Source organism: Sciurus vulgaris (assembly GCF_902686455.1).
Source record: "Sciurus vulgaris genome assembly, chromosome: 3".
Taxonomy (NCBI): Eukaryota; Metazoa; Chordata; class Mammalia; order Rodentia; family Sciuridae; genus Sciurus; species Sciurus vulgaris.
In genome coordinates, this window is record NC_136463.1 from 57,876,649 (window position 1) to 57,938,532 (window position 61,884).

At 41.1% G+C, this 61,884-nt stretch overlaps 1 protein-coding gene, 1 long non-coding RNA gene and 1 pseudogene across 4 annotated transcripts; 2 read left to right on the forward strand and 1 right to left on the reverse strand.

Moving 5' to 3' along the window:
- Nucleotides 1-1,271: 1,271 nt before the first annotated feature.
- Nucleotides 1,272-2,321, forward strand: LOC306657020. 2 transcript variants are annotated; one of them, XR_013762698.1, is made up of 3 exons: nucleotides 1,272-1,322; nucleotides 1,929-2,076; nucleotides 2,257-2,321. It is a non-coding gene; the product is annotated as an uncharacterized lncRNA (long non-coding RNA). The 2 variants fall into 2 exon arrangements; XR_013762699.1 differs by having other exon boundaries at nucleotides 1,320-1,413; nucleotides 1,931-2,076.
- Nucleotides 2,322-4,568: 2,247 nt separating this feature from the next.
- Nucleotides 4,569-33,841, reverse strand: LOC306655732 (transport and Golgi organization protein 1 homolog; annotated as a pseudogene). The gene is made up of 20 exons (XR_013767022.1): nucleotides 33,229-33,841; nucleotides 33,002-33,121; nucleotides 22,540-22,668; nucleotides 22,213-22,290; nucleotides 22,016-22,126; nucleotides 20,807-20,878; nucleotides 20,522-20,626; nucleotides 19,745-19,864; nucleotides 19,537-19,648; nucleotides 18,590-18,645; nucleotides 18,412-18,502; nucleotides 18,100-18,238; nucleotides 15,153-15,254; nucleotides 14,254-14,313; nucleotides 14,102-14,137; nucleotides 13,960-14,027; nucleotides 13,740-13,840; nucleotides 13,444-13,572; nucleotides 12,757-12,833; nucleotides 4,569-5,154 (listed from the first exon to the last, which is right to left on the reverse strand). The product of XR_013767022.1 is annotated as a transport and Golgi organization protein 1 homolog (transcript).
- Nucleotides 33,842-55,103: 21,262 nt separating this feature from the next.
- LOC306655733 (pleckstrin homology domain-containing family G member 7-like) lies at nucleotides 55,104-56,864 on the forward strand (the record flags this gene model as incomplete). Its single annotated transcript, XM_079130366.1, has 1 exon — nucleotides 55,104-56,864. Exon 1 carries the CDS (start codon nucleotides 55,311-55,313, stop codon nucleotides 56,862-56,864), a length of 1,554 nt encoding a protein of 517 aa, XP_078986492.1. The 5' UTR covers nucleotides 55,104-55,310.
- Between the last annotated feature and the right edge of the window lie 5,020 nt (nucleotides 56,865-61,884).

A 61,884-nucleotide genomic window follows, 5' to 3' on the forward strand; every position in this document is an offset into this window, starting at 1 on the left:
GCAGATGTAGCTCCAGTGGTGAGTCCCCCTGATGTGGCCTGCCATCAGTGCCAGCACACATGATGAGCTCCAGGGACAGCAAAAGCAACTGTAGACAGAACTCTCCTTGGAGGTCCCTGGGTCAGCTCCTTGGAGGACCTGCAGAGAGGCCCTGATGTTTCCAAATACTTGCTCCTGTCTGCAGAATCTGGGCAAAGCAGTAGCCAAGTGAGAGAGAGGTCAGTGATGCTGCTGCTCATCACTCCATGCAAGCACCGTGCCAGGCAGCACTTGGTCCAGCACTGCCCACCGGGAGATGGGAGGAACCAGGACAATCCTGCCTCTTGCAGCCTGCCCTGCGTGGACACTGCCACCTCCCCACAGAGGCCTCCTGCACTGCCCTGTCCAGCCTTTGTGTGGTGCCCTTCCTTCCCAGCCCCACATGCAGCTCTGCAGCCCGTTCCTCACTCCCATCTGGCCTCACGTGCCCCTGCTGCTGGGCCTCTTGGCTGCCCTTTTCCACTTTCCTGGGGGTACTTCTGCTTCCCTGTCTCTGGCTTTTATGGCACTTTCTTTTGTATTCCATTAAGGTGAGCCAGCAACCACTGGACTTGGCCTGTGGGCTCTGCCCACCTGGCCCCATGTGGCAGAGCAGGAAGCCTTTCTCCCATACCCCAGTGATGTCTGCTTTTTGGGAGATCAGGGATGGCAGTGTCCCCTGATGCACGACCCATCCAGAGGCTGAGCCACTGCATGGCTGCACAGGGTGGAGCTCCGCATGGTGTCCTGCAGATTCTGTGGCCTTGGTGCCAAATCCCTGGTGGAGACCTTGACCCAGTGACTTCTTGGTACAAGCTCATTGATTTTACTCTTCCTCTGTGTCTTCCAGAAGTAGGCTCTAAAAAATCACCCAAATAAAGAGCAGAGAGACTGAAAGCAATGGCAAGAACGTTGGCAGGGTGAAATCTCCTGCAGAGAAAGATAAAAGGAATCAACATCATTGATTTTGCTATATCAGTAGTGACCCTGCCACATAGGACTACTCCCTGCAGACGCAGCTGCTTCCAGTCATGTCTTGCCTGCATCTCTGGAAGACATCTCTGGGCCTTGGCACACGCCCATCCCATGCTGCTTGAGTGGCAGCGTCTCTGCACTTTGAATGGGCTGGTCAATAGGGAGAGACCTCTGGCCTGGAGTTTAGCTGTGGGTCCTGCCACATGTCACCAACACCCTATATTTAGATCGCTGTGGCACTCCTATTTCATTGCCATCCCCTGTAACAAAAGAAGCCAAACATTTGCACCCCTCCTCATGGCCTCAGGGAGATTCAGACCCTTGATTCTGTATAATCAGAACTTTGATCCAGGAGGGACCCTGGGAGGCAGTGGGTAGCCTGGAGGGAATGGTCCCAGACTCAGAGGGGCTCAGGCAGGGGTGTGAGGGTGTGTATGGGTGGCAGTAATGGCCCTGCACCCAGGGAGGATGGGAACCTGACTGGGGTGGGGCGCAGAGGGAGAGAGGATGTGGCACAGATACAGGTTAGGAATGGTGCATGTGTGCAAATGCTTATGTGTAGGAATGTGTGTGTGCATGTGGGTGAGCACCAGGTGTGCACATATGTGTGAGTATGTGCATGGACATGTGCATGTGCCTGTGAGCACGCATGTTTATGAGTATATATATATATATATATATATATATATATATATATATATATATACATATGCCTGTGTGCTGTGTGGGCATGTGTGTACCTGTGCATAATTTCACATCCAAGTGTGCATGTGTATGTCTATGTGCACACGTGTGTGCAAATATGTGTGGGCATGTCTCCTGTGTGCACATGTGTATTGCTAAGATGGTTGTGTGTATAAAGCAAGTGATGTCTGCTAGGATGCTTGTCATTGGTTTTCTGGGACATCTAATTGTTACTAATGTCTGTCCAGGAGAGCATCCTCCGGGTCATCTGCCCAGAGGTCTCTTACACAGCAGTCATCTGCACAGAGAGCTTCTAGCCAGAACTTGAGGGGTGACAACCTGCTGAATGTGTGCAAAGCAGCTGAGTGTATTGGAGGAGGAGCATGAGAATGAAAGAAAGTAACTGCCCAGCAGCCCCCCAGCTGCTCAGCAGCAGCACTCAGTGGGTTGTAGGCTGGGAGAGCCCAGGGCAGGGTGGCAGAGAGGGTGCAGCTGCAGGTTGGCCTGGGAGGTGCATGGACCCTGCCCTTTCTCTGCACAAATGAGTCTTCACTGTGTGAACTCTGTGAATCCCAGCAGGGACGTTTGGAGTGATTCTCATGCTCTGCCACCTGGGGGCTGCAGCTCAGGCACTTGGGGCTGGGCGGGGCCCGGGCTCCCAACTTCTTCAGGACTTTTCGGCACACTCAAGGGCATCCAAGCCACCACCGGAGATGGAGTTTGGATTTCCACTTACAGCCTCTTTGGCTATTAAGGAACAATGGCAGAGGGCTGTTGATCTCAGCAAGGTCATCTTCCAAAGAGGGAGCCAGGGATTAAGCAGTTGTCCCAGTGGAAACTGAAGGACCGTGAGGGGCTACATAAATCATCATAACTTTGCATTCAGTGGAGATGGCTCAGAGGGCAAAGTGTCATAGGAGAGAGAGTAGCAATGTCAGTCCTAAAATTATTCCCAGGTGGTGGGAAAACAGCTGGTGGTATTGCTTTTATTTTAAAGAACAAAATGACTAGATTGATACTTTGTTTCTCTCCAGCTCTCCTACTGTTTCTAAAAGATTTTCTCTACATCTGTAGACAACTGCTAAACCTGAAGGGAAAATGATACTTGGGATAATGTGGCTTTTTTTTTTTTTTATACTTTTATTTGTGGATGGACACAACACCTTTATTCATTTTTATGTGGTGCTCAGATCAAACCTGTTGCCTCACACTCACTAGGCAAGTGGTGTATCATGTGGCTCTGAGAATTGTTTTATAATAAAGTAACCTGTTTAATCAAACCAATGTATAGCTGATAAGACTAACTGTGAATTACCTTTTAAGTACCTTCAGCAAATTTTGCCACATGGATTTTATAGCAAATTTCTTTTGCTAAAGAATCACTTCAAACTGTAGACACCTAAATCTGCCTTTTTAAGTATTTAAACCTTAAAATTCGTTGGGTTGTTTTAAAAGGGTTCTTCTATCTGTATTTAAGTTCTGGAAACTGGACAGAAAAGACTCAAGCTGTACCATGTTATTTTTATCAGTTGCACATCAGTGTGTCTTGAACATAGTGCATGAGCTCCTGTCCCTCAGTGTCCCCACTGGTAGGCAGGGGAGAGTAGAGGTCTTTAATGCAAATGAACTAGGAGCTGGTTGCTGTGATTCCAGAGTTTCAGCAAAAATGGCTTTTGTGATGGTCCTGGCTGTTGCACATCTTCCTGAAACACAGGGGCTTGGTAGTTGGTCTGGCTGAAGACCAGATGTGAGTTGCCAGTAGCTGATTGCATTCCCAGCTGTGGTTTAGCACAGTAAATGCCATTGGTGAGCATGTGGCCATGGATGCCATCCATGTGGACATGGTGGAGCTGGCCAGTGTTGACCTCCACCCTGCTGTGGAGCTGGGTCCTTCCTGGCCTTGCAACCTGCCACTGTCAGAGGCACCTGAAGAGTGGTCCTCCCTCCATGGAGTGCCGTTTGGGGTTTGTTGAGCTGCCCGGACCTGAGAGGTTCCCTTGGGAGGCTGCTGTGCTCCCTTGTGAGGAGGCTGAGAGATGAAGTACACTGTGCCCTGTCTCCACACTTCACCTTGCACACCAGCTCCAAGTGTTATCGCATCACTGAGTTCCTTACCTGCATGCAGGTAATAGTCCACCAACCTGGACAAAGGTGAATCAGGGCACCTTGGCTGGGTGGTGGTGTACACTTGTGATCCCAGCTGAGGTAGAAGGATCATAAGTTTGAGGCCAGCCTCAGAGACTTAGCAAAATACTGTCTTAAAAGTAAGAAAAGGACTGGGGAAGTAGCCCAGTGGTAGGGAGCCAGCCTAGTCGGTGTGAGGCCTTGGGTTCTCCCCAGTACAACCAAACCAAACCAGATGCCGAAGGGGCATCTGGTAAAACAATTCTTGTACTAATGTAAACCCATTCTCAGATAGGCAGTGAGGGTTGGAAAAAAGTAAATGAATATGCTATAAATAGAGCTGCAGACTTCTCAGGAGTAAAAGAAATCCCTTGTAGAGTTCACAGGTGACCAAGATCCAGCTTCCTTAACAGTGAGCAACAGGGTGTGTGCTGCTAAGTCACCGTCTTCAGTTCTGAGTCCGAGTTTACATGCTTCCCAAATGGTACAAGTCTCATGACAATCCAATGAATAAACAGACACTTGAGGAATATTAATAAACAATTTTTTATGAATTATCACTACAAAGAACTTCGGCAAGAAGGGAAATAAGTTTAGGATCTTTGAGTAAACATTTTTAGTGTAACAGTCTGTGACCAGATATTAAGAGAGAAAGATCAAGCTTATGAACACCATTGCTCTGTATCAACTGGAATAAACTCAAAATAGGATAACGGAATACATGTTCTTAAAGCACTATCCACAGGATGTTCAGTATTTTATAACATTCCGAAATCATTTAGCATTATATATGCTACACTAACTAAAACACAGGTATTCCTTATTGCATATTTCAAAGTTGGAAGGATACTTTAGCTTAGGAGGTGATCATTATTTAGAGAGGGAAATGATGTTTTGAATTTTTTGACTCAAAAATGCATATTGCCAAGACAGCTTAGTTCTAAAAACAAACCCTTAAAACTTTTGGATTTCGAAGCCAATAATCCCTTAACACAATGAAGAGTGCACAATCCACATTCTGACTAAGTGTCAGAGGTCATGGTTACAGGCTCTGTTTTAAAGCCTGTGAACAGTCCTGGCCACTGCTCTGAGAGGAGATGAAGGCTCTTCTCTAGAGCCTGAAGGTGTCAAGTCTCTTGCAGGAGGTGATGGTGAGTAGTCTTGGGGACCATGGGTTGGGGGTGGTAATCAAGTACCAGGAATGAAGTACTCTCTTGGACCAAATGAACCTAAAGGTCTAAATGGTGTGGGTTCCTGGTAAAAATTCCGAGGGTCAAGAGGCAGATCCCGTTTTCCAGATGGAACACCTGGTGCATATTCTCTTAAGCCTAGTGGTGGACCACACACCAGGACCTGGAAAATAAAAGGGAAGTTATAGTTAAATACCCAGAAATTTATAAATTAGAGATGATTTAAAGTATGTTAATATAGTTTTCTCATCATTCTTTCTTTCTCCCAAGCCTAGAAAATCAAGTGGTGACATCCTGACTTGACAGATGAGGCAAACTGAGCTTCAACAATTTAGGTTACAGCCTATGGTCAACCAGCCATGAAGCAACATATGAAGGATTTAAACATGGCTCTACTTAGCTCCAGGCTTGTCTTTTTTGTTTCGGCCACAATATAATTGAAGAACTATTTCCATCTCAAAAGAGCTCCATTTTTTATTTGGAAGTACTATATACCATGACAAAAGGATAGATTATGAAATAAGAACTTCATTGCATCAAAGAAAATTTTGATAAAAGCAAATACCACGGTCTACTACTGTATCAATTAAAAATTCATGCAGTAGTTCAGCATGGATCTTAAAAAAAAGCCATCAGAATCAAGGTACTTGACCTCCTGGAAAAAGGCCTTCCACACCTAATTAAAATTCAGCAACATTTATTAGGTCACTATTAAATCCTCCTTAACCTTTCCCCTGACTCTTCTCAAGGGTGAGGATGGTTTGGACTTTTCCTTTCTATATTCTGTAATCTATTGCTTATGTGTCTATTATGGGTGGTTACAACTTTATGTTGTAGGACGTACATATCTGTGACATTTTAAAGTTATGGCATGCAGTCTCATCCACCTTTCCATCCATTGCAGTACATAGCCAGTGATTTCCAACAAACATCTGCATGAAGTAATAATTCTGTTTTCTTCCTGTACAGAGCCCCATTGTCTATGAGCAACAGGCTACTTGCCTATCTCAGTATAGAGTTATGTAGTGCCCATGTGTCCCAAGAATTGGAGGAAAAAGCTAAACTGTACTCAGTCAGCTTGATCCTTGCATTGTAAAGGCCCAGAGATAGCAACTGTTTTAGGCAGAAGGAATAGAAAAGAAAGATTAAATAATGATTTATAAGTCATCACTGTTGTTCAGATCATCATACCAAATGGTGGAGGGAAGTGGTAGAGGCACAAAAGACCCACCAAGCTGAAGTGGCAGTCCATATCGAACAGGTGGTGGTAAGGGAGGCCCTCCCCAGGGGAGCCCATGAGAGATATCCCTGGGGAAGGAGGGGCCCTTTTGTACCATAGTAACCTGCAATTAAGATTTGAAAGGCAGTTAAGTCGTACAATTCCTGTGTATTAAGAACAAAGTACCACCACGGTAAAAACGCTAAAACCCAGGACAGGTAACCTGTCCAGAGGCACCATCAGTGCAAAAAAACTCTACCACCCTCTACCACTCCCACACGTTCCATTGACAGTTTACGGAGGTTAGAAGGATGCTGCAAGAGCGAGCAGTTTGTTACTGATTATATCTGCACAGGAAAAGTAAGGGCAAAAAAACTGCAGAAGGTTTAATGTCCGGAGCCGGCAGGTCACGCGCCTTGGCTCATGGTCAGGCGCTTTGACTCATGGTCACGCCCCCTGCCGCGCCTCATGCTGAGCTAAGATAGCGCCTGCCGGATGCTGGCGGGGCGTGCCATTACCTGTTTACACACCTGTCAGACTATACCAGGTGCATCACACTAGATTGCGTGGTGCTTCATGATTGGACAATTACACTTCCTTATTGGAGTTCTGGCGCGAGACTAGTCTTGCCTTCGCGCGCTTTACTCTGATTGGTTTCTGTACTTTATATTAACTGTGTTTATTCCTCTAATAAACGAGACTTGATCAGGCTTTTGTCTTGTCTCCATTTCTTGTGTCTCTTGTCTCTTTCAATCCCAGCACCCCCCTCCAGGTACCCGTTGATGTCCTGAGGGCCAGGGCAAGTTAACAGGTGATTTCTGGCCAGCACGTCATGCTGTATTCACTACACTCTATTTCGAAGGGAGCCCCCTCCCCCACCACATCTCTTTCATCACCATAGCTCAATACTTCCATATTAAGAAGGTACAGAAACATAATGAAAACTCCATTCTCTATGCATGTAATAACAGCTGTTATTCAGAGTTCTTGCAGCAAGGCATTTCATATATTATTCAAACTCTCAGAACTTTAAGTACTGTCTTATTTTAAATAAGAGGGAACTGAGGCAAATTTGCTGAAGGTCACAGTGCATGTAAATGGCCTGGCTGGAACTCAATCCCAGGTTTGCCTCTAAGCTATGATCTTCTCTCCACCTCTACTCTCTCTACAAAGGGTCTCTACTCTCTTTAAAGTCTTCAACTGTGAAGGGCTTTGGGGTCCTTATCTAAGCTGCCCTTAGATAAAAAGATTTCTCTAGCGATGAACTTGCAAGTATTTCCAATACAATGCTATATACACAGATTAGGAAGACAAAGTTTAATATTTACTTCATTTACGGTACACCATATGAGGCATTGACTATTCCTATGAGAAGTGGGGTTGAAACTAAGCAATTAAATTTTATTTTAATACAGAGCAGCAGAAGACCTACCAGATATAATAGCTACACAAGTTGCAAAAGAATGCACTCATGTGAACAAATGAGACCATTCTTGGGACTGGGCTCAACAGGTCATTTCAGATTATCACTGTTCACCAAAACACTATTTCACTTCCAGAAAATCTGTTACCCATCTAATTTAAATCACTCAAAATCAGGTTTGCCACCTACTGTACAAATGGAAGAACTCCTATACAGCATACTCCCAAATAAGGATGAATTATGTAATTTATAATGAATTTACTTTGGCCTTAGAACGTTCAACACAAAATACAATGTAAAGTTTTCACATTCTGAAGTTAATTATGGTTACACACACTCCAGCAACACTCCCAAGTTAAGGAGAAAAGTAAGCTCAGTATTGCATGCAGTTTAAAGCAAACAAGGTCAATGTCATGCTCCTCATATCCTTCCCAGAAATACACAGAATAGAAGCCCAGTTCAGTCCTCAACCTCTAAGTACTTACTGCTACTGGATACTCAGCCAAGAAGTACAGTGGGAACTGAGGGGGCCTCGGGTTCTTGGGCAACGTTTTGCTTTTCAAAAAACAAATGGGGCTTTCTTCCCCTTCCCCCGTGCAGATGTGAATTCGTCTGCGCAAAATAAAAGGTTCCTTGTGTGGAGACCTGTATCTGTGGAGCGTTTCTGGAGCTAGCGAGGAACCATAACTGCGCCATTAACGCCTAACACCTGGTGCCGTGACTTGGGGATGGGTTTTTTTCCGCTGACTAAGCAGGCAGAATCCCATCCTATAGCAAGCCCTGGCAACCCCCTTATACAGGCTCATCTTCCATGTTACCGGGATGCCCAGTTTTCTGCATACAACACCGGACTCCAGAATTGGTGAGTTCCCCTTAGGCAGGCCATGACTACTTAAACACATCTCAGCCGCCCGCAGCTCCGCTGTGGTGCCGCCGCCCCCAACCCCATATCTGAGAAGCGGCCATTCTCGCGGTTCCCTCTGCCACGGCTCACGTTTCCTCCTGCCGCCCTGAGGCTCCTTACTCGCAGCTTTCGCTCCCCTCCTGGGGCTCCCTCCCACTGCCCTGAGGCTTCCCTCTCATGGCTTCCGCCGCCTGCCACGCGGCTCCCGCCGCCAGACCTGCCGAGGTGTGTGGGGTAATCTCCTGTCCCCATAGCTGGTCCTAGTTGCTGGGTGGACTCCTGGGTTTTTATGGTGCTGAGATTCTTCTCAGGGTCCTGAAGTTCTCTCTCTTATTCCCACTGCATCTCGCTCGAAATCCTGGCCAGGTCTTCGACTCTCTCAGCTTTATGCCCCGGTTTAAACATTGGTTTTTTTTTTGGTGACGACCAAGCTTTGTTCTAACCTCTCGTTGCCTGGCACTGTGATCTCGGGACGCCAAAATCACTAGCCAGATGGGTCTCAGCTTACCATGGGATTCAGGACATCCAGCTCAGCAAACTCGCCCCTGAGATGCTTATTAAATCATCTCAAACCCCTTCACCTATTTGCTGAATGAGAGCTAAATTGTCCTTTAGATAGTAAGTCAGAATGGTCTATTTTTGGCACCCTAAATTCTAGCTTTATACTAGGTAAAATTATATGCTAATTATACTAGTTATAATTAAGTACATATGTGGGCAATCCTGGTGAATGGAAAGGAACTTTTCCCCTTCGTGTTTTCCTTCTTTCTTGCTGCTTCTCCTCCCCCTTTATCCCTTTCTCTCTAAGTTTATCCAGCTGATGAGTCATGTCCTTACAGGTCTCCTACTGCAGAAGCTCCTGTTCATTCCTCTCCTTTGCCTCGTTCTGTTTCTCCTTCCGCTCCGCCATTCAGCCCACCAAGTCCCCCCACCACGTGGTCTCGTACACACATTCAGCTCCTTTACGGGAGGTGGCTGGCGCGGAGGGAGTAAAACCTGAACACTTCTCTTGGCTGATTCCTTATTTTCAAATCTTTTCTTTCTCTCTTAGCTTCCCTGCAGGTTCAAGAAATTAAAAGGGCCTAAGCATCAAGTTTCTGCTAGAACATATTAGCCCCTTTCAGATTCAGATCTCAGTCAAGGGTTACATTGAAATGTAAATGAAGAAAGGCTCAGTAGGAAGCCAGTTTCAAACCCAAGGGAAAAAAAAGTGTAAAAGTGTCCATTTTAAATTTCTCCTAGGCTACAACTCAGAATACTTTTCTCCCTTTCAACTTTCTCTCCTTCTCATTTTCTCATGCCTTAATTAATAACCATTATCATTTCTTCTTCCAGGACTTTGTTTTTCTTAAATGCTATATTTTTGAGCTCACATTTTTGATCCTACAGACCTAGGTTAATAATTTTTGATCAGTTCTTTTTATGCAACTCTAGAGTTATTTTTGAAGATTGCAACGGAAATAAATATTACAAGGCCTTTGCTTTTGTGTTAAATATAAGCACTCATAAAAATTAAAATTCTAAAAATGAATCCAAATATTTTAAGTCTCGTGATTTAATAATGTTCAATTTAAATTGGGTAAACTAAATAAAAGTAAAATGTCCTTAAATTAACTCACAAGTCTCTAGGTGGTCATACTAATAAAATATTAATGTTTATAAAATGTCTAACATCAATTTTTCTAGGATTTTCTTCAACAGGAAAGAGATGACAAATACTATTGGCACACTTGTCTGATGTCTTGGTTTTTCTACAATAAGCAACATGTATGGGATTACTCAAATGTGTTTGTTAGAGACATCTTATTAATTTATAAAAGCTATTCCATGGAGTAACATACTTAAAAACATTATTCTTTGTATATTAAATGTGTTCATATTTTCCAGGTATACAAGCCTTTAAAGCAGAAAATTTATCAAGCTGCTGTTTCTCAAAATTAAACTTGTCTGTAATGGTAAACCTATCATTTAATGTTCTATTACCTGTCATCAATAGGGTATATATAACCTAACATTGCACACATATAAAGATTGCTGACATAACTCTTTAGATCCACATTTCCATCAGAGAACAGACGCCTCCATCTGATCTCAGCTTATCTTCAAAATCTATGTTTTAATATACCTCCTTTGCCCCTCACTGAAAGCCCCATGTTAACCTGAGATAAGGCTCTGGCCTCCTCACCACCCTGCTACACATTACAAGGCTCCAAAGTAAGCCTGACTTTAACTCATTTTAAAGTGTGTTCAAAAAGTTTAACCTCAGCCAAAATTCAAAATAAGCTATGTGCACAAACTGAATGTTTTACTGTTCATTACTCCATTTTGTATTTCTCCTTATAAACTCTAATTGTTGCCTGATCATATTTTGCAGAAGTTACGCCTTCAAGAGTGAACGCCATAAATCAACTTGGAATAGTACGCCATCACCTTTAGAACAGCATATGTAACCCCAATTAGATAAAAAGGGGGTAAAAAACGGTAAAGTTATAGACATTAAACCAAAGCCCAGTACTCTTACTTGATGACTGGTGAGACTGACTTGCTTGATGGTTAAGATCAAACTTAGAAATAGAGATTTTAAATAGATCAAGAAAAGTCCATATTTGGGTCTTGCCCTCAATGTCAGCCTGAACCCAGGGAACAAGAGGACTTCTCCAAGGAGCTTTGCAACTCTGAGTCACACAACCTCCTGACCAAGGAGATTGATGAGGCCGCTAGAGGAAAAGCCACTCAGTGCATCTGCTGCAGAGGAGGGTCATGGAAAAAAAGGGAGGCATCCCTAATGCTTTCAAGGAAATCCACATTATCGAGAAGACCCTGCCCTAACCAAAAAGCACTAATGGAGCTAAGAAGCTGCTCTTAAGTTCTCTATGAGTGACCCCTGTGGAAACTCAGCTGACTCTTTACAGACAGGAACAGGTCACTTTGACCAGTTTGATCTTAAACACCTAGCAAATCAGTTAAAACCAAAGTATAGCCATTCTTGGGCATTTAAAAATAATAGTAACTATCAAGAGAAACTGTCAGAGTCAGAAGTTTTTAGTCAGTTTAAGGCCCACAGACACAGGTAGCCTTAATCTATGTTTGCTAGTAACAGAAGTATAGAGATCTCTACTAAATGTTGTGTTCACATTCCTGATAACCTAGACAATGTTAAAGCTCCCAAATAAAGGCCTGTCCTCTCCAGTCTTTGCTAGGCCTTGTTATGGGAACACACTTCTCAGTTCTTCCATCCCCTGGTGAGGAATTATTGATTTGTCATCTTTATAATATGCATTAGCATGTTCCAGATTCTGCAACGTTTATATTGTATCAATCTCATTTCAGTACTCATGTCTTTTTGTTCTTCTCCTGTAGAAGCACCCATCTCCAGATGCCTTTACAGCCTGCTCTCCCCCCAACCGGACTTCTACCATGAACCCCTCAATTGACACGATTTCTAAAAAGGAACCTCCAAAACAGCTTGCCCCATGCTGCCCATTTCCAGCTTGAAGAAGTCAGATCGGTCATCACCCCTTTTCCCTACAGCAGTGAAAGAGTTCCTATTATTAGAGGGGTAAGTGAAGTCAGAATTAGGGGCAGGCAGTTAATACAGAAATAGGGGATCAATCAAATCAAGAAAATGAAGTCCATGAAAATTATCTGCCTTTGGAAGCCTGGAGGAGAATGAACTTTTTACATCTCACCTGCAAAACCAACCCCAGGTCACCTAGGCAGGCAGGAGAGAGAAGGCTTCAAAAAAGACTGGAGAGCAAGATTTTTTTATTTTTTATATAAAAGGAAATGAGGGAATGTAAGGAAATCTGGCTTCCCCCACCACCTGTCAATCTGCGTTCGCCCGGCCTCTCACGTTACAGGAATTTCTGGCTTACGTTGCTGTAATCTTCCTGCCTCCCACATTACGTTCTAATATGTCATTGGTCCATCAGTCAGTCTGTAAGAATTCTCCGCGATTGGTTCCTCTCAGCCCACGAAATTCCTATGTCTGAGAGAAAACCTTGCACCATGTTCTCTTTTTCCCTTCTTTCCCTTTCCCCCGTGCAGACGTGAATCGTCTGCCTAAAATAAAGTTTCCTTGTGTGAAAAAAAAAAAAAAAAAAAAAAAATGGGGGTAGTACAAATAGAACACAAACAGGGATGAGGCAAAGAGCAAGTGCTGTAGGAAAGCTACATGTTCCTGCATGACCTCATGATGTACAATGCCTGTATAACTTACCTTGCCCTCATCCATCACCTTGGCCGGAGAAGAGCTCCTGGAGCTACTTTTCACAGGAGCTGGACTACATCCCGGGTCTGTTAGAGGTCAGAGAATGAATTTAGAATATTCCAACATGAAATCCACAATCCTAGAGTGTTTGAAATGACTTGGTCCCTTACCAGAGGGCAAAGTGTTTCCCAGATGCCTCAGAAGACCATCGAGGACGAGGTAAAGGTCCATCCATTGATCCTTGGGAAAGAAAGAACAGAGCCCTTGCATGTATTTTGCAGAAGAAAGAAACCAATCGTGGACAGGTCAGGGTTCAACAATAACTAGAAAGCAACATTAAAGACTGGTTCCCAAATACATAAGTCACAATTTATGCAGAGACTTAAGTAAGTGAAAAAAGAACTGCCTTGGATTGAAAGAACAGCAGGAAGCCCTGCACATTAAAAGTACTGGTCCTGAACTTCAAGGTATAGACTTGAAGTATGTAGGCTGGCTTTTCTTCAGTCTGAATAACCTGACTTCCAAATTTACCAATACTATAGACATATTTAAAATTGGAACTAAGACTCAGTATTACATATTATTATAAGGACAATGGAAATATACAAGCTGCATAAAGTTTTAAGGGTACTTTTATAATATTTGAGAAAGGAACACCATAGAGAGTTAATTTAAAGATCAAGGCTTACACTTCACTTCTAGGCATATCTCTTCAATTAAGAGTAGCAGAGAGCAGTCTCCCAGCTGGCTCTGCTGTCAGTGGAGGGGAACATTCTCCACCACACACAGGGGATGGGCCAAAAGAGCCATTCTGGCTCAGTGGACCTAAAGACAACAATGCCTTGTTACCACTTAAAAGCAGCCTTTACACTCCCCGCCCTTTAGCAAGTCATTCAGATTATTTCATAACCATTACACACAGAAATAAAAAGTAATTTACATACATTCTGCACCAAGAAATAGTCTACCTCCATTTACAAAGTGCTCCCTACCTCTCCAGGGAGGGCTTTGTGTATTTGGTCTTCCCGGCATTGGTTTTACAATCACAGGTTCATCTTGCCGCATTGCCATCTTTTGGGTCATTTCCAATAATCTTGAATATTGAGAAAGAATGGACTTAAATGTGAAATGGTAATCTAGTCCTTCTTAGATACCATCTAGCACAGCCTTAAAACACTATAAAACATATAGTAAGGTATCAAAATCACATACTTGTGTCTCAAATTAGCAGCTTCCCTCTTCTCTTCAGCTATTGCTCTTTCTGCCGCACGAGCTTTGAGCTATTAGAGAAAAAATATTCAAATTCAGTTGTGTAGGCTATACACAAAATAAGAAATGGGTGAAAAAATCTTACCCAGTTATCATGAGCTTTCTTCTCATGAGTAAAAGTCTGAAAAAGACAACACATTTAAAAAAAAAAGTTTAGGGGACTCATTATAATAGCCTATAATTGTCTGTATTGGATATCAAAAAATTCTGGGACTATAGGACAGTATTAATCACTACCTGGTTTTAAATGAGCGCTCTGTTTTCTGTAATTCTTCCTCCATTTCTTCAATTCTCCGCCTAAAAATTATACTTGGTTTTATTAGTTAAAACAATTGAATAAAATCTGAAACAATCTGACCATGTTCCCTTTACTTTATCAGCTATACTTTTAAAGACTTCATCATACATAAAAAAAAACACTTTATATAGTTATACGAATTCTGTGAGATCAAAACTACTATATTACAGCCAGGTGCAATGGCATACACCTGTAATCCCACTGACTTGGGAGACTGAGGCAGGAGGATCACATGTTTGAGGCCAGCCTCATCAATTTAATGAGAATCTATGCAACTTAGACCCTGTCTCAAAGTTAAAAAAGGTCTGGGGACATAGCTCAGTGGTAAAGCATCCCTGGGTTCAATCCCCAGGACCAAAAAATAAATAAATAAAACCTAATACTATCTAATTTCTTTATAATTTAACTGCAAGAGATTCTGAATTGATAAATTATAATTTCCTTAACTGTTCATCAATATGTTCTCAAATAATTTTGCTAGAAATATCTTCCTTCTTAATACTTCTTTCTTTTTTAAAATTATATCCATAGATTTCACAGGTCTATCAAATAGCACACCACACAGCAAACTGCTTTCTTAAAGAATTACTCCAACATACAAAACCATCAGAACTGTTTGCCTGAACCAAGTTCCCTTATGGTCTTGCCAGCATTTGGGTAGAAGTAAATTTTTGTTAACATTTTTCATTTGTTCAATTGAAATTTATTTTTCTTCTGTGTGAACTGAATGGATCCATATTCTCTCATTACTTATACTTCTGTGCTATTTTCTTCTACATAATGTAAAAGCAGATTCAAAAGAAAGCTAACACTAGAGTTCATTAGACATTGAACTCACTTGTAAGTTTTAACTTCCTCTGCAACCAAAATCGCCTTTTCATCTGCAGTTGACACTCGCTGTTCTCTTTCTTGTCTCTCATACTCCTCTTGACTCAGTTTCCTAAAATAAAACCAGTTTTCAAGTCAAAGTTTCTCTTTTCTCCTGGCAGTGTGTATGACTGTTCTATTTAAATGTCACTTCCCACCCTTCTCTAAAATGTTTAGGATTATAAAACAGGAAGGAATTCAAACCTGCAATTTAGGAAATCAAACCTGGCAAATCACTTACATTTTCTAACTTCTGCTTTTAATTCTCTATTTACAAGTAAATAAAACAAATGTAAAAACAATACGTGCCCCAAGGGCAAGTCTCCTATGCTGAAGATGATGAAAACTCACTTTACTTCAATGTGGAAAGTCAGGACTGATCAACCTGATACAAACATATCAGGATAAAGCAGGGGAGAATTCTCTGTCATTTCTGCCATGGCTAAGGACATCTTTGTCATGGAGGAATTTGTTTCCCAATCCAAGATTGGTACAAAGATAGAGTCAATCAAAGAAAAAGCTTTTTAGGACATGTCTTCTAACTATACAATTAACCACAGAACATTTTCACACTTTAGACACCTATTTCAAAAGAATTGTGATTAAGCAAAAAGGCAAATCTGAGTTCTGACAATGTCTATCAACCAGAAAAAGAATCCATACTGACCCATGATCAGGATATTATATACTGACAACAAGTTTTAACTTTGATCATGAAAATCAAGATATTTATCTACTATAACAAAGGTAGACACATTTAATGGTTCAAAAAATACTTTCTGTTATCCTTGTACTGCTTTATCCATAGTTCCAATTCAAAAGATAAGTAACTTGAAACTTAATTTTCCATGAATCAAAAGGAAAATTAGAAGAACTATAGTAACCAAATAGAAAAGGGGGTTATGTAGTCTTTTCTAACTGCTCATTTAATTCTTCAGCAAATATTTTATGAGTATCTATAATATACTAGTTACCTTGTAAGATGCTAAAGAATAAAGGAGCTCACTGTTTAAGATATAAATGATGACTTGGGCTGGGATTGTGGCTCAGTGGTAAAGCGCTTGCCTAGCATGTGTGAGGTACTGGATTCAATTCTCAGCACCACATATAGAGAAATGAATAAAATAAAGGTCTATCGACATTTAAAAGAAAAAAAAAGATATATATGATGACTAAAGGAATATAATAATTTCCCCCTGACTCTGTCTTAAGACGGAATATGGAAAAACCTGAGTCTTGAAGGAGAGAGAAATTTATTTCCAATAATCAATGAACTAGCCTAAGAACAAAGTAATTTCAAAGGAGAGACCAACAATGTAGAATGAAGAACTACAGAAACTGTAAATATGTATATAAATTGAATAAATGTTGAATGAATGTCTCATGGAGTTTGCAGTATATGAAGTACTAACATACTTTACCACAACAGTATCTAATCTAATTCAGGAGCTACTTAAAGCGCATAAATAAATAAATCTATAAATCTATGTCAGGTTTTTATGAAGTTTAGGATATACACCATGGCCTTTAAATTACAAGAAGAGAAATATAACACAATCTATGATTACACCAAGCTTACACAGGAGATGAGCAAAATAATTAAAAATATTTAAACTATTCAAAAGAAAGAAAAACAGGTCATGAAATAGAAAGCAAATTCTTCATAAACTTCAGGCACATATTGACATGGATGGACTTGTACTTTAGAAAGTCCACTCAAGTGGTTGTAAAGAAAATGAATCAGAATTTGAAAGAAGTCGTATAAAAAAGTGGAGAATGAAGACAGGTGATTAGTTAGGTTGCTAACAGAGAAGATGACACAGGCATGAACAGTGCCTGAGGATGAGTAACAGAGTACAAATCACAGATGAGGACTGAATGGATTTTGGAGGAATTGAAGAAAAGAGTGCTACATTTGACTGCATCACAAAGGAAATCAATTGCCATTTAGGTCATTCAGATTACTAGTAGGGACAGAGAAAAAAGGGGTTCTTTTTTTTTAAAAAGTGATGAAATGAGAAATGTTTCTTTGAAGCAGGCCAAGCATTTAGAACAAAATTTTGAGATTCTAAACAGGTTGCTTGGAGAGCACAGAATCAGAAAAGTTAATGGTAAGGTTTCAAAGTTTAATGGCATTAGGCAGTAGAAGTCAAAAATACCTAAAAATAGTTAGGTCTGTAAGGTCTGTCTTTGCTTCAAGACAAAGACTGCTATATATATATGCCAAAGAATAAAATACAGGAGCCAACACAAATAAAATCTGACACAAACAACCTATTTTTAGAGAATTCAAATATTTTTGTGGATTAAAAACTTCAAACGAACTGCCAAAATATCTTTCAAAGGAAAACTAGCTCATTGAGATGTACATTTGAGAAGATTAATATATAAATATATACTACAAACAATCACATCTGTAATCAGAACGCCTAACATCCTTGCCACAGTTCAATTGTTTAGTGTGAACATGAGATATTCAAGTCCAAAACTTACTATACCTTTAATAAGTAAATATTATTCCCTTTTGAAGTTTTTATTCTGAAAAATGCCATCCAAATCACTCAGGATTTTAAAGGTCAAGAGTTAGAGATATAAGTTCAAAACATATTAGAATTACATGACTGATCACAATGAAAGGAAACTGAAACAATGGTGGGATCATAGCATCTGGATCTTCGAACGAGAGGTATTTCCACATCAGTAACTCTTAGCATCAGTTAGCCACTCCCACTTCATATGAGTTTGACAATTGGTTAGATGGGAAGAAGAATGCAAGTAATGGGAAACAAACCACAAAGGAGAAAAAACAAATCTCTATTAATTACAACTGAAAGAAACTGTAAATAATCTTTAAAAAAGATAAAATTATCTGTATTAGGTCACAGAGTGATAACAATAACAAATGATGAAAATCTTACTTTTGCAGAGCCATCTCTTTGTGCTGGTACAGTTCATTTAAAATCTCCACTTTCTGCTTCAGAGTTTTGCACTCATCTTCCAGCCCAGCTTTAGCAGACTATAGTGAATTGCAGTCATCTTCTAATTTCTTTATTTGGTCTGTTAGAAGATAAAACAACTGATCTCTACATGTGTACAAGGACTTGAGAACTTGTTTGAAAGAGAGTTGCTGAGAAAAATGAGAAGCATGAAAGCAAGAGACCATTCTTTACCTTTCCATAAGAGTCTGAGATTTCCCAACATATGGCAATTTCATCTCAAGAAGAACCCATCTTCTAGATTACATTTTGTGGACATCGAGGCTCTTAGCTTAAGTTGTAAAAGTTTCAGATCCTCTTCAACTACTGATACTGCAGTTTGAGACTAAAAATTGCAGAAGAGAGAAATATTCTTAAAAGTGAGGCATAGGAAGAATTCACAGGCACTATGGGATCTTACAAAGAGCTATACCTGAGAGACAAGCATCAGCTGCTTAATTTGATTTTTCACCTTCACACTCTGGTCACCTGAAAAACAAAAGATGTTAACTGCTTTTTATTTCCTTGCTTTTTAACTCTATATTCTCCCAACTTCCCCAAACTAAACAATGACCATGTACAAACACTGAAAGAAAAAAATCAATTGAACGACTGAACTGAGTAGATTCATTGACTCTTAAGAGAAATGCAAGCTTAGATTTAAAAGAAAAAGTTCCTAGTTTGTGCAATAAAAATGTTATCTGTCCTATTCTTGTAAGATAAAAGTCTTTCTTCTCGCTCAGATCTGTCTCCACCTGGACAAATGTCTTATTTAGAAAGATTCAATCCTCTATTTTATCCTTGAATCTACCAACAGGTGTGGTGTAAAACACTCTATGCAAGCTATATCCAACTTGGGAGAGAACATCTGGAAATATTTTCCTCATCAGTAAACACTGCTACCCCTCCCTCTAGCTTCCTGTATAGCCTCTAGCCTCTGTTCTCACAGGCTTAGTTTAAGGCTCCAACCACCTCACTGTTCTTAAAAGTGCCAAGGGCCTTAAAACCACAGAGCCATAGAGATGATGAGTATCAAACAAATGAGTATCATCTGCATAAAACTGAGAAACAAGTTTCTCTTACTGTACAATGTTTAATACTCAGAGGTTTAAGATATGATTATTGCAACTGCAGTGTACTTACCTTGTTCTCAATGGGATGAAAAAATAGTGTTCTTCACATGCCTATTGCTACACTACACCCCAGCAACTCACCTCTCCAATGCAAGACATATCTACAGAAATATCTACAGATCCAGTGATATATATCTACAATTCTGAACAGAGCTTAAGAAGAATTTCAGTCAGTTGAAAAGTGGCATGTGTACACTTAAAGACAGGAAAGCAAAACAGAATTCGACCTCCCTGAGGCCAATCTTACCTCCTACTTCTCCACTGGCTAATTCCTCTGACTCATCTCCTCCTTTATTTTGACTCTCAGATTCCGATTCACTCTCTATCCGATTCAACAGTGTAATAAAATTAGTCAAAGCCTAGAAAAGAAGTAAAAGGTTGGAAGAGTCAATTTTAATTCAAAAGATTTCAGGAGAATTCGCAAAATGAAGCAAGTATTTGTAGAATAAACTTACATTAATATTATCATCTTTGTGAGTAAGAGCTATTTCTAAATCTTTCTGGGACTTCTCAAATGATTTTTGCTCACTGAGATCAGCATGTGATTTATTCCCATCTTCGATTTCCTGCTGCAACTGAAAAGTCAAAACAGATGAATTCCTATGGGTTAGGTGGGGTTTTGCCCTGGATACATCAGGACCATAAGATTTAGACAGGAAAATATAAAACCATACCTCCTTGGTAGCCTGTCACTAAGGGTTGAGACCTCAGTTAAGGAAGAGGCAAGAGTGGCCCCAACCCTCAGAGCTGCAGTAAGAACATCAGGGCTGTCAAGGAAGTTGACCATGTTGATTGCATTCCCCAGAAAATTGCTGCCAATTCAAATAACTTACTTCCAGTAGGAATGGATGGGCATATGTGATTATCTCCTGAATTCAGACTCCTTATCATACAACCTTCCCTTGGCCCATGAAGAGGTAACTACTCAAAAAAGGGTTATAAAATACTTTTCTGCTTGAAGAAGTTTCTTTGAGGCTATCAAGTTAATAACTGATTGATGTTTGATAAGAAAAGACCAACACTCTGAACTGAAATAAGCTGTACAGAATAGAAAATCCAAAACAGATGGAGAACATATATATGCACTCAATTTGGGGAGAAAGGTTTAAATTTGCACATCTAAGAAAAGGTCCTGCACGAATAATTCCTTACCTTAGAAACAAATCCAAGATACAAGACAATAATATTCACTTCCCTAGCTTACATTATGTATGACATTAATTTTTCTTTACCTGCTCTTCCTTCTTCTTAAGCCTAGCATTTTCTTCCTGAACCCAATGGCATTTAGACTTCACCTTCTCTTCACTAAACTTAGCTTCATTAAGAGCAATTTGAACCTAATACAAAACACCACAGTTAGTGAATTAATTCCACAGAAAAATACAAAGTTACACTTTCCCAAACCAGACATCATATAGTTCTTGTTTTTTGCACATTTTAACACACCTTAAATTTTTGGTGTTTGACAAAACTAATATGTAGTATTAATATCCTGTAGCAGGTGTTGGCAAGTTTACCTCTGAAAATTCTGAAGCATTCATTGAAATAACATCCTTTAACTTCTCTATAGATTTCTTGTTTTCTAATATCTGCCAGGTAAAAATAGAACACAAAATATCCATTAGGATTTTAGTAGAAATACTGATATAAATATATATATACTAAAAAAGACAAACACAACAAAATATATTTTAACCCATCCCCTTACATTTCAGGTAAAAGCAGGGGATTCAGCTTTGCCCTAAGCAAAAAATCAAGAACCGAAAGAGACAAGGGGAAATGAAGTCATAAATATTTCATGGCATCCACAACCTTCCTGGTTATGAGACAAAGTAGTAGATAACCAGACTAAAAGGTCAAAGTATAGAAAATGAAAATGAAATAAGTAAATAAAATTTTTAAAAGTAGAGAAAATTAGTTACTCTTTTCAGTAAACCAGTTCAAATTAATATTTTTTTCTAGTAATGGAGAAAAAAATTTTCCCAAGATCATTTTAAAGCTCTCTTGCCTGAAGTAAAAATGACAGAATCTAAGGGAGAATAGATAAATCTCACATACAGAAGAATTCCAAAAAATTATAAAGATACTGGCTCCTCAAGGGAGTGGAACATAACTCCTCACTCTTTGTTTGCAGTGCCTGGGATTGAATCCTGGGCCATCTGCATGCTAGGCAAGTGTTCTACCATGAGCTGTATCCTTAGCCCTTACCTCTTCATACTTTAACTATGGACTGTACATAGTAACTTCCAAAGAATACAATAGGCAAGGGATTGGAAGAATCCCAGTGGAGAAATCTGGTGAATACTACCTCAGCTAGGTGATCAAGCTAACCTGGAGGCGGGATATTTCAGAACACTAGACTATCTTTGCAACTTTTATGTAATTATAGAACTACTCTAAAGTAAAAAGCATAAAAAAATAGGATGCTGTAAAACAAAACAATATACAAACTGTTCAATAGGGCAATAGTTTCTGCATGTTTCACAGGGCAAAGCAAAGCAATATGAAAATTATCCAGAATTGAGGACAAAAATATTTCTTAGGCCCATAAAAATAATTTGTTGGATCAGGACTGAAAAGTTCCACAAAATGGGTAGAAGTGGGTTCAACCTCCCTGACTCCAAATCTTACTTTAGTTAACAGCATGGGGTAAGTTCAACTTAACCAATTCTATAAAATACTTCAAAAGTCAAATTACAGTAACACTTAGCCACCAAAACTCTTACCAAGTCCTCATTTTAGACATTCTGTTCTCTCTCAGATTCTAACATAACATGAAGACTTTTAGCTCTGTCATCAAGAATCTCACTAGTTTCTTCAAGTAGCTTGATTTTATCCTAGGAAAAAAGATGTCAAGATTAATTTCTCATTACATTTACTTTTGAGTTTAGAATGTAACTCCCATAAAAGAAGGGATTTTTACCTTATACTTAATTGCTTCATCCAGGAGAACCTTATTTTGTTTCTCAGTTTCTTGGACATGTTTCTTTGATTCCCGGATCTATGTAAAATAAAGCATTCAGAAGTAAGACATACATATTACAGTGTTACTAAAACTTACTTTCACATAAGTGACTCCTTCCAGAAGAAAGCAGTACTTAATACATATGATGATTATTTAGGATTTTGATAGTTTGTATGAAATAATGAAACAAAAACAAAAATGATTTCAAAATATCTGAACTATAAAACAAGTGGAAATGATTCAAGCTGAAATCAAGGAGGAAAGAAACTAAAAAAATAATTATACCTTCTGTTCATAATTTGACAATTTTTGCACCAGATCATCATTTTCTTTCTTGATATTTAACTTTTCAGAAATTTGCTGTTCAGTAACTAAAAAGGGGGGAATATCCAGATTATTACAATTACTACACGAAATTCAACTAAATCTACTAAAAGCAAAGACATGTTATATGGCATTATGAGGAAATACTTCTTAGCATAGCTATTATGCCTTTAAAAAGCAATCTACAGTTAAAAGCAATAAGGGTATGAAACACCATTAAAATTTAAGGAAAATATAAGCACAATGATATTTTAATTTAAGCTCATTTCAAAGATGGGAAATAGAGTAAAATGTTGTATTTTGATATTCCTCCCTTCTTAAAACACTTTCTTTTCAGAAAATGGAATCATTTCAAATTTATGGAAACTTTTGGAAAGGAAAAACAGAATGAAAGCATATTGACTCACAATACCATTCTTTATCTACTCCAATCAATTATTTAATGTATGAGCACAGAAATACTGTTCAAATGTAATACATCCACATTACATCAATATTCAAAGTGAATACACCCCAATTTAAAACTAATGATCTTCTTCCCACAATTTGTTCCTCCTCATCTCCTATCTCAGTTGGTACCATCAACTTCTACTCTATTATCCAAGCTAGCAACCCAGGAATAGTAAAATTTTCAGGAGTTAAAAAAAATAATAGACATCAAAAGTCACTTTATCTACTTCTAACATATATAAAACACACAACAAACACAAATACAAAGGATTATTAGAAATTACAAAAGAAGCCTAAAAATTTACCTTGATATACTCTTTTACCCAAAGGAGAGAGAAATAAAGATGAAATTCGATGTCATGCATCTGCTTAGAAGAAACAGAATCAAAACCAAATGAGAATTTATTAACAGTCTGGTTCAGGATTAAACAATAAGTAGAGAACAAGCATTTCAAATTTAATTGGTGGTGATACTTCATAAATAGCCTCTGTCAAATAAAAATACTAAGGTATGTATCTCATGTCACACTGAATATATATCTATTCCAATCTTACAACATGAGCACTTACCTTTAATAATAGAAATGGCTACTATTTTCGTAAAAATAATTAATGCTTTACTTACTCAAAATCGTTTGACAATTCTAAACAGCCAGGATAAAGTCTAGAAACAATGACTGTTCAAAGAACTCTGAGGAAACAAAATTAAAGGCATACTCTTTCTACTAAGATATGCCACTTGTTTATTTTTTTAGATGTTGATGGACCTTTATTTTATTCATCTCTTTATATGTGGTGCTAAGAATCAAACCCAGTGCCTCACACATGCTAGGCAAACACTTCTACCACTGAGCCACAAACCTAGTCCCTAGATATGCCGCTTTCCATCACCAAAAAATTCTTCCAACTCCAATTTCAATTTGGCTACTGGCTGAATTTAGAAATAATCTAAGAGGCTACATCACCTATTTCTGCAAACCACTAAAAATAGTGGTAAGAATTCTGAAAAAAAAAAAAAAAAAAAAAAAAAAAAGATTGCTACAAGAAAATACGCAAGCAACAAGAGAAATGACAATTAACATCTTCTGGAAAGAGCAAAACCTGAATCATTTCCCAAAGACGGCAATGAACTGTCAGATAATAAAACCTAAGCAATAATTCTTTTAAAACATCACTAAATTTCTTTGTAACTTAGCATATATTTCTCCTTTTAAATGTTATAAATGGTAATGGGATACTCAGATGTATCCACAGATCATCCATGGTATCTTGGTAATACTGTAGACCCTAAAATACCACTTATAATGATCTTGTTATAGGAAAATACATTCAGAAAACTTCAACATAGAAAGAAATGACCATTTCTCTAATGTCATAGCCTTACTAATCAGAGAGTATGCTTTCACCAAAAATGACAGCGAGGGAAAATGGGAAGTAGCAAAAACCAGGCATCTAAGGTAGGGACCAAAACTCCAAAGTCAAATGCTGAGACTGAGGAGCAACAGCTAAGACCCAGATCCTACCTAACCTAGTGAAAATAGAAACAGGTGCCAGGGTTCTTGAAAGAAGCAAGAGAGAAATATACAACGTTTTCATTTTTGCCTTTTTTCTTTACCTTTCTATCCTTTTTCCTTTTAGCTGAGAACAAGTTCAATGAGATTAGAAAAGTCCTCACAGGAATCTAGGCAAATGATTCTTCTTTTTAAGAAGGCATTTCTTTTTAAGTGCTTTTATATTCAATTGTACAAGGAGAGGAAACTTGTATTAACAACGGTATGTCTGATATAATTAAGTAATCAGAAAAGGAATAACTAAGATTTGGAAAGATTTGCAGCCAATGTTTCTGGCCACTTTAACTGTTGAGTTTCAACTGAAGGCTTTTTATGCAAAGTTTATTTACCTAAAATAATTTTCCTCCGATTATGTTAAGTAACTATAAAGCAGAATGACCTATAGTACAAACCTAAGTATGTTTAAGCATATATACATATACATATATACATACACATACATCTATGTACACATACACACATATATAGGCAAATTCTGCTCAGAAAAGACTAAGGAACAAAAAACTTAATAATATGTCTCTGGAGGAGTTGGAAGATGGCGGCCTAGAGGGTGGCTGCATTACGTGTTGCTCCAGAACTCAGGATTCAAGAGAGGAGATATTGAGACGCTTGGGACCAACTCAAAGTAGCCGGGTGACTCTGACCCCCTGGGGGGGCACCCCGGATGGGACGGGGGTCCCGGAACGCAGGAAACTTTGTGAAGTAGAACTGCCGGCGAGACGCCCCTCCCCCCGCTGGAGCGCCATAGAGGAGGCCGCTCGACACAGCGCTGGGACTCGGAGCAGCCACTGGGGCTCCGGCGGCTGCCCGGGGGAGGAGTGGCGGGGAGAACTGTGTGGACTCAGGACACCGGGGCCTGCCCTGAGGAGGAGGAGAGGAGCGTGGCCACTTGGATTCGGAGAGACTGCGCCAGAGCTGCAGGCGGTTGCCAGAGGAGAAGCCGCGCGGCGAGCTGTTTGGAATCAGAACGACGCTTCTGAACACCGGGGCCTGCCCTGAGGACAAGGAGGAAGAGGAGCAGCCGCTTGGATTCGGGTGACTATACGGGAACTACAGGCGGTTGCCAGAGAAGGGGCTGCGTGGCGAGCTGTTTGGACCCTGACCACTTCTGAACCCCGGGGCCTGCCCGGAGGAGTAGGAGAAGGAGGAGAAGGAGCGCAGCGGGTCCTTTGGACTCGCAGTGACTGCATTAGCGCTCCAGGCGGCTGCTCAGAGGAGAAGGCGAGTGGTGAGTTGTTTGGTCTTAAAGTGACAGCTCCTGAACACAGGGGGGCTGCCTGGAGGAGAAGCGTGGTGGGACGCTTGGTCTTGAGGGACCACACCAGAGCTCCGGGCGGTTGCCCAGAGGACCCGTGCAGCGGGTCACGTGGATTCAGAGCCACTCAGAGGGACTGCTCCTGAACACCCGGGGGGTTATCTGGAGAAGGAGGAGGAACGGGCAGGGTCACTTCGACTCGGAGTGATTGATTGCCCCGGGCTACGGGTGGTTGGTGGGAGGAGGAGGCACGAAGTGAGTTTCTTGGACTCCTAGTGACCGCACCGGCATACTGGGCGGCTGTCTGGAGGAAGAGGCCTGTGGCGGGTCTCTGGGACTCAGAGCGATTGTTCGGGGCCACAGGTGGCTGCTCAGAGGAGGGGCCACGCAGCCAGGCGATTAGGTGCAGAACAGGGTCCCAGGATCTAGGAGGCTTCTGGGTGGAAGAGCCGCACAGAGACAGGCTTAGGGCGGAGCGAAGGTTCCAGGCCTATGGGCAAATTCTCTGAGGAGGGGCAGCCTAAGGAGATTCATCTGCGAAGGGTGAGGCTCCCAGGCCCAGGAGGTAGGGCCGGGCCCCTGGAAACTTTGCAGAGGAAGGCAGCCCAGCCCAGGCAGTAGCTGTAAATTGAGGGGAACCTCTAGGAGGAAACTGACCAGCGAGACCTCCCCACCGGGTGAGTCTTCCCTGCTGGGTGAGGTTTCCCACAAGGACGGTAAAACCAGAGGCTCAGGCCCAAACAGGCCTTGCCTCAGCCCACAGCCTAGGTCCCCTTTGGATGACCATTGGTCAACAAGTGGAGGCACCTCTGCCCACTAGCAGGGAATATACCCCACCTGAAGGCCACCACTCCTAGAGAGGCAGCTTCCTTCTGGAGCACCGCATTATCAACCTCCTCCAAGACTTCAGCCTACTGCAGGCTAAGAGGGGATATATATAGAAATCTTCAGGGTCATTGTAAATCAACAGAGGAAATCTGCAATATCTCAGCGGTCCACTGATATCTGAACAACATGAGAAAACAAGGAAAGAAAATGCTGCAAACAAATCTAGATGTTACATCAATAAAACCCAGTGACAGCATGGCAGAAGAAATGACAGAAAAGGAGTTCAGAATGTACATAATTAAAATGATCAGAGAAGCAAACGAGGAGATGAAAGAGCAAATGCAAGCATTGAATGATGAGATGAAAGAGCAAATGCAAGCATTGATTGATCGCACCAATCGACAGTTAAAAGAGCAAATACAGGAAGCAAAAGATCATTTCAATAAAGAGTTAGAGATATTGAAAAAAAACCAAACAGAAATCCTTGACATGAAGGAAACAATAAACCAAATTAAGAACTCCATAGAAAGCATATCCAATAGGATAGAACACCTGGAAGACAGAACCTCAGACATTGAAGACAAAATATTTAACCTTGAAAACACAGCTGAACAAACAGAGAAGATGGTAAGAAATCATGAACAGAATCTACAAGAACTATGGGATATCATGAAAAGGCCAAATTTAAGAATTATTGGGATTGAGGAAGGCCTAGAGAAACAAGCCAAAGGAATGAACAACCTATTCAATGAAATAATATCAGAAAATTTCCCAAATCTGAAGAATGAAATGGAAAATCAAGTTCAAGAGGCTTACAGGACTCCAAATACACAAAATTACAACAGACCCACACCAAGGCACATTATAATGAAAATACCTAACATACAAAATAAAGACAGAATTTTAAAGGCTGTGAGAGAAAAGAACCAAATTACATTCAGGGGGAAACCAATACGCATATCAGCAGATTTTTCAATCCAGACCCTAAAAGCTAGAAGGTCCTGGAACAACATTTTTCAAGCCCTGAAAGAAAATGGATGCCAACCAAGAATCTTATACCCAGCAAAACTTACCTTCAAATTTGACGATGAAATAAAATCCTTCCATGATAAACAAAAGCTAAAAGAATTTACAAAAAGAAAGCCAGCATTACAGAACATTCTCAACAAAATATTCCATGAGGAAGAGATGAAAAACAAAGAAGCAAATCAGCAAAGGGAGGAATTATCCTAAAGGAATTGTCAAATAAAGGAGGAAACAAGTTGTGTCAAACAAATAAATAAACAAAATTTTAAAAATGAACCAAATGACCGGGAAACCAAATCATTTCTCTATAATAACCCTGAACGTTAATGGCCTGAATTCATCAATCAAAAGACATAGACTGGCAGACTGGATTAAAAAGAAAGATCCAACAATATGTTGCCTGCAAGAGACTCACCTCATAGAAAAAGATACCCATAGATTAAAGGTGAAAGGATGGGGAAAAACATACCATGCACATGGACTCAGCAAAAAAGCTGGAGTATCCATCCTCATTTCCGATAATGTGGACTTCAAGCCAAAGTTAGTCAGAAGGGATAAAGAAGGTCATTTCATACTGCTTAAGGGAAGCATAAATCAGCAAGATATAACAATCATAAACATCTATGCCCCGAACAGTGGCTCATCTATGTATGTCAAACAAATCCTTCTCAATTTCAGAAACCAAATAGACCACAACACAATAATACTAGGTGATTTTAACACGCCGCTCTCACCACTGGACAGATCTTCCAGACAAAAATTGAGCAAAGAAACCATAGATCTCAATAACACAATCAATAATTTAGACTTAACGGACATTTATAGAATATTCCATCCAACCAAGAGTGAATACACTTTCTTCTCAGCAGCACATGGATCCTTCTCTAAAATAGACCATATATTATGCCACAAAGCTAATGTTAGCAAATACAAGAAGATAGAGACACTAGCATGTATTCTATCAGATCATAATGGATTGAAGTTAGAAATAAATGAAAGAGTAAAACACAGAAACTATTCCAACATCTGGAGATTAAACAATATGCTATTATATGATGAATGGATAACAGAAGATATTAGGAAGGAAATTAAAAAATTCTTAGAGGTAAATGAGAACAAAGAAACATCATATCAAAACCTCTGGGACACTATGAAAGCAGTACTTAGAGGGAAATTTATTTCATGGAGCGCATTTAATAAAAGAAGTAAAACTCAACAAATAAACAACCTAACACTACAGCTCAAAGCCTTAGAAAAAGAAGAACAGAACAGCACCAAAAGTAGTAGAAGACAGGAAATAGTTAAACTCAGAGCTGAAATCAATGAAATTGAAACAAAAGAAACAATACAAAAAATTGACAAAATAAATAGTTGGTTCTTCGAAAAAATAAACAAAATTGATAAACCTTTAGCCACACTAACAAAGAGAAGACGAGAGAAAACCCAAATCACTAAAATTCAGAATGAACAAGGAAATATCACTACAGACAGGATGGAAATACAAAACATAATTAGAAGCTATTTTGAAAATCTATACTCCAACAAAATAGAAAATTTCGAAGACATCAACAGGTTTCTAGAGACATATGAATTGCCTAAACTGAATGAGGAGGACATAAACAATTTAAATAGACCAATTTCAAGTACTGAAATAGAAGAAGTCATCAAAAGCCTACCAACAAAGAAAAGTCCGGGACCAGATGGGTTCTCAGCCGAGTTCTACAAAACCTTTAAGGAAGAGCTCATTCCAATACTTCTCAAAGTATTCCATAAAATAGAAGAGGAGGGAACCCTCCCAAACTCATTCTATGAAGCCAATATCACACTGATACCTAAACCAGACAGAGACTCATCAAGGAAAGAAAATTTCAGACCAATATCCTTAATGAACATCGACGCAAAAATTCTCAACAAAATTTTAGCAAATCGCATACAAAAACATATTAAAAAGATAGTGCACCATGATCAAGTGGGTTTCATCCCAGGGATGCAAGGTTGGTTCAACATCAGGAAATCAATAAACGTAATTCACCATATTAATAGACTTAAAGTCAAGAATCACATGATTATTTCAATAGATGCAGAAAAAGCATTTGATAAAATACAGCACCCCTTCATGCTCAAAACACTAGAAAAAATAGGGATAGTGGGAACATTCCTTAATATTGTAAAGGCCATTTATGCTAAGCCCATGGCTAATATCATTCTAAATGGTGAAAAACTGAAAGCATTCCCCCTAAAAACTGGAACAAGGCAGGGATGCCCTCTTTCACCACTTCTATTCAACATCGTTCTTGAGACTCTGGCCAGAGCAATTAGACAAACCAAAGAAATTAAAGGGATACGAATTGGAAAAGAAGAACTCAAACTATCCCTGTTCGCTGATGACATGATTATATATTTAGAGGAACCTGGAAATTCCACCAGAAAACTCTTAGAACTCATAAGTGATTTCAGTAAAGTAGCAGGTTACAAGATCAATGCCCATAAATCCAACGCATTTTTATACATAAGTGATGAATCTTCAGAAAGAGAAATTAGGAAAACTACCCCATTCACAATAGCCTCGAAAAAAATAAAATACTTGGGAATCAATCTCACAAAAGAGGTGAAAGACCTCTACAATGAGAACTATACAACACTAAAGAAAGAAATTAAAGAACACCTTAGAAGATGGAAAGATCTTCCATGTTCTTGGATAGGAAGAATTAATATTGTCAAAATGGCCATACTACCTAAAGTGCTATACAAATTCAATGCAATTCCAATTAAAATCCCAATTGTGTACCTTACAGAAATAGAGCAAGCAATTATGAAATTCATCTGGAAGAATAAGAAACCCAGAATAACTAAAGCAATCCTTAGCAGGAAGAGTGAAACAGGGGGTATTGCAATACCAGATCTTCAACTCTACTACAAAGCAATAGTAACAAAAACGGCATGGTATTGGTACCAAAATAGAAAGGTAGATCAATGGTACAGAATAGAGGACACGGACACAAACCCAAATAAATACAATTTTCTCATACTAGACAAAGGGGCCAAAAATAGGCAATGGAGAAAAGATAGCCTCTTCAACAAATGGTGCTGGGAGAATTGGAAATCCATATGCAACAGAATGAAACTAAACCCATATCTCTCACCATGCACGAAACTAAACTCAAAATGGATTAAGGACCTCGGAATCAGACCAGAGACCCTGCAGATTATAGAAGAAAAAGTAGGTCCAAATCTTCATCTTGTTGGTCTAGGACCAGACTTCCTTAACAGGACTCCCATAGCACAAGAAATAAAAGCTAGAATCAACCACTGGGATAGATTCAAACTAAAAAGCTTTCTCTCAGCAAAGGAAACTATCAGCAATGCGAAGAAAGAGCCTACAGAGTGGGAGAATATCTTTGCCAATCATACTTCAGATAGAGCACTAATCTCCAGAATCTATAAAGAACTCAAAAAACTCTACTCCAAGAATTCAAACAGTCCAGTCAACAAATGGGCTAAGGAAATGAATAGACACTTCACAGAAGAAGATCTACAAGCAATCAACAAACATATGGAAAAATGTTCAACATCTCTAGTAATAAGAGAAATGCAAATCAAAACCACCCTAAGGTTCCATCTCACCCCAATTAGAATGGCGATTATCAAGAATACGAGCAACAACAGGTGTTGGCGAGGATGTGGGGAGAAAGGTACACTCATACACTGCTGGTGGGGCTGCAAATTAGTGCAGCCGCTATGGAAAGCAGTGTAGAGATTCCTTAGAAAACTTGGAATGGAACCACCATTTGACCCAGCTATCCCACTCCTTGGCCTATACCCAAAGGACTTAAAATCTGCATACTACAGAAATACAGCCACATCAATGTTCATAGCTGCTCAATTCACAATAGCCAGACTGTGGAACCAACCTAGATGCCCTTCAATTGATGAGTGGATAAAGAAACTGTGGTATATATATACTATGGAATATTACTCAGCCATAAAGAATGATAAAATTATGACATTTGCAGGCAAATGGATGAAATTGGAGAATATCATGCTAAGTGAGATAAGCCAATCTCAAAAAGCCAAAGGACGAATGATATCGCTAATAAGTGGAGGTTGACACATAATGGGGGGGAGGGAAGGGTTAGAGTTAGGGTTAGGGAGGGGGGCAAATATGGAGGAAGGAACTACTGTATAGAGGGTAAAGAGGGGTGGGAGGGGTGGGGGGAAGGGAAAAAAATAACAGAATGAATCAAACAACATTGCTCTATGTAAATTTATGATTACACAAATGGTATGCCTTTACGCCATGTACAGAGAAACAACATGTATCCCATTTGTTTACAATAAAAAAAAAAAAAAATAATAATATGTCTCTGAACAACATATAATCTATACCTCCAAATAAAAAGCCACTTTCTTAACATATGATTGAATGACAAAAATCTGGGAAATACACATATAAAAGACTGAAAAATTACCTCATCTCCTTTTCATCATTTTGCTATATTCCTTTGCAGCATTTTTTCTGTGTGTTTATATAACATACAGTTCATCAACATTTAAATCTTAGTTTCTGCTTTTTTTCTACTTTACATAAAATTGTGAGCATTTTCTGTGCCCCAAAGTCTTTGAACTATATAAAGCTGCCTACTATTCCATTATACGAACATACAATAACTTAAAAATACCCCTGTAATGGATTAAGTTGGGCTAAGTTTTCAATCTAATACACAGTTCCGCTGAAAAACCTTACCAAAAATCTTTAAAGCGTAATTAATTATTTCTTTAGGATAGATCACTAGACATATTATGCTACATAAAAGGATATTTATATAACCTATCCCATCTTTTATCTCACTTTGAGGACTTCTGATACACATGAAACTACTGGTCAGAATGGCTGTAAGAATTACCAATTCTACTAACTGTACCTACCTAATTCTTAATCTTTAGGTTTTGATACAAGGAACTTATAAATTGAAGTTTTCTCATCGAGATTTTTCTGGTTATCTTGTTTTCTTAAGTCTTTACCAACACAAAGATTACACCAAGTTATTTTATAAAGTTAGTGTGACTTCAACCACCAATTTGTGTTTAAGTTAGTAAACTGAAAAGGGGAGGGGCAGTGACTATAAAATACCCCATGCATTATGTGCTAAGGTATAAGGAAGTTTACTCACAAGAATAGTTCTTCAGGGCTGGGGAGATAGCTCAGCTGTTAGAGTGCTTGCCTCGCAAGCACAAGGCCTTGAGCTCGATCCCCAGTACCGCCAAAAAAAAAAAAAAAAAAAAAAAAAATAGTTCTCTAGAAGAAAATGGCAAATGAAACAATTCCCAAGAAGACAGTGAGAAGTACAGGCTTCCAAGGTAGTCCATAAAAATCAGGCCCAGGCTGAACATCTTTGGGCAATGTGGCAACTAGCTGAGATAGACAAGTTAGAAGCAATGAGAAGCCTTATATTCATAACAAAACAGTCACAAAGAATCATCATGGCAATTCTAAAACCACCACCATCATCCGAGAACTACTTCCTCAAAATTCTCCAATAGCTTCTCCGAGAGATAGGATCCTGGCAGTGTCATATTTCTTGTTTGCCTGAAGTGTTTTCAAGTATGATGAGTCTAAATACTTTAAATTGAGCATATATTTCCGTTTGGAATAGGCCCTATCATACTAACACCTGGCTAGAATCCCTCCGTATAATACTTCTCTCATGGATAAACTGGATTTTATGATTAAAAAAAATATGTAAGACAAAAACTTAAATATGTGATAAAACTAATTAATTTTATAGCTACAAATAAAACCATGAAGATAATGAATAATACAAATAATGAACTATTTCTCTAAGGTTTTAAATCATATTTCCATTCTACTCTTATGTAAAAGACAAACGACAAGTAATTCCAGACGACTCTAGAAAACTGGTTTAGATAAGCTACTCTGAATTTAACTTCCTTCTATAAAACTCAATGTCTGATTCTAAATGTGCGCTCAACGGCAGTGTACTAAACACCAGCCCACGCTCCTCTACACCGCCCGCTTCCAGTATCCGAGATAACTCTATTCTGGCTCCACCTCCCAACAGTCTCCACAGGGAGAAGACCTATTGTGACGTCAGCTGCATTTAGGAACGTACCAAGGGGCTTCTCACCTCTCAGTAGTCCGTTAAAAAGTGCAATAAGGAAAGCTTCAAGTACACGCTCACCGGCCTCGCTTAACAATACAGTTCGATCCTGCCTGCCTGGGGCCTGACACACTCCATTTCTCCCTGGCCGCGTCAGTCAGTGCACCCACTCGGCTCAGAACTCAGCCACCCGCCTTCCACAGCGGGAGTCCCGCCCTATGAGGGCTGCGCAGAGCACCGTCAGGGGTCCCAGAAGCTCCGGGTCCCCCGGGGAAGCGGCGACAGAAGGCACGGTGGCAGGTATTGAGTCCATAGTGTACGGACAGCTGAGCGGAGACCATGCTTTCCTGCTGAAGGGCACAGGACTCAGACCTCTTCCACCGTTTCCTACTGCCGAAGGACCCAGCACAGCGGGTGGGTACGAGGAATGACTCTCGCCTTCCCCTGTCGCTGGCGCTTCCCGCCCTACGCCTGTAAAACACGTCATCAGACGGTGCCGCTGGGCGCCGGGCAGCGCGCTGAGCGGACTGCTGCGCGGCGGGGCGGGGCGCGGCGGGGCGGGGCGGGGCGAAGCGGGAACGGGAAGAACCAACTGCGGATTCGGGCGGGGGAGAGCGCGAGGAGAGTCGAACGGAAGAATCCAAGTCAAGGGACACGGGGAGGAAAGAGGCTCACCTGCCCCCGGAACTGGGAGGGAACAGGCGGTTTAGAGGGCACCCAAAGAAGCTAGGGAGCTATCACAAGGGGATTATGGTCGGGGACTAAGAAAAAGGAGAAAGTCAGGCCTCCCAGGCCCTCCCAGAGCTGAACTCTTGTCATAACGTGCTGAGACACCAGGTACCAGCCCCAAAGGTCCAGACAGGAGAGGAGACACCTCTGCTGCTCCCTTGGGAAGGACCACTGCTCCAATTGGGCATTCCTTCCCTGCTCACTCCATTCCTGTGCTGATTTTGCCCTAACCGATCTCTACTTCTGAATGACACTACTTTTTAAAAGTTCACCCTATCATGTCATTATCACCCCTACGCCTATGGCTTCATTCCTGGATTCCACATTTTAAGGTTGAATGACTTGTGGAAGAGATTAGGATCATGAACAGTCTGGGAAGCAAGGTGCTAAAAGTTTAAGAAACTGGGGACATTTAACTTGGCGAGGGAATGAATATATATGAGGCCTCTGAAAATGGCAACTTTGGGGAAACCAAGAGACCATTTTGTTGAATGGATTGCTTCTAAATGAAATGAGCAGTCACATCAATAAAATATTCATGAGCATTGGGTTTGCAAGAAGTGAACGAGTTTTTATTACTCTCAATAATAATGATGATAACCTGGACTGTCTGGTAAATGTTTAAAAACTTGCTCAGAAGATTCCTGATGTGTGGTATTTGCTAAATTTCCATGGTATAAATTCTCCCACCATGACTAGTTCTAAGATACCAAATGTGTTATTGATGGACTTGGAATTGGGAGGAAATGTGTGAAATCAGTTGGCTCTCGTGGGCCTTTCTGGGCCTGTGCAGCGTAACAATGAATTGATAAATCCCATAATTGTGCACCTGCTGGGGTCTAAGGCTTGGAACCAGTAGTTTATATTCCTTATTTCATCTAATCCTCAATTAAGTGGAAGATTATCATCTCTACAGGTGAGAACACCAAAGCCCTTTTAGTCTATGTGGGTCCTCACAGAACAACAAACAGTTGGATCCTGTGTTTTTAAAATCCATTCAGTCTCTTTATGTTTGTTGATTGGAGAATTTAGTTCATTTATACTTAAAGTAGTTATTGATGGATAAGGACTTACTATTGCCATTTTAAAAATTATCTTTGTAGCTTCCCTTTTACTTCTATTCTTGCTGTTTTACTTTGTGAAAAATATGGCTTATGTAAAATATCTTATAGTTACAACTATTTCTAACTGGTGATTTAACTATGTACAAAAGATCTACACTTTTAACTATCACCTCCCATTTTAGGTTTTTGATATCATAAGTTACTTCTTTTTATATTTTATATCTGTTAACAAGTTACTGTAGCTATAATTTTTAATACTTTTATATTTTTCCTTAAACAAGAATTAAACTTGGTTTACATACTGCCATTACAGTAACAGAGTATTCTGAATTTGAATGTATACTTACCATTACCAGTGAGTTCTATACTTTCATATGTTTTCTTATTAATAATTACCATTCTTTCATTTTAGCTTAAAGAACTCCCTTTAGCATTTCTTTCTTTCTTTAGCTCCTCCTCCTCTTCCTCCTTTTCCTTGAAGTACTAGAAATTTAAACTAGGGAATCTACTGTGGTACAATCTCAGCCCTTTTCTATTTTTATTTTGAGACAGATCTCGCTAAGTTGCCAAGGCTGCTCTTGAACTTGCAATCCTCTTGCTACAGTTTCCTGAGCAGCTGGGATTACAGGTGTGCACCACTCTGGCAGCATCCTCTAGCATTTTTTGTAAGGCAGATCAAGTGGTGGTGAACTGCCTCAGCTTTTCTTGTCTAGAAAAGACTTTCTCTTTTATTTCTAAAGGGGCAGACTTGCTGGGTTTATTTATTTTAGTACTTTTAACATTTCTCTCTCTCCTGGCTCATGGGGAGTCAAGGTCCTCTCTGCCACATCCCACGTGGAGGACGAAAGGCTTAACTGCTTGAGGAGGATGCTGGTGGTTTTTCTATTACCCAAAAAACTTATGTACTCAGTAAACACACAAGTACCAATACTCTTTTTATGAGAGGGTGTGTGACGGGTCCACCCATACCAAATCTGGCCTCTTACAACAACCTGGACTTGCCCAACTCTCCTTTATTTATAATATATGCAGATAAAAGGGGGCAAGGACCAGGAGGAGCTTCTTCTGTTATGGACAGGATGGGGTGGAATTAGGGGAGCCATTCTCTTAGGGGGAAAATTCCAGAAGGAGACAGGGAGCCATTCCCACACAGCACCACATACTTCCAGACAGTTCCTAGAAGTCAGGCCTCTGCAGCACATGGTTCAACCTAGTCTAATTCTGCTAAATAAGGACAGCTTCCCACAATGGGATTTCTGCTAAAAAATCTGCTGATAGTCTAATGGGGGTTCCCTTGTTTGTGATGAATCTCTTTTCTCTTGCTGCTTCCAAGATTCATTCTTCTTTTGGGAACTGGGATCCTATTTCAGTGGTAGAGTACCTGCCTAGCATGCATAAGGCCCTGGGTTTGAACCCCAGTACTGCAAAACAAAAACAAAAAGAGTCTCCTTTTGTCTTTGATTTGAGAAAATTTGATTGCATCTCAGTGAAGCAGTCATCTTTGGGTTTAACTTCCTTGAGAACCTTTGAGCATTATGTACTTGGATGTCCATATTGCTCCCCATATTTAGAAAGTTTTCAGCCATTATTTTGTTAAACAAACTTTCTCATCTTTCCCTATTCTCCTAGAAATTCCTTCATCTGTATATTATTTCTCTTGACAGTATCCCTGTGATCTTTTTCCATTCCTTTCTTTTTCTTTTCCTCTTTTCAAACATCCTCTCTTCAAATTCACAGATTCTTTCTTCTGTGTGATCAAGTGTGCTGCTGAAGTTCTGTATTGTGTTTTAAAAATTTCATTCATTGGATCTTCAGCTCCAGAATTTAAAAAAATAATATTATCTCTTTGTTGAACATTTCATTTTGTTCATATTTTGTTTTCCTGATTTGTTGTTGATTTAATCCATCTTTATTCTCTCTCTCTTTTTTTTTTTTTTTCCTTTTTCTTTTTGGTGTTGGGAATCAAACCCAAAGCCTCACATATACCAGGCAAGCACTCAACCACTTAGCCACATCCTCAGTCCTATCTATGGTCTTATAGCTTGCTGAACTTCCTTAAAACAATAATTTTGAATTATTTATCAGGTAATTAATAGATCTCTGTTAGTCAGCTTTCTGTCACTGTGACAAAATAAATATCTGAGAAAATCAACTTAAAGAAGGAAAGATTTATTTTAGCTTGTGGTTTCAGAGGTTTTAGTCCATGGTCATTTGACTTTGTTGTTTCTGGGCCTGTGGCAAGGCAGAACATCATGGCAGGGTGCACTTGGTAGAGCAGACCTGCTCACCTCCTGGCAGCTGGAAAGAAAAGGTGGGGTGGAGTGGGGTGGAGGGAAGAGGATCGAGATAAGGTATAACCTTCAAGGTCATTTCTAGTGGCCTACTTCCTCCTAGACCCCTCCTCCTAGTTTTCACCACCTCTCAATAGCACCATAGGTTGGTGACCAAACCTTTAGCACATGAACTTTGGGGGACATTTTAGATCCAAGTCATAACAATCTCCATTTCTTTGAGGGTCAGTCCCTAGAAAATTATTATATTCCTCTGGTGGTGTGTTATGTTTTGTTGTTGTTGTTTTGTGTGTGTGTGTGTGTGTGTGTGTGTGTGTGTGTGTGTGTGTTCTCTAAAGTCCTCCTTTGCTGTCTTTGTATCTGAAGAAGCATTCCTTACTACTGGCTTTGAGAGAAAAACATCTTCACCAGTCAGGCAGGTTAGGTGTGTGCATGTATGTGTGGATATTCTTAAGATTGTATGTCTTTGACAGCACATTTACTAAAATTGGAATGATGCAGAGAAGATTAACAAGGTTACCAGAAAGATTTTTTAAATAGAAAAAATATATTTAAAGATTTTATGTCTTCTTTTGATCTGGCAAAGCCAGGCCATTCATTGAATCTCCCAGTTGTTTTCCCTGGAGTAATGCCCTGAAATGCTCAAGTTTCAGTGCCTTCTTCCAACCCTGCAGAGTCAAACCAGCTGACTACTATGTGTGCTTGTGAGCCAGCTGCAGAAGCTCATGCTTGCCATTAGAATGTGTGCTTGTGAGCCAGCTGCAGAAGCTCATGCTTGCCATTAGAAGACACATGCAGGGAACCAGCCATGGGGGTTGGGGGAGAGACATGCAGACTATTGGTGTCCACAGTTTAGCTGGGGAGTCCGCAGGTGAGGCATCCTGAACAACTCATCGGCATGCCTCCTGATAGAGTCTATAAAGCAGTTAGTTAGGTTTTGTTTGTTTTTATTTTTGTTTTGATACTAGGGATTGAACCAAGGGTACTTAACCACTGAGCCACATCCCCAGTCCTTTTTAATTTTTATTTTGAGTCAGGTTCTCATTAAGTTGCTGAGGCTGGCCTCAAACTTTTAATTCTCCTGCCTCAGTCTCCTGAGTCACTGGGATTGCAGGCCTGCACCTCTGTGCCCAGACTTAGTTGAGTTTTGAACCCTGATTTTGTGGGGCACTGTCTTTCTTCCTTGCCCCCAACTTGTCCCAGCCACTCAACCCTGCTGATCCCCCCAGTATTCTGGCTGGAGTGAGAAAGAGGTGAGACTTTCGGGCAATGTCCTACACAGCTGGGAAAGCTGAACACTCACTCACTATACTCTTGCTTCCTTCTGTGGAAGGAATTGTGGGCAGAGAGCATATCTCTGGCTTGTAGCTAGACTCCCTTGGGGGACAGGGGACATAGGTAAAATGAAACTGCTTTTTTTACTCTCTTCAATGTGCCTACTTATAGTGGTGTGCTGGAACTTCTCCCTTGGACTCCTGGACTCCCACAAAGGTACTCTAGTCCATGGATAGTTGTTAAAACCAGTGAACTGGTGTGGCATGGTGGCACATGCCTGTCCCCAGCTACATAGGAGGCTGAGGCAGGAGAATCACAAGTTCAAGACCAGCCTGGGCAACTTAGCAAGACCCTGTCTCAAAAAAAATTTTTTTTTAAGGACTGGGTAGAATTCAGAGGTAGAATTCTTGTAGTTTCATACCAGTACTGCAAAAACAAAAACAAAAACAAAAATCAAACCAAACAAAAAAGCCAACAGTACACCATAGGGGAGATGAGACAGTAGAAGATGCCTGTTCCACTATCTTGCACTCTGTCTTCTTCCTCTCTTCTGTTATTCTGTGCTTTCCTCACTTGGTAAAATCCTGGAGAATAGGACATCTTCTAACTACCCTCCCCAAGCATGGCACCCAACACTATCCCAAGCACAATAAAAAATGCCTGACAAATACTTGTTGACTGAATAAAAAAGAGTTGAGTTGTCCACAGAGAGCAGTAAGCCTCTTACACAAAAGGAGGCAACATCATTCTACAAAATCTGTGTCCAGGCACTATGCTGGACAGTACAGAGACTAGAGAAAAGAATAGCCCGCTGTCAAGAAAGGCCCCCAGGGCTGGGGATGTTGCTCAGTGTTTACTTAATCTGCACAAGGCCCTGGGAATGATCCCCAGCATGACAGAAAGAAAGAAGAAAGAAGGAAGGAAGGAAGGAAGGAAGGAAGGAAGGAAGGAAGGAAGGAAGGAAGGAAGGAAGGAAGGAAGGGGGAAAGGAAAGGAGAGGAGAGAATGAATGAGTGCTGGAGGGAGGAAAGGAGGGAAGAGAAAGTCCCTTGTCCCTCAAGGTGCAGGAGGAAGGCAAAGACATAATATAATGCAGGTGAAGTTCAATGCTGTTCACTTTGTGCCAGGCCCTGTGTCACAGGGAGAGACTGAGATGAACAGATCACTGGTGGAGCCCGTGTTCAATAGGACAGAAGGGCACATAAGCAATGACTAACCAAAGTGATGAATATTAGTTCTGTGGAAGCATGGAAACAGAAGTTGAAGAGGATCCAGGTAGTGGCATTGATATAGACCTTGAAGGGATTCGCAGGAACTCACCAAGTGGAGAGAATGTGGACAAACAAAGCCAGCGTGTTTTGAGAGTAGCAGATGATTGTGTGACTGACTAAGAAGTAAATGCTTAGGCAGAAGGAGGCCTGAAAGCAAAATTGAGGGACCCACATCAGGACATCTGAATCTGCCCATTTCCTTGTCACCTATACTCTTCCTCTGACTCTACCACTTGTCTATATGCCACAAAAGGAGGGAAGGAAATTGGGGTGGTCATGTTGGTTTTTTTTTTTCTGCGAGTCTGAAATGCCACCTGCAGGGCCATGTGACTAAAGGAGGCCCCTAGAGCTCCAGATTAGCGTTTAGCCAGGGTGGAGGAGAGTGGGGTGTGCCCTCTGGTGGTCATCTGTGTGCTTTCCCCTTCTCAGAAGTCCCATCCAGCTTGATCCCCGCAAAGGAAATTGGCTGAACACATCAGACATTCATCTCTTAAAGCTGGAGACTGTCAGACTAGAGGTGCCCAGAAGAAATCTGTTCCACTCCATGTTTAATGTCCTTGTCAACATCCTATCCCGCCAGTTGGAACCTGCCTTTTCTTTCTTCTTATAGAGGCATGCAAGTCACATATAAAACGAGGGCCTAGCTCTTGTGCCACTTCACAAGTGTCCGTTAATCCCTGTCATGAGCAACAAATGAAGAAATGGCAGTATGGGCAGAAATAATATTTCAAGGCACAAAGATGTATGCTTTTAATCATGAAACTGCTGGCATTAAATTCCACTTGTGTTGTATGGCATCAAAATGTAGAACCAGAACCACTGGGTGGAAGTTTCTTTTGTGGAAGAAAGCCCTCATGGTGGCAGCTGGTACCATTGGATGGAATGGTCACTGGAGAGTAGAGTCACAGAATGCAGGCAGCTTTTAGTTGCTGGGAAAGGTGAGGACATGGATTCACCGTGGGACCAGGCTGTGGAGACAGTAGAAATTGCATTTCTCCCTGCTGGATTTTCTTTGCTCTTCTTCATTCTCAATTGCAAGTTCACTAGATCCATCCCTATACTGGGAGCCAAATTGGTCATATTCTACTTTTTTTTTTTTAAACCTGTCAGTAGTTTTTAGACATTGTCTATGGCCCATCAGTATATCCCAGTCTGGTTATCTATCACTCCTCCAGCATCTTCCCTTAAACTTCACTTTGCAGTGGTTTCAAGACATGCCTATAAATTCTTTGACATTTCTCCTATTGAGTGATGAGAATCTATGCCCCATTTACTTGAATCTGGACTGAGATCTGGGTGAGAACTGCCTGAGCAAGTCCTTCCTAAATCCCTGGCCCAAAAATTAAGGAGCAAACCAAACGTTTTTTAAAAATATTTTTAGTTGTAGATGAACACAATACTTTTATTTTATTTATTAATTTTATATGGTGCTGGGGATTGAACCCAGGGCCTCATACGTGCTATGCAAGCATTCTACCCCTGAGCTACAACCCCAGCCCCTAAATGGTTTTTTAAGTCACAATATTTTGGAGTAATTTGCTACATATCCTAAATTACTGAAACAATTTCTTCTCTACCATCTTGCCCCACTGCTGTGCCTCCAAGGATAACTCCCCACTCAGAGCAGACATGGTACCTGGCCCATCTGTCTACCACAGCTAGCATGGACACCTGCTATTCTATCTCCCCAGGCCTTAACTCCTTCCTAGGATGTGAATAGCAGTCCCATTATCCCTGTACCCCTTATCAACCATATCCATATCCAGTCAGAGCTGTCATGTTCTCATTTGCACCTCCCCACCTCTACGGAGGAATACGGGTGCCTCTAGGAGACGAAAAAGGCAAAGAAACTTATTCTTCCCTAGAGACACCAGAAGGAACAGCTTGCCAACCTGTTTCAGACTGCAGAAGTTTAGCTCTTTCAGAACTATAAAAAAATATGTCTGGTTCCTCTCTCTCTCTCTCTCTCTCTCTCTCTCTCTCTCTCTCTCTCTCTCTCTCTCTCTCCCTCTCTCTCTCTCCCCCTCCCCCCAACTTCTCTCTCTTTGTGGTGCTGGGGATGGGACCAAGGCCTTGGACATACTAGGAAGTGCTTTACCACTGAACTAAATCCCCTGCCACATTTGTCTTGTTTTAAGGCACTAAACATGTGATGCTTTGCTGCAACACAACAGGAAACTAATATACTCTCAACACTCCTGGGTTCTTCCCAATACTTTCTTGCTTGTGCCAAAATTAATCCAAGAAAGATTTCTGTCATTTACTATGAAAATGATTATTTTAGAACAATAGTAAGCACAGTCAGCCCTCCCCATCTGCTGGTTCTGTATCCATGGATTCAACCAATGGTGTATCAAATATTTTAGGAAAAAATTGCATCTGTATTAAATATGCATGAGGTTTTTTTCTTGTCATTATGCCCTAAACAAATGGTATAGAAACAATTTACAAAGCATTTGCATTGTAGTAAGTGTTTAAATAACCTAAAGGTGATTTTATTCAATATTCTTTTTATCTCCTTCATTCCTGTCCCTGGAGTCTTACTGATGGCGAGGTCACAGTCATAGTGATTTGGTTGAGAACTGAGGGGATGAGGTAGGAGGAAAAAGGTTTATTTATTTTTTTAAAAATAACAAGTAAGAGGTTTCAAGATGGCGGCCTAGAGGGTGGCTGCATTTCATGTTGCTCCAGGACTCAGGATTCAAAAGAGGAGATATTGAGACACTTGGGACCAACTCAAAGCAGCCAGGTGACTGTCACCCGTTGGGAAGGCGTCCCGGATGGGACGGTGGTCCTGGAACGCAGGAAACTTTGTGAAGTAGAGCTGCCAGCGAGACACCCCTCCCCCCGCTGGAGCAGTGAACTCGGACAACTGGGAGCGCCATAAAGGAGGCCGCTCGGCACAGCGCTGGGACTCAGAGCAACCTCTGGGGCTCCGGCAGCTGCCCAGGGGAGGAGTGGCGAGGAGAGCTGTGTGGACTCAGAACACCGGCGCCTGCCCTGAGGAGGAGGAGGAGGAACGTGGCCGCTTGGATTCGGAGTGACTGCACCAGAGCTACAGGCGGTTGCCAGAGGAGAAGCTCCGCGGCGAGCTGTTTGGACTCAGAACGACTGCTTCTGAACACCGGGACCTGCCCGGAGAAGTACGAGGAGGAGGAGGAGGAGCGCGGCGGGTCGGGACATTTGGACTCGCAGTGACTGCATTAGCGCTCCAGGCGGCTGCTCAGAGGAGAAGGCGAGTGGTGAGTTGTTTGGACTTAAAGTGACAGCTCCTGAACACAGGGGGGCTGCCTGGAGGAGAAGCGTGGTGGGTCGCTTGGTCTTGAGTGGCCGCACCAGAGCTCCGGGCGGTTGCCCAGAGGACCCGTGCAGCGGGTCACGTGGATTCAGAGCCACTCAGAGCGACTGCTCCTGAACACCTGGGGGGTTATCTGGAGAAGGAGGAGGAACGGGGAGGGTCACTTCGACTCGGAGTGATTGATTGCCCAGGGCTATGGGTGGTTGGTGGGAGGTGGAGGCACGCAGTGAGGTGCTTGGACTCCTAGTGACCGCACCGGAATACTGGGCGGCTGGCTGGAGGAAGAGGCGTGTGGCGGGTCTCTGGGACTCAGAGTGATTGTACGGGGCCCCAGGTGGCTGCTCAGAGGAGGGGCCGCATAGCCAGGTGATTAGGTGCAGAGCAGGGTCCCAGGATCTAGGAGGCTTCTGGGTGGAAGAGCCGCACAGAGACAGGCTTAGGGCGGAGCGAAGGTTCCAGGCCTGCGGGCAAATTCTCTGAGGAGGGGCAGCCTAAGGAGATTCATCTGCGAAGGGTGAGGCTCCCAGGCCCAGGAGGTAAGGCCGGGCCCCTGGGAACTTTGCAGAGGAAGGGAGCCCAGCCCAGGCGGTAGCTGTAAATTGAGGGGAACCTCTAGGAGGGAACTGACCAGCGAGACCTCCCCACCGGGTGAGTCTTCCCTGCCGGGTGAGGTTTCCCCACAAGGACGGTAAAACCAGAGACTCAGGCCCAAACAGGCCTTGCCTCAGCCCGCAGCCTAGGTCCCCTTTGGATGACCATTGGTCAACAAGTGGAGGCACCTCTGCCCACTAGCAGGGATTATACCCCACCTGAAGGCCACCACTCCTAGAGAGGCAGCTTCCTTGTGGAGCACTGCATTATCAACTTCCTCCAAGACTTCAGCCTACTGAAGGCTAAGGGGGGATATATATAGAAATCTTCAGGGACATTGTAAGTCAATAGAGGAAATCTGCAATATCTCAGCGGTCCACTGATACGTGTACAATATGAGAAAACAAGGAAAGAAAATGCTGCAAACAAATTTAGATGTTACATCAATAAAACCCAATGACAGCATGGCAGAAGAAATGACGGAAAAGGAATTCAGAATGTACATAATTAAAATGATCAGAGAAGCAAATGATGAGATGAAAGAGCAAATGCATGCACTGAATGATGAGATGAAAGAGCAAATGCAAGCATTGAATGATCACACCAATCGACAGTTAAAAGAGCAAATACAGGAAGCAAAAGATCATTTCAATAAAGAGTTAGAGATATTGAAAAAAAACCAAACAGAAATCCTTGACATGAAGGAAACAATAAACCAAATTAAGAACTCCATAGAAAGCATATCCAATAGAACACCTGAAAGACAGAACCTCAGACATTGAAGACAAAATATTTAACCTTGAAAACAAAGTTGAACAAACAGAGAAGATAGTAAGAAATCATGAACAGAATCTACAAGAACTATGGGATGTCATGAAAAGGCCAAATTTAAGAATTATTGGGATTGAGGAAGGCGTAGAGAAACAAACCAAAGGAATGAACAATCTATTCAATGAAATAATATCGGAAAATTTCCCAAACCTGAAGAATGAAATGGAAAATCAAGTTCAAGAGGCTTATAGGACTCCAAATACACAAAATTACAACAGACCCACACCAAGGCACATTATAATGAAAATACCTAACATACAAAATAAAGACAGAATTTTAAAGGCTGTGAGAGAAAAGAACCAAATTACATTCACGGGGAAACCAATCCAGTTATCAGCAGATTTTTCAATCCAGACCCTAAAAGCTAGAAGGGCCTGCAACAACATTTTTCAAGCCCTGAAAGAAAATGGATGCCAACCAAGAATCTTATACCCAGCAAAACTTACCTTCAAATTTGATGATGAAATAAAATCCTTCCATGATAAACAAAAGCTAAAAGAATTTACAAAAAGAAAGCCAGCATTACAGAACATTCTCAGCAAAATATTCCATGAGGAAGAGATGAAAAACAAAGAAGCAAATCAGCAAAGGGAGGAACTAGCCTAAAGGAATTGTCAAATAAAGGAGGAAACAAGTTGTGTCAAACAAACAAATAAATAAAATTTAAAAAATGAACCAAATGACTGGGAAACCAAATCATATCTCTATAATAACCCTGAATGTTAATGGCCTGAATTCATCAATCAAAAGACATAGAATGGCAGATTGGATTAAAAAGAAAGATCCACCAATATGTTGCCTGCAAGAGACTCACCTCATAGAAAAAGATACCCATAGACTAAAGGTGAAAAGTTGGGGAAAAACATACCATGCACATGGACTCAGCAAAAAAGCTGGAGTATCCATCCTCATTTCCGATAATGTGGACTTCAAACCAAAGTTAGTCAGAAGGGATAAAGAAGGTCATTTCATACTACTTAAGGGAAGCATAAATCAGCAAGATATAACAATCATAAACATCTATGCCGCAAACAGTGGCTCATCCATGGATGTCAAACAAATCCTTCTCAATTTCAGAAACCAAATAGACCATAACACAATAATACTAGGTGATTTTAACACGCCCCTCTCACCACTGGACAGATCTTCCAGACAAAAATTGAACAAAGAAACCATAGATCTCAATAACACAATCAATAATTTAGACTTAACGGACATTTATAGAATATACCATCCAACCAAGAGCGAATACACTTTCTTCTCAGCAGCACATGGATCCTTCTCTAAAATAGACCATATATTATGCCACAAAGCTAATGTTAGCAAATACAAGAAGATAGAGACACTACCATGTATTCTATCAGATCATAATGGATTGAAGTTAGAAATAAATGAAAGAGTAAAACACAGAAACTATCCCAACATCTGGAGATTAAACAATATGCTATTATATGATAAATGGATAACAGAAGATATTAGGAAGGAAACTAAAAAATTCTTAGAGGTAAATGAGAATAAAGAAACATCATATCAAAATCTCTGGGACACTATGAAAGCAGTACTTAGAGGGAAATTTATTTCATGGAGCGCATTTAATAAAAGAAGTAAAACTCAACAAATAAACGACCTAACACTACAGCTCAAAGCCCTAGAAAAAAGAAGAACAGAACAGCACCAAAAGTAGTAGAAGACAGGAAATAGTTAAACTCAGAGCTTAAATCAATGAAATTGAAACAAAAGAAACAATACAAAAAATTGACAAAATAAATAGTTGGTTCTTCGAAAAAATAAACAAAATTGATAAACCTTTAGCCACACTTACAAAGAGAAGACGAGAGAAAACCCAAATCACTAAAATTCAGAATGAACAAGGAAATATCACAACAGACAGGATTGAAATACAAAACATAATTAGAAGCTATTTTGAAAATCTATACTCCAACAAAATAGAAAATTTCGAAGACATCAACAGGTTTCTAGAGACATATGAATTGCCTAAACTGAACGAGGAGGACATACACAATTTAAATAGACCAATTTCAAGTACTGAAATAGAAGAAGTCATCAAAAGCCTACCAACAAAGAAAAGTCCGGGACCAGATGGGTTCTCAGCCGAGTTCTACAAAACCTTTAAAGAAGAGCTCATTCCAATACTTCTCAAAGTATTCCATCAAATAGAAGAGGAGGGAACCCTCCCAAACTCATTCTATGAAGCCAATATCACACTGATACCTAAACCAGACAGAGACTCATCAAGGAAAGAAAATTTCAGACCAATATCCTTAATGAACATCGACGCAAAAATTCTCAACAAAATTTTAGCAAATCGCATACAAAAACATATTAAAAAGATAGTGCACCATGATCAAGTGGGTTTCATCCCAGGAATGCAAGGTTGGTTCAACATCAGGAAATCAATAAACGTAATTCACCATATCAATAGACTTAAAGTCAAGAATCACATGATTATTTCAATAGATGCAGAAAAAGCATTTGATAAAATACAGCACCCCTTCATGCTCAAAACACTAGAAAAAATAGGGATAGTGGGAACATTCCTTAACATTGTAAAGGCCATTTATGCTAAGCCCATGGCTAATATCATTCTAAATGGTGAAAAACTGAAAGCATTCCCCCTAAAAACTGGAACAAGGCAGGGATGCCCTCTTTCACCACTTCTATTCAACATCGTTCTTGAGACTCTAGCCAGAGCAATTAGACAAACCAAAGAAATTAAAGGGATATGAATTGGAAAAGAAGAACTCAAACTATCCCTGTTCGCTGATGACATGATTATATATTTAGAGGAACCAGGAAATTCCACCAGAAAACTCTTAGAACTCATAAGTGAATTCAGTAAAGTAGCAGGTTACAAGATCAATGCCCATAAATCCAATGCATTTTTATACATAAGTGATGAATCTTCAGAAAGAGAAATTAGGAAAACTACCCCATTCACAATAGCCTCGAAAAAAATAAAATATGTGGGAATCAATCTCACAAAAGAAGTGAAAGACCTCTACAATGAGAACTATACAACACTAAAGAAAGAAATTAAAGAACACCTTAGAAGATGGAAAGATCTTCCATGTTCTTGGATAGGAAGAATTAATATTGTCAAAATGGCCATACTACCTAAAGTGCTATACAAATTCAATGCAATTCCAATTAAAATCCCAATTGTGTACCTTACAGTAATAGAGCAAGCAATTATGAAATTCATCTGGAAGAATAAGAAACCCAGAATAACTAAAGCAATCCTTAGCAGGAAGAGTGAAACAAGGGGTATTGCAATACCAGATCTTCAATTCTACTACAAAGCAATAGTAACAAAAACGGCATGGTATTGGTACCAAAATAGAAAGGTAGATCAATGGTACAGAATAGAGGACACGGATACAAACCCAAATAAATACAATTTTCTCATACTAGACAAAGGTGCCAAAAATATGCAATGGAGAAAAGATAGCCTCTTCAACAAATGGTGCTGGGAGAATTGGAAATCCATATGCAACAGAATGAAACTAAACCCATATCTCTCACCATGCACGAAACTAAACTCAAAATGGATTAAGGACCTCGGAATCAGACCAGAGACCCTGCAGATTATAGAAGAAAAAGTAGGTCCAAATCTTCACCTTGTTGGTCTAAGATCAGACTTCCTTAACAGGACTCCCATAGCACAAGAAATAAAAGCTAGAATCAACCACTGGGATAGATTCAAACTAAAAAGCTTTCTCTCAGCAAAGGAAACTATCAGCAATGCGAAGAAAGAGCCTACAGAGTGGGAGAAAATCTTTGCCAATCATACTTCAGATAGAGCACTAATCTCCAGAATCTATAAAGAACTCAAAAAACTGTACTCCAAGAATTCAAATAATCCAGTCGACAAATGGGCTAAGGAAATGAACAGACACTTCACAGAAGAAGATCTACAAGCAATCAATAAACATATGGAAAAATGTTCAACATCTCTAGTAATAAGAGAAATGCAAATCAAAACCACCCTAAGATTCCATCTCACCCCAATTAGAATGGCAATTATCAAGAATACGAGCAACAACAGGTGTTGGCGAGGATGTGGGGAGAAAGGTACACTCATACATTGCTGGTGGGGCTGCAAATTAGTGCAGCCACTCTGGAAAGCAGTGTGGAGATTCCTTAGAAAACTTGGAATGGACCCTCCATTTGACCCAGCTATCCCACTCCTTGGCCTATACCCAAAGACTTAAAATCAGCATACTACAGAGATACAGCCACATCAATGTTCATAGCTGCTCAATTCACAATACCCAGACTGTGGAACCAACCTAGATGCCCTTCATTTGATGAGTGGATAAAGAAACTGTGGTATATATATACAATGGAATATTACTCAGCCATAAAGAATGATAAAATTATGGCATTTGCAGGCAAATGGATGAAATTGGAGAATATCATGCTAAGTGAGATAAGCCAATCTCAAAAAGCCAAAGGACGAATGATATCGCTAATAAGTGGAGGATGACACATAATGGGGCGGAGGGAAGGGTTAGTGTTAGGGTTAGAGTTAGGGTTAGGGAGGGGGGCAAGTATGGAGGAAGAAAGTACTGTATAGAGGGTAAAGTGGGGTGGGAGGGGTGGGGGTAAAGGAAAAAATAATAGAATGAATCAAACAACATTACTCTATGTAAATTTATGATTACACAAATGGTATGCCTTTACGCCATGTACAAACAGAGAAACAACATGTATCCCATTTGTTTACAATAAAAAAAAAAAAAGAGAGAACTTAGGAAGGCTACTTTTGCTAAAAGCAATAACTCTTGACCTAGGTCTGCGATGCTTTATGGATAACTCACAGCAGGGTAAAGTATCACATCTCTGGCTTCATTTGGTATCTATCTTCTTTATTAAATTAAATTAAATGTATCCCGTTTGTTTACAATAAAAAATAAATAAATAAAATAAAATAAAATAACAATTAAAAAAAAAAAAAGGTGACCACACTCTGAGACCTGTGAACTCTTACCAATTTCAACTTTCCCAACAGAAAACCACCAAGAAGAGTATTCAAGTTGGCAAACCTTTTGTTTCTTCTTTATTATGGCAAGCTGTATGTACCATTTTAATATTTTAGGTGCATAGTTCTGTGGCATTAGTGTATTCGCATGCCTGTGCATCCAATTCCACCATCCAGGTCCAGAAATTTTCCACCTTCCAAAGTGAAATCCACCGAATACTAATTCCCTCCATTCTCCCCTCCCTACTGCCCTTAGTAGCAACTCTTCCTCTTCCTCTTTCTTTCTTTCTTGGGCACTTGAACTATGACCCCAGCAGTCTTTTAAAAACTTTTTTAAATTTTGAGGCTGGCCTTAAACTTGTGATTCTCCTACCTTACCTCCTGAATAGCTAGGATTATAGTCATATGCCTCTGCCCCTGGCAGCAACTCTATCTTTATAATAAATACATATTTAGTTGTTGGTGAATCTTTATTTTATTCATCTCTTTATATGCAGTGCTGAGAATTGAACCTGGTGCCTCACACATGTGAGGCAAACACTCTACCACTGACACACAACCTCAGTCCAGCAACTCTATCTTGAAAAAGTCCAAAAAGCTTTTCTAAAATTTTCAAGAGTCAATAATTTTACTTGGTAAATGTACACATGGACAGGTTTCCCAGTTATCTCTGAGCTGTTATTGAGCCAAACAAAATCAAACCTTCAAAGCAAGTCTCCCCCAAACCATTGCTACTTTGCCCTCATGCCATGTTCACCAATCATAGGTGTGGTTCCCTGCAGGACAGAGGTGTGTACTTCCACCAGAGAAGAGAGGGCATTTGAAGGGGAACCAGGTCACACCTCTTTTCCTGTTGACAAGGGTCTCAGTGCTGGAGTAGGACATTTCTGGATACAGGACCTACTCAGTTTAGTGTTAAAAGGTAATTTTAGAGAAAAAGCAAAGTCATGAATCTCATGCTGATATAAATATGAACAACTGTTAAGCTAGGTATAGTGGCACACACTTGTGATCTCAGCAACTGAGGAGGCTGAGGTGAGAGGATCACCAGTTTGAGACCAGGCTCAGCAATTTAGTGAGATCCTTTCTCAAAATACCAGTGGCAAACTGTCCCTGGGTACCATCCTTAGTACCAAAAAGACAAAACAACAACAAAATACCTGTGAAATATTTTACTCTACTCATTAATCAATAAGGGAACCATGGAGATATTAAGTAGTTTAAAAAGAAAAATCCAAATACCAAACAACATTTATAAATCCAGAATATTGAAATGAATGTGCAAATGTAAGCAAAACTGGTTTTCCCACAAAACAAGTGAGTGGTGCTATAGTTTAGATCCCCAGCATTTCCCAAAGGCTCATGTACTGAAGGCTGACCATGGTGCTATTGGAAAGTGGTAGAACCTTTAGGAGGTGGGGACTGGTAGGAGGAAGTTAGGTTATTGGGGGTGTGCCCTTGAAGATTTTGGGACTCTGGCCCCTCCACTTTCTTTTGATTCCCACCTGCCATGAGGTGAGGAACTTCCTCCATCATATGTTCCCACTATGAAGAACTGCTGTGACACGCCTCTTCCTCCAGACAGCCACCCAGTATTCCGGTGCGGTCACTAGGAGTCCAAGCAACTCACTGCGTGCCTCCTCCTCCCACCGACCACCCGTAGCCCAGGGCAATCAATCACTCCGAGTCAAAATGACCCTCCCTGTTCCTCCTCCTCCTCCAGGTAACCCCCCGGGTGTTCAGGAGCAGTCGCTCTGAGTGGCTCTGAATCCACGTGACCCACTGCACGCGTCCTTTGGGCAGCCGCTGGAGCTCTGCTGTGGCCACTGGAGACCAAGCGACCCACCGCGCTTCTCCTCCAGGCAGCCCCGCTGTGTTCAGGAGCGGTCGCTTTAAGTCCAAACAACTCACCACTCGCCTTCTCCTCTGAGCAGCCGCCTGGAGCTCCAATGCAGTCACTGCGAGTCCAAACGCCCTGCCGCGCTCCTCCTCCTCCTCCTCCTCCTTCTCCGGGCAGGCCCCGGTGTTCAGAAGTGGTCTGAGTCCAAACAGCTCGCCACGCAGCCCCTCCTCTGGCAACCACCTGTAGCTCTGGTGCAGTCACTCCAAATCCAAACGGCCCTGCTCCTCCTCCTCCTCGTCCTCAGGGCAGGCCCCAGTGTTCAGAAGCGTCGCTCTAAGTCCAAACAGCTCTCCATGCAGCTTCTCCTCTGGCAACTGCCTGTAGCTCTGGTGTAGTCACTCCGAATCCAAGCGGCCACGCTCCTCCTCCTCCTCCTCAGGGCAGGCCCCGGTGTCCTGAGTCCACACAGCTCTCCTCGCCGCTCCTCCCCTGGGCAGCCTCCGGAGCCCCAGTGGTTGCTCCGAGTCCCAGCGCTGTGCTGAGCGGCCTCCTTTACGATGCTCCCAGTTGTCCCTGGAGTATTGTTTTTCTGCATTCATCTCTTGATGATGGATATCCTACTAGAACAGACCTTGGGTTTGTCTCCAATTTGGAACTATTACATATCGTGCTATTAAAAGAAAGAAAACTCTACAAGCACAATGATAAATACCAACAGCTTACTCTGTGTCAGGGAGACTGTCAGGAGTGTTAGAAACTGGTGAAACGGGTCGTGCCTGTGCTGTCTGAAACAGGGAGCCCATCCTCAGATCTAGTTCTTCAATATGTGTGGGAATATGGGCATAGGAACACAGCGCTGCCAGATTTGTTCATCTTATTAGAAAGCAAATTTTACAATTCAACTTTTTAAACAAATTCTCCTAATTTCTAATGTGGGACTATTTCTTTTTTAAAGCCAGAGCTCCGTATCTAATAACCTCAGATCTGGATATTCATGATACCAAAACAGCTTATAGCCTTTTGACTTCACATGGGGCACATTCCAAGTGACTTTCTCCCTAGCCAAGATGGGCCCCTCCAGTGATGCAAAGAAAAGGCCACGACAGGGAGGCAAGTTGCTCCCTCTGCAGATTGGAGAGTCCTCCGTGCATCACACTGAAAGATAAAGGGCCACCTTGCAGTTTGCGTGGTTGCCCCAGGGTCTTAAGAAAGCTGACCCTAGAGACCATGTTTCCTCCAGAGCGTCCCCTCCCCTCCTGGTTCCTGCTTGTGGGCAAATCAAGTGGAAAGGCAACTTTTTTTAATGATCATCCTTTGTGAGTTTTCTGTAGACTCTCCATTTTCTTGTTTAAGTTACTACTAGAGATCAGAGATTTCTGCATTGGGATCTAGTATTCTATTATCATGATTCCCCGGGAGTGTCTGCTTTACAACCAGAGGCGTGTGAGGGGACTCTAGATAAAAGACGACCTACCTTCCACTAACCGAAGGCTAAAAGACTCCATTCATTTTCCTTTCTTCCTGAAGCAAAGCAATCCATTTCTAGACAGCCTTGGCAGGAGCTGTGACTCTATGATGTCAGTCCACAGTGGCAAAGTAGATGTGACTTGATGTTCCACTGTGGGTTGAGCTGGCAACAGTGACCAAGGGAGGAGGCTGAGCCGTTTTTTAAAGCGCTAAGGAAACGCTGTTCTAACAAGACCAGTATGAGAGAATTCAAGACTAACACAAAGGTTATCACAAGGCCAAGATCTTTAAGTTAGGTGTTTTTATTTCCAAGACGGAGGTTCCCAAATTTTAACGTAGTTCTCAAATCACCTAGAGGGCTGGTTAAAACACAGAATTTTGGCTCCACTGTGAGGTTTCTGAGAGCAAGGGGTGAAATTTTCCTTTCTTTCTTTTAAAGATGGTCAAGCCCTGTATTTATTTATTTATTATCATTTATCTGTGCATTAGAATTATGCACAAAAATGGGATTCATTGTTACATATTTCTACATGCACATAACATCATTTGGTCAATTTCGTTCTGCAGTTTCTCCTCTTTCCCTCCCTTTCTCCCTCTCACTCATCCCCTTTCTATACTCTACTGGTCTCCCTTCTATTTTCATGAGATACTACCCTCTTTGATTTTTGTTTTGTTTTGTTTTGTTTTTTCCTCTTCCTTTTTTCTAACTTACACTTATTAAAGAAAAAGTGTGACCTTTGGCTTTCTGAGCCTGGCTTATTTTGCTTAATAATGCTTATAATGCTTTCAAGTTTCCAAACATTTTTCTGCAAATGACATAATTTTTGTTCTTCTTTGCAACTGAATAAAACTCTATTGTGTGTGTGTGTGTGTGTGTATATATATATATATATATATATATATATATATATATATATATATATGCCACATTTTCTTTATCCATTCATCTGTCAATGGACACCTAGTCTGATTCACTTGGTGGGTCCATTGGGATCTTCCTAACAAGTTCCCAAGTGATGTTACCCTGCTGGTCCTGGGTTTCTACCCTGAACCACTGACTAGAGAAACCTTCGCAATAAGTATCTTTATTGGTTCTAAGTGATAAACTGTCAGTAAATTGGCAATTAGAATTAGTTTGATATTTTCTTAAGACTACAGAAAAATTTTAATGTATATGCCTTTTAAAAAACTCATACCTAGGCACTAAATAAATGTTCTTTGAGGCTAGTATTGGTGAGAATGCAGGTAGGTATACTTTTCCATCTGCATTTTAATTATTTGAAAATCAATGTTCACAGATTTGCTCCCTAGTACAATGACCATTTCCTCTAATTGTTCAATGCTGACCAAAGGATCCCATTAGTAAAGGAGATCGGCAGAAAATATTCTAAGATGTGAAGAAAATAAAGTCCTAGGAAATGATTCTCTCTGCTTTAGAGGAAATAAACAGAATACAAAGCTAAAACTGTCTCCCTGAACTATCGTCAATGATTATTGGACACCTTAAGGGGAAGTAAGAGGCCAATTTGCATCCTTTCTGCATTGGAGCAGCTATTGTTCAGTAAAAACAGATCACCTGACTCTGTCTTAGGCGGTCTTAGATTCTGAACTTGCTTCCCTTTAGGCTTTTTCACAAACAAATCACTAGAAAGGTCTCTAAGGAAAGGAGAGGCCAGTTCCTCATTTCAGCTCTATCAAGGTCACCTGCACTCAGCAGGGAGGGTGCTTTGTTACAGGTGTGGAACCTTTTGCTTGGAGCCCGGGTCTGGCAGCTCACTTTGGGATTCTGCAGTCTCTAGATGGTCAGGACCCACGCAGAAAATGTCGCACTCAGAGGCAGACCTTCCCACAGATTCCACAGTCTGCTTCTCCTCACTGGAGAAGCAGCAACCAGCTTGTGATTCTCCTCTGGGAAAGGACCAAGAAGTGCCAGGACAAGAGTGGCCCCCGGATGTGGAAACTGAGCAATGCCACTGTGCTCCAGAGAACAGCAACCCAGAGGGTGTCTCCTGGAAGCTTCTATCAGTTGATCCTCTTAGCTGTGTGGGGAGAACAGAGTCTTCCTGCCCAGGAGTGCAGCCCCAGGGCTGTGGGACCTCTCCTCAGGGCCCCTGGAACCTGTCGAAGAAGCACTGTGAGAACCAGGGAAATCTTCTCCAGTTTGACCGGCAAGCCCCGGGCCGCATTTCCACCTCTCCCACTTTGAGGAGATTGAGGGGCAGTAGCCAGGGGACTTCCATCTCGCCAGCTCCGCAAGATGTCTTGGAAGGGCCCACCCGGAGAAGCTGGAGAGACCCTACAGGCTCCCCAGGGCACTTTTCGCAGAGTCTACCTGGAAGCCCGAAGGAGTCTTCACCCTCCCTGTCACCCGTGAGACCCCGCTCAAGGTTGTTTTCAGATCCCGAAAGGGCCCTCAGTGCAGCCGACTCCTTCAAGTCCCAAACCAGGTCCCCTGATGAACACGCCCTTCTTGCACGTCAACCCATCAATGAGACGTCTCCTTGCGGGGCCTCCCTTCCAGGGCAAGAAGGCCACTCCCTGCCCAGCCCCACTGCAGGGGCCTCAGGACCTCAGGGAGAAGACCTGCATCAATCCAGGTTGTACGAGCACAGATGCAGCTCTGTGGTGCTGAACTTACCTGGACTCGAGGTGTTCCCTGGGGACCTTCTGGTTTCTGATGGAGCTGCGGATTACCTGTGCCATCCACTGCTGCTGCTGAATCCAGAATCCAAGAAACCAAGATGGCCTTTCTCCAAGAGAGGAGTGCAGGGCAAAGACAAGCACAAGCACATAGCCGAGCTGGAGAACTGCCTCTCCTCCGTGAAGACCACAGACTTCAGGGGCTACGAGTTCTGCGGCTTGAAGGATAAGACCTGGAATGAAGTCATGGAAACGCGTCTGAAATGTCCCACTGCTGGATCAGACTTGGGAAAGCAGGAAGAGGCCCTGTGGGAACTCTTCACGAGTGAATGCACTTATTTCTTGGACCATTTATTGGTTCTTAAGATGATCTTTATGAATACATTAAAATATCTGCAAATTCATGAATATCTCCTGGATGTGGATTTATGGAGACTTTTTGCAAACCTGGAGGAGTTAACTCAGACAAGCCTTGGTTTTGTAAACAGTCTTTTCAGCATCATTAAGGCCTATGTAGAAGCTTCTGAGACGTCACCATTGATGGATTTCATTTCTGTGCTCCCAAAGGATTTCCGAGGGAGCCTCTGTCAGAGCCACCAGACCTACTGCCTGAATTACTCTGCGGTTGTGTTTTATCTGGAGAGCCTGAGGCAGAGAGATGACTTCAACATTTATTTAAAAGTAAAGTACCACTTTATCTTCTTTAATATTTTACCTAACACTCTTTGGGTGTAAAAAATACTGGGAATTATTATACTCAAATTTAATGGGAAAGAAGAGAACTAAGCAATGTGAAATACATTATAACTGTAATTCTACTTTCTTTGTAAAAAAAAAAAAAAAAAAAAAAAAAAAAAAAAAGAACTGCTGTGCCACTGATCCAAAAGCAATGGATCAAACAACCATGGATTAAAACCTTTGAAACTTTGACCTAAAATAAATCTTTTCTCTTTAAAGTTTGATTATTTCAGGTATTTAATCACAGTGACAGATAGCTAATAGAGATAGAAATGAAAGTCAATTCAATTCTTAGAAGCTAGAACAGAATTTCCCTATCTCTAGGCAAGAAGTATTTTTGCATTGCTCCTGGTTTTCTAAACTGAAAACAGAACTGTGATCATATAACCTGGATGGATATCTTCTAGAATTTAGACAACGTATAGTTTTATGAAGAAACACAAATTTTTCCCCAGCTGAGAGATGGGGTGCTTAAGGCTAAGGAACTAAAAAGAAGGGCAGGTCAATAGAGCTTGAGAGAGGAAGGGCATTAGGAAATGTTTCTGGACTGAGACTGAGGGCCCTCTTATTTCTGGGAGATACCAGAGTTTCAATTGTTATCTATTATCTGGGCTCCTGTTGAATTCTGAAGTGAAATTTTTCGATAAAAGAGATGTGAGGGCCTACTTCAGGGACAGCCAGAAAGAAAGGAACCATGAAACAAGGGTTGGATCCCAGAGCTTTGTGGGCAGGAAGCCCACCACCAGTTTTCAAGATGGAGGTAAAGCCAGAAGGGAAGGGCACTTCGGTCATGAAGGCAGCCTGATTAAAAATGGGCCCCTTAGAGCTAGGGCAGCTTGGCTGTCCTCCATGCCAGGGAAGCCCTAAGGGCCTGCTCTGAGAATGGAGAGGATTTACATTCTAGAAATGGAGCCATATAGGACAGAATTACCCAGAGAACCCCAGGGATTCTCTGAAGGGGGAATTTGGGGATTCAGTGAGGTGAGTCTTGCTGGGTGGGGCATCCTGGATCCCCTGTGAACATAGACCTGGGGAGTTCTGCCATGGTCTCCACCCTGGCACTCCCAAAGCTGAGTGGTAAGAACTCACTTCAGTACCTGCTGAACTGAAGAGATTCTCAGAGAGTTAGAGCCGTGCCAGAGTCATTGAACCCTGCCTCTACCTCCATCCATTCCTGCTTTGAGGGCAGGAGGCCCACCACCAGTTTTCAGTAGAAATTATAAATTGCCAAACATTTAAAAGAAACATTCCCACTTCTACCACCAGATGATGCACATCACTCCCCCAGCCGCCCATTGACAAAGTGTTGAACTGTACAATAAGCCCTTATACATACAAAGGAGTTTGTAGAACTCAACCCATCCTGCTTCCCCAGGAGATGTGCAGAAACCGTAGGCACTTCAAGTCTCTGAGTTGAGCAGAGGAGCAGAGGAAAATACTGGGGGGAGGGCTGACAGCCCCGACAGGGAAAGGAAATCCTGGTCAGAAATTCTTGCTCCAACTCTTCTCTCAAAGCTTTTTTATTGTTTCACTTCACTTTGTAAGAAGATTTGAAATTCCAACCAAAAAATAGTTATTGGTAAGCACATGCCTGCTAGTGGGGAGGCAGAGGCAGGAGGATCAAGAGTTTGAGGCCAGCTCCAGCAACTTAGAGGCCCTAAATAATTTAGTGAGACCTATCTCAAAATAAAAAGGGCTGGGGATGTAGCTCAGTAGTAGAGCATCCCTGGATTCAATCCCCAGTATAAAAAAATAAATAAATTTTAAAAGTTCCAAATAGATTTTAGTTAAAATTGAAACGTAAAAAGTAAAACAATTATTCTTAAGGTGTGGTGAAGGCTTTCTAATTATGTCTTAAGGTCAGAAGACACAATAGAAGAAGTGATAATTGTAAGCTGGGTGGCAGGGAGCACAATTAGCAGCCAAATGAAATCGGACAGAAAGTGGCCAAAGCAAGCTTTATTGGAATTTGGCTCTCAGGGGAAATTCCCAGACCCCTGGGATACAGCTCAAGTAGGGACCTGGAGAAAATCGCACGTGGCCCTGGCTGCCCAGGGTTTTTATAGGCCGTAATGGGAGGGTGTCCTGCTGAGTGACAGGTGGATGTGAAGGATCAGTGGAATTTTCTAGCCCACTTGATGGGTCACCATTTGCGGGCTGTTCTTTGTCTCAGCTGCTCTGCCCTGCCCCATACAGTCGCCTAAATTCCAACCTAACAATAATTTAGATGGGTGTGATGGTACACACCTGTGATCCTAGGGGCTGAGGCAGGGAGGCTGAGGCAGGAGGATCCCAAGTTCAAAACCTTGGGATCAAGGTTTTGATCAACATAGTGAGGACCTAAGCAACTTAGCAAGACCTTGTCTCAAAATAAAACATAGAAAGAGCTGGGAATGTGGCTCAGTGATTAAGCACCCCTGGGTTCAATCCTTGTTACCAAAATAAAAAATAAAGGATGTTTCAGGGGGCATGGTAGCACATGCCTGTAATCCCAGTGGCTTGGGAGGCTGAGGTAGGAGGATTGCAAGTTCAAAGCCAGCCTCAGCAGCTTAGTGAGGTCCTAAGCAACTCAGCAAGATCCTGTCTCTAAATAATATACATTTATATATCTGTATGTGTATATATATATATACATATATATATATATATATATATACACACACACACACCTACATACATATACACATATATATGGCTGTGGATGTGGCTCTATGAAAAATGCCCTGGGTTAAATCCTTAGTACCAACAAATAAATAAATAAAGGATATTTGCTTTCACTTTGTATTTGACAGTATACTGAAAGTCCTAAACAGAACAGTAAAATAGAGGAAAGCAATTAAAGGAATTCAGATTGGAAAGAAAAAGTGAAACCATATTTATTCACAGAAGTTTATGTGGGAAATTCCTTCCCCCACCTTTCTGTCTTGGAGCTGACCATAAAGAAGTTCTATGGTCAGATGTAGTGGCACACACCTATAATTCCAGTGACTTGGGAGGCTGAGGCAGGAGGATCACAAGTTTCAGGCCAGCCTCAGCAACTTAGACCTAAGCAACTTAATGAGACACTGTCTCAAAATAAAAAATAAAAAGGGTTGGGGATGCAGCTCAATGGTAAAGCACCCCTGAGTTCAATTCCCGGAAGGAAGGAAGGAAGGAAGATATTTGCTGCCTTTCCCTTATTTTATACTAGGTCATAAGACCTCCTCATTCCAGAAGGGTCCCACCACTATCCTGAAGGGAGGAATGCTGCACAGAGAAGTCAAGAATGCTGAAGCAGCCAGGCCTTGATGAGATTTGCCACCCTGTCTATTAGAATTAGATTATATCCTTTTTAATCCAATCACATTACAACATGGTGGTCTATGCTTCAATTATGCCTATGCAATAAAATCTCCATAAAAATCCAAAAAGATAAAGTTTGAAGATTTTCCAGTTAGCTAAGCATGTGCAGGTTCCCAGAGGGAACTTGAGGAAGGAGTCGTGGGACTCCAATTATAGTCAGTCAGAAGCACAAGGTGAAACAACCTGGAACTTGCAACTAGCATCTAAAATGTATGAGTGGAGGGAAGTTTGGGGACTGATCCCCCAACCTGTGGGATCTGACACTATCTCAGGTAGACAGTATCAGAACTGAATTAAATCACATGACACCTGTGGCTGCAGAGTTGCTTGCTTGCTGGCTGGTGGGGAGAAATCCACATCTGGAATCAGAAGTCTTCTGTGTTGCTCATGATGTGAGGGTACAGGGGCAAGTACTCTTCTTTTTGACTAACATAGATCAAAAGACTCAATATTGATAAGATGTCAATTTTCCCCAAACTGATCTACAAAATCGACACAGTTCCAATCTAAAACCCAGTGGACTATTATTTGGTAGAGTGTGCTAATTCTATAATTCATATGAAAATGCAAAAGAGTTAGAATGGCCAAAACAACATTGAAGAAAAGAAGATTAGAAGCCTTAACACTACTTGATTCAAGTCATTGTAAAACTACAATAACAAAAATGATGTGTTAGTTGGTGTAAATAAACACAAATATATCAATGGAACAGAACCAAGAGTGAAGGGACAGACCTGCACATGAACGGGCAATTGATTTATAACAAAGGGGTAAAGGCAATTCACCAGAGAAAGAATAGATTTTCCATTCTTTACATAAGTCAATGGAACAGAATAGAAAATCCAAAAATAGACCTACACATCTATGGCCAACTGATTTTCAACAAAGGTACAAATGTGATTCGATGAAGAAAGAATAGTTTTTTCAACAAATAGTGCTGAAACCATAGGACATTTGTACACACTTTTGTGTGTGTGGTATGGGGGACTGAACCCAGGGCCTTGCACACACTAGGCAAGTGCTCTGCCACTGGCATATATTCCCAGTCCTTTTTATTCTATTTTGGGACAGGGTCTAGATAAGTTGCACAGGCTGGATTCAAACTTGTGATCCTTCTGCCTTAGTCTCCTGAGTAGCTTGGATTACAGGTGTGTGCCACTGTGCCTGGACCCAAACAAGCAAATTGAAAACAAACAAAACAAAACAAAACACAAAACTCAAAATGGATCGCAAATGCTAAACCTAAATGCTGTTAAGAGAATGAAAAGACAAGCAATGGCCTGGGAGATAATACTTGCAAATCACAAATCTGATAAAGTCTTATGCAAAATATATGCAAAAAGGAGTCTTAAAATGTAATGATAAGAAAACAAGCAATCCCCTTTAAAAATGGAGGCAATATTTGAAGAGACACTTCACCAAGCCAAGCTCAGTGGTGCATGCCTGTAATCCCAACGGCTTGGGAGGCCAAGGCAGGAGGGCTGCAAGTTCAAAGCCAGCCTCAGCAACTTAGTAAGGACCTAAGCAATTAGGTGACATGTTCTCTCTAAGTAAAATATTAAAAAAGACTGGGGATGTGGCTTAGTGAGTTAGCACCCTGGGTTCAATCCCTGGTACAAAATAAAGATACTTCATCCAAAAAGATAGATAAGTGATAGTCACATAAAAAACTGCT